The sequence below is a fragment of the Tauraco erythrolophus genome, chromosome 10, assembly GCF_009769465.1.
Source record: "Tauraco erythrolophus isolate bTauEry1 chromosome 10, bTauEry1.pri, whole genome shotgun sequence".
In the NCBI taxonomy this organism is placed as follows: Eukaryota; Metazoa; Chordata; class Aves; order Musophagiformes; family Musophagidae; genus Tauraco; species Tauraco erythrolophus.
In genome coordinates this window covers 30613005-30683299 of record NC_141474.1, presented here as the reverse complement: position 1 = coordinate 30683299, position 70295 = coordinate 30613005, and the positions used below count along the sequence as shown (strand labels likewise).

Sequence of the window (70295 nt, the reverse complement as noted above, 5' to 3'; positions counted from 1 at the left end):
GTTTGCTGGGTGCCCAGCTGTGGGGCAGGGGTGCACGGACACACGTGACGGGCCAATTCAAGCACCTGTGGCTGCAGGTTGTGCTAATGCACTAAGGTCCGTATGCATGAGGACTTACAGAAAAAAAACCAGAATAAAAATAGTAGAAACAGGTGAAACTAGCTTCTGGCAAGAAGAATAGAAGAATCTCTTTCTGGCAAGAGATTGGCTGAAAGAGGTAGAAATACATATGAGATTTTAGGGTTTTTTTTCCTTCTGCATTCCTTATATTCTTATTGCAAGTCATATTTCTGTATTTCTGAAGTGCCAGGCTAGTTTCTACCTGTTTTCTCTCTAACCTCTCTGCACTTCTTGTAATCCATGGAAAAAGCTCTTCTATTTGAATTCACCATGTTGCCTTGTGACAATCTACCTGAACTTCCCCTCAAAAGCAGGAGGGCAGCCCTGCACAGGGTCCATGCTACTACCCACTGAAGAGGTGGCTGTATCCATATGAGCCATTTTCATTCACTTTACCATCAAATGAAGAGAAGGAGGCGCTTCCCACCCTGTGGCAGCCTTCTCTTATAAATCCGATAGACTGACACTTCAGGGAAGCATTTTCTTTCCACTGACTAGAAGCAGATTTTAGATGTCTCCAGCAGATGTTATCTTCTGAAGGAATCCCACTTCCCGAGTCTGTGCTGCCATGTAGTTCCTTATTCCTGAGATTATACAATAGTACAGAGATGACAAGAGAGGTAGAGAAAGAAGTGGTCGGAAGAAGCTTTATGACCCCAAACCACAGGTGATTTTTCAGTGAGATTTTGGGAAATAAAGTCCGGTGTGAGCCAGCAGCTTACAGCCAGAAGGGTGGCTGCAGGCCCTGGAAAAGGAGCAGAGGAGATCGCCTTCCCCAGCAGCTCCCGGCATCTTCGAGGCTCCTCCACTCTTAGCACTGAGCACTAGATGGCATCCAAGGGGGGAATTTGGACTCCCGAATGCAGTCCTGGGCTCTGAAATGGTAATAGCAGCTGGATCCAAAAATGGGGATCCCATCTGAATGGGGAAAAAAAACCCAAAAAGACAAAGGAGGTGGACTTTTTCCAGCTCCTGCTGCCATCTCGTTGGGGTACAGCTCGTTCCAAGGTCTGCTCCACCATCTCAGCCAAGTGCTGGGCAGGAAAATAACATGATGGGATGAAGAGCAAAGATGTCATCCACAAGTCGATGTGGTCTGGGGACAGCTGCAGCTGACTGGAAATGCAGGTGCTCTGAGCTGGAAAACATTTCCTAAAGAGGAAATGAACCTTTGCTTCATCCACCTTGTTTTCTAAAGAAGCCGGGTTGTCCCTAGCTCATTAATGGGCTTTGGAGGAAAGCAGAAGCACCACAAGAGATGACTCTTGCTTGGGTGATTTTTCCTCTTCTTTGCCTTGAAAGGTGCCTTACTGCTGTGTGGGATGAGGAGGGGAGTGCTCAGCATCTCTCCTTCTCTGGGAGGGAGCGTTCAACTTCAGCTCCAGGCAGGATTAGACCCCAGCTTAAGCATCAAATAAGCAGCAACCATGAATGAGTTTCTTGGGGGAGGCAGCTCTGCTCAGCCCTGTGGCTCAGCCCTGGTTTGGTACGTGGTGCCAGGAGCCAGCACCCGAGCTGGGGCTCGAAGGTGCAGATGTGTGCGGCACGGAGGTGCACGCAAGGGTGCAAGGAGTCAGCCAGGATGCCAAAATGAGTAAGTGGCTGAGGATGGCTCCTGGGGACACCACTCCCTCCTCGCCTTGTTTTCGTGCTGCAGGTGACCTTGAGTTTAACAACTTAATGAGTGCTGTGTAATTACTGGCATCATTTACATGTGCCTCATCCCTGGTCAGGAGGACGCCAAGTTACAGGTCCCAGTGCGTGCTGGAGGTGGCTTTCTCACCATCTCTCCTGAGCCTTTTCATTATCTTTCTGCATAAGCAAAGGAGTCCAAGGGCTGCAGCATCCCATCAGCCCTGCAACGAGGAAGGACGAAGCTGCCCTGACCTTATCATGGAGCAAGTATCTGCTGTCTGCAGGACCCCACCTCACTACCTCCACAGCCCTGTGAGGGAGAAGGGATGGGGGCTGGTGCTTGATTTCCCGACTTGCTGAATCACAGGCGTTCACTTCTGGTTGTAAATTTGTCTTGTGAGTCGCGTGAGAGGCGAGGAAGGAGCTGTTGGGGTTTCGACGGTTGCTCCACTGCCTGGAGGTCCAGCGCTGAAATTGCCTGGATCTCATCACCGCCCAGAAACTATTTTCCTTCTGAAACACTTTTGTGCTCACATTTTCTTTTTTTTTTTTTTCCCCCTTGTGTTTTTCTGGAGCAAATACAGCTCCAGGCAGGAATGCAGAAGAGCTTTATCAAGGTTCAGTTGGAGTTTGAAATAGTTTTCATCCCAAAAGTATATGTACCTACAAGAAACAGCTTCTACCCAAGCCCTGGGTAGCCCAGAGTTACTACAGACTGCTGTTTGTGTGCCTGCTTCTTTTACCTACAATTATGGGGAAATTGCCGTCGTGTAAGCAGCAGGCTGTATGAATAGCTTTATTATTTATTATTATTAGACCTAGATGTGTGTTTTTCTTGAGATCATATCTGCACAAGAAGGCACAGTAATAATAGCCTTTTGGCCCGGCCAGGTTTAATTTCTATGGACTGTGAAACTTCTGAAGCAAGGTGCTGTTTATTGCTTTCTTTTGAAATTAATAGTATTAAGTGGACAGTCACAGCAGAGAGACCTCTGTGTTGTCCAGGCTGGATTCTTCTAAGGGCCGGCGGTCATGTTGTGCTCGCTCCCCTCGGCTGGCATCAGCAAAGGGTCTCTTGTTACAGCCCGGTGCCAAGCTATTTTAGGAAGTGGGATTCCCCTTTTATGGAATTATTTTTCATGTGAGTTGAAGTACCGAGCTCCTTTGAACATCATTCTTTCTGTTTTGGTCTGTTCTTCCTCTCGCCTTCAAGTAGGGTGTGTAATACAGAGAGCTACAGCTTCTCAACTTCCAACAGCAAGGTGCCGTCTCAGTATGGAGAATGTGACCAAGAATGGGTCAAGAAATAGGAAAATCTCATGTTTTTTCCTTGAGGATCATTATCAGGACCCTTTCATCAAAGTCCAAGAGGAAAGAGTAAAATCAGGTCTGGGTTCCTTAATGTGCATCATGACATACCGATATATTTCAGCCAGTTATCGGGTGCTCGTGCCCGCGCAGTTGCAGAGTCACCCAGGCTGGCGTCTCTGAGAAGAAGATGCAAACAAAACCAAATTGAAATGGTGCTTTGTCAGACTTGTGCGTTTTGTGCTTCTGGCATCGGGTGCGTTACCCCAAAAGTCACCTCATGGTCGGTATTTTGCTTCTCTTCCCCAGCAGCTGGTGGTACGAGGCTTTGCTGAGAGCAGAAGGGCTGTAAATGTGGGTGTGGGGCTGGAGAAAGGTGGGCAGATGAGGACAGCTAAAACGAGAGCTCAAAATGGATCGCTTGGGGGGGTTCTTTTTCTTTCATTCTTGAGTCTTGGTATTTCAAAACAATCTCAGGGTTTTGAAACAGAAGGATTTTATATTTACTGTTTGGGGTTGGCAGTACTGGATAAAGGAGATAAAGGGGCCTGTGACGGAGCACATGAGCTATTTGTGGTCTATTGTGCAACAACTGTCAGTGAACCTGTGTTTAAAGTGTGTTTCCTGACGTTTACTGGGATTTTAAAAGTCATTTACTCTTTGCTATTTTCATAATCCCTGGTTCAGAGCAAATCTGCAGATTTTGAATATCAGAAGAGACCATTAATGCCATAGTCTGAGTCTCTGGATAGCTCAAGCCACCAAACTTCATCCTCTCTTGTATTGAGCCCAATACTTTGTGTTCAGCTACAGCATGTCTTCTATAAAGACATGACATGAAGGTGGAAAGATCAACCACTAACCCAATGGTTTGTTCCGAGATCTGACCATTATCACAACTTAAAATAAAATGGGTAATTTACTTCTCATTTTTATTTGTCCGCCTTTGGCTAGAAGAAGAATTTATGCCCAAACATTCATATAAAAGCAAATATTTCTTTAGGCCTTTCAAAATCAAGCGAAAGATAGGCTAGATATATAGTGCAGTGAATCTGTGTACAGAGAAAATAGGATAGCATCCTTCCAGTGGCTTTATGCTGTGGTCTGCAGGCAGCTTGCCTGCGTTTGTGAAGTCATTTGAGCTGCATTAAGGCCGATATAATAACTTGAACATTGTTTCTTTTAGTCGTTTTTCTTCTTTATAGACATTTCTTCAGCCTTTTGAAATCAAATGCCCCAAGCAAAATCAAACTGACACAGAGAAGTGAAGCGGGAAGGGAGGGTTGTGTAATTAAGGGGGGGGAAAATAAAAGGCGTGTAACTGGAAAAGTGTATGACGAATGGGAGTGGGCCTGGCTCAACCCCTTTTGGTTATTAAAAGGCTACACTGCAAGATAATTTGGGAAAATATTGTAGCTAGAGAAGAGGGTGTGAACCAAAAGGTTCTGACACTGAGTCAGTAATTTGAGTGCTGTAGTTTTGTAATGTGCTACTAACCCAAACCATGGATCCCACCACTCCTGAATTTTTGGGCCTGGCTCTTATCATGGTATCAAACAGCCTACGTGAGAGTATTCAGTGTACAAACAGGGAGGAAACTCTGTTCAGAGCTATAAAACCATCTTCCGTTGTAAGGAGCTTGGTCATTTTTGGCAAGGCTTTGGAGGAAAACGGTGTCAAGATCCTCTTGATGAATAGGAACAGTAGTATATTAGGTACATATTTTGTAAATCCATACTTCGGTGGAGTGCTGGGTAGGATAAATGGGCGCAAAGAGCAGAGATGGTGAGATTTCTGTGTATGTGCTGTGCCCCTTGAAGACGGGCCACACTACTGCAGCATTATCTCTGAAAAACCACTTTTCTCCCTGTTTTGTTTCAGGGGGTTCCTTCACACTTTTGGTGCAGGTGGAGGAAAGCTCCTCCATGGCAGAACCAGGCTGTGCAGCCCCTTTACACCTCCCTGGGCATTGCGTAGCATGGAGGATCAAGGTAAGGATGGTCAGGCTTATGGCAAACCCAGTTTGTGTGCTGAAGCAAATATTTGGGGAGGGTCCAGCTTGGCCCTTGCAAACTCACTGACAATGAGTTCTCAAGATAGAGACTTGAGAGCAGATAAGCCCAGGGACTTGTGCATTGTATACAAATACACGGCCTGGCCCTCCAATCTCAGGAGAGGTGGCAGTGAGAGGGATGTTGGAGCTCTTCCCTGGTGCATTTCCATGTTCATGTCATACAGTCGTGCAAGACAGGATTGATACAGGGACCCCCACACGCGGGGCCACGTGCTTTGCTGTTTCTTGCATTGTGCCATCTCTTGACAAGCCCCACTGTTGCACCGTTGATATTTTGCTTCAGTTGCCTTTCAAAAGCCTCTCCTTGCTTCCCCACTTACTCGCCCAGACCCCTCCAGTATCAACCCATCAGACTGACATCTTGGCTCGTGTTCAGAAGATGCAAGCCCATGCACGCCACCTTCAAGGTTGCTCCTCAGCTCAGCATTGCCTATGTCCATCCTCAGGGGCTTCACACTTTGAAGGTGACACCAAAAGCTATCGGTTGACTATGAAGCGGTTTGGTCTAGATGTGGAAAAAGATAATTTTTTTTTCTTTTCACTTTTCATTTAGATGCTGAGCATTTTCAACCAGGTTATTGAGATAGTCTGTGACCAAAAATCAGTCCAGGCTGAAAAAATGTAGGTGTACCTGTTTACATTATAAACCACAAATGTTTGTATCCTGCAACAAACATCTGGGAAGTGTCCAGACCAGACATTACAAATGTGTTAACTACCCCGAGTTAACCGGTAATCAATTCAGGGCTCAAAACTCGAGTGTGGACCTTTCCTCTGAGACCGCTGTTTATAACGGGGCTTTCATTTAGAATCCTGACCTAGAAGCGTAATTAAACCATGGCACATTCTTGACTTTCAAACAAACTTCTGAGAGCTCGCCAGCGCAGAGCACAGACCCAGATTTTACCAGGGTTGAAACGGGCTGGCCATGTACCACCTCTTTCATTAACTGTTGTTGACGGTGAAAACGCCTGCTCGGTAGAAATTGTGAATTATACCGACAGCCCTTTAAGGCTCTGCTAATAAACACATGAAAGGATTTGAGGGAACTATATGAAAATAACTGGTCTATTGAAATCCTTTTTAATGCCACTAGCTGGGGAGAAGGTGTATTATTCAGGGCTGGCGTTTCTAATAATTAATGTGCATCTTTTGTAAATAAGATGCTGCTTCGGATTTTTTGTGGACCGAGTTCGCTCCGATTTCTCCGTCGTTGCTGGGCTGTATCACCAGGCGGTGGGAAACCATAGCCATGACCTGCTGGAGCTGCTTCGATGGAGATGAAGGGTTTGATTTTTCCAAGCAAATGCTGAGGAAGGGCAGTAGATGGTGCTGTTATTCTCTTTTTTGAGGACAGGGATGGCAGAGCGACTACAAGAGACACAACTAGGGCTGGACACGAGGTGTTACCAGTCCCTAGTGTCCCCAAATCGTAAATCAGGCTCCTTCGAATCGTGGGATTTGGCCTTCAGAAAAAAATCTTCCAATGAAACCAAAAGGCGTCCTTTTCTACAACTTGTGCGTTTTGATCTTTCAGATGAGATTTGGAGGTCCCGTTTTCAAGCTTTTTGTCGTAACTGTGTCATTTGAAATTTATCTTTTTTTTCTCTTTGTAATAATGCAAAGTGGAACCTTCTAATCGTTTCAGGAGCCAGTAAGATTTAGGGGGGAACTAAATTAAATTAAGGAGGAACACCAGGATTGTGAAACTTGGCAGTAGTACAGAAGCTGGTTTCAAAACAGCGTGATCTTGAAGGCTGTTGGCAAATCAAATGCATCTGACCCTGAGTGATTCGGGATGCTAGGAACGGGTCCATGACCACAGAGCTTCCTACCCTGTGGGTCACCAAGGCATGTGCTTGAGGAATGATCCTCCTGGCCTGCACCAATCTGGATACACAATTTCCTGAACAGCAGCAAACGCTGTGTCAAGATGACATTTATCAGCTAATTTTTTTAGATGACCTGAAGATTTATGAGGCTCGATTCTTCCCAGGGGCATTGGAGAGGGCAGAATTTGGCCCCCTTTGGGTTTAACTTTTATTTGCCTCTCTCTGCAACACCAGGTCAGGTCTAAGTCCAGCCTTAGCAAACATTTCTTAACAGGGCAGCAAGGATTGCACAGGTTGGACAACCCAGCGCCAGTGAAGGTGGCAGCAGGGGATGTGGCAGGTCTCCTGCCCTTAACCTCTTCCCACCTTGAGGTGTGGTTGGCCATGCCCCCAGCTCCCTCCTCACCACTCGCAGCCCCTCTCAGGGTCTTTTCTTCAGCAGCTGCTGCTGGTGCTAAAAATGGTCTTGAATAGGGTAGTGGTGGTTCAGCTTTGGACTTTCCAAAAGTTTACTGGTATTCTGGCCTCGTGACTCCAGTTTAAGCCACCTGATGTGCAGCATGTAACTTCACTCCAATTTCCCCGTTCGATGAGGAACAATCTTAGATAATGTACAGACAATCATCAGCGGAGTGAACACAGCTTGCTTTCTTACTTTAGGTTCGCTATAGACATGGTCAGTAACGGCTCCGAGAAATACAATAGGAAAGGCCTGGTCCTTCTTTGCCGCGTGTCCCCTCTCTAGAAGGGCTGCTGCCAAATCCTCCCCGTGATGGAGAAGCAAAGTGGGTTCCTCTCGAAAACCCTGCTGTCGGTCCGAGGAGGCAGCAGTGGTTTGGCACTGGGCTGTGCATCAAAATAAGCGTCCAACCACACACACTTGAGACATCAAACTTCTCTGCAGTGTCAGTTGTGTTTGCAGCACGGCAGGAAGAGCAGGAGAAATTCTCTACACTTGCAAGCGGAGCAGCATGGAGCACCAAGGCTGCATCCTGCCCAGCTGAGGAGCCCCGCCAGGAGTGCGGGGTCTGTGCCGGCGAAGGGCAGTGCCACTCAACGGCTGCCACTGCGCCCCGGCAGTAACACTGGCCCAAGGAAACACGTCGTAGGGACTAATTAAAGTTGTGCCAAGCCAAGGGGAGTGGGATGGGGTAAGCGGGAGTGCAAGGGTAGGCTACAGATCCACTCCCTGCTCCAACAAATAGTTATTTTTGACATTAAATAGCATGTGGGATAAACTACTCCCATGAACCTCAGAGCACAAGCCAGAGCTGCCTCCCTTCCTTCTCCCTCCCCAAACCCACCCTGTGTATCAGATGGAAACATGAGCTCTCAACAGGCTTCTCTTTCCCCAAACCAGACCTTATTGTCCCCTCAGACACGCTCTTCCATGGGCTATAGAAGAAAAGTAAAGAGAGGAACTTATTTATGTTTTAGTTTTTTGTTGATAGAAGCGATACCTTTTGGCCTGGATCACGATGACTGGTCATGCTGAACAAGGAAGAGCTGCTCTCAATTTTAAATTATTGCCATTTAACGAGCAGGTTTCCATGTACTCGTATCCTACAGACACAAAGATGCAAATGGCAGCATCCAGTTCTTGCCCCTTTTTCCATTACAGGAGTAGATTTGAAGAGCTTATTCTCCTAGAATGACAAGATTGAAAGAATAAAATGCAATTTCTGTTTTAATATTGCCAGGTTCTGAAATATTCCAGTTAACATTTAAATCTGGGCAAGAACAAGTGTTACAGCAAATATTTTATCTTCCCATTGATTATATCGGTGCTGTGTTCCTTGTTCTTCAGGCCAGCTTAGATGTTGAAAATGTTGTGACATCAGTTGGTCTCCAAAAATACAGGGCAAAATTCACTGATGACATAAATGCAATTGATTCAGTTAATTTATATCAAGAAAAAAAACCACTTTAGTCCATAATGGGAATTTAGAATGTGACTGAAAGGAAAAGCCAAGCCCTAAAAGCTGTTGCATGGTATATTCAATAATCGCATTTATGAATAAACAATTAATTATTACCAATGAATCTCTTGCCTATATTGAAGAAGGCACAGAAGCTGCTTTTTGGGGCCTCCTGACTTACCCACTGTCAAGTGTGATCTGAGCAATTTTAGTGGCTGCTCCCTTAAGAAATTGTCTAAGGTTCAGACTCATTTGGGTGCCCTTGCTTGCATCAATTACCAGTACAATTTTTTTGTTATGAAAATGCAAACATTAATAGCTTGAGGGGTCTTGTAAATGCAAATATAAGACTGTAATTTCAGTTTCCCTTTAAGTGCAAGAAAGGCTCTTGTTTGTTTGTTTGTTTGCTGTTACAATGGCAAGTCTCTTTTTTTTTTTTTTAAATTTCCCCACTTTAAAAGCAAAATTGAATTGAACCCAGCGAATTGTAGCGGATCCTTTGCAATCAGCAGACCTGGGGGTGCGGGGAGGCTGAAGGCTGCCAAAAGCCATGGGCTCCTCTTGCAAGGGCCAGACTCTGACGGGTGCAAGGCAGGGTGGGTGCTTGGCCCCGCAGTGGAGGTGGTGAGCAGGGCTGGGCAGTGTGCCCACAGCTGGCGCGGGGCTGGCCCCCTTGGCTGGGGGAGAATTCCCACGTGAAGATTCTTTCCGCTCGCTTCAGGCATCCGAGGAGCCTAAATTAGGCACCCGCACCTCTGCTGTGGTCAGGGGAAAGAGAGAGACCTTGAGATGTGTCCTCCAGAGGCAGCTCGGTCCACCCCGTTGGGTGACCATCACTGCGGAGCACCATTTTGGGTCAAAATTGTTGGGTTTGTGCTCAGCACCATGCGGCAACACTGGGCAAAAGAGAGTCATCTTCTCAAAATTGAAGTGAGAGGTGGCACCTGAGTGTGTCATGGAGGGGTAATGAAAAAATTGTAGAAAAAGCCAAGGTCTGTTTTCCCCCTTTCTTTTCACACCACACATATAAAAGTAAAATGTGAAAACAGCCACTTTGCTTTCTTCCTCCCAGGCTGGCCCAAATATGCCCAGGTATGTGTCTAAACAGATTCTTGGAAAACCTGCCCTTGCTGAGGCACAGTCTCTAGCACTCGGGTTATGGGCTGCAGCTCCACAAAAAGCAGCAGGGAAGCTTGTCCTTTATGGGGAGTCCCACCTGTCCTCCCTCCCTGCCTGCCTCCATAGGCAGTGAAACCCCAGGGACCTGGCAGGATATGCACCTCGGTGCAGGATTTGGCTCAGCGGTGGTTTGCCAGCACACAGATGGAAGGCTGAGTGAGGTCAGATACAAAACCAAAAAAAAGAAGAGAAGTGGTTAAATACCATCCTGAGCAGTTTCCTTGGGTACCACATGCTCTTCCCACCACTTGTACCCCCTGCTCCGAGCTCCTAGCTTCACCATCCCGCCAGCCTGCGTTCCTGGGAAACCTTTCGTTTCCTTCCTTGGTGATTTTTAATTAGACCAAGGGGGTGATTAACCAACAGAATAATCCCTCATCCAACTCCAAATGCTCTTGTTACACTCATTTTATGAAGGAGGTGTTGCTGGTGCAGGAGGGCAAAGCTGCTACGGTTCAGTGGCGGTGCCTGGCGGGCGGGTGGCATGGCCAAACCCATCCTGTGGTCCTGAGCAGGGAGGGCAGGATCTGGCCCTGCTGGTGTTCCCCGGTTGGGGTCTGCCAGGTGCCAGGGCCTGTGGGTACCACACACCCCGCGTCCCCTTGGAAGGGGTCTGTCTCAGCAGATGGAGCAGAGCTGGAGGGCAGGAAGAAAAACCAGGAGAAAAATGTTTAAAGTTATTTTTTACTAGTTTTCTCCCCTTCACACCGTTACCACCTTTCAGGAAGCCCCCAGCTTTGGATCGGCTGCTTGTTTTCCTCCCTCTCCTCCCTTTTCTCTCTGGTTAGTGAACGCTAGAGGCTCTCTCCTTCTCTTTCCTTCTGGGCTGCAAAAAAACTTTAGTACTTTAGTTCCTGACTTTTTTTTTTTTTTTTTTTCACAAAACTTCCCTCAGGAAAAAAATGTGGACTTAATTATGTATGTTAAAAAGTCAGATGGTAGGAAAGGGGCCGGGCTGTGCTTACTTGAATATCCCATCCGAGGCGAAGTGACTGATTTTTTTTTTATTATTTTTTTTTTCCTAAGGGGTGGAAAGGACCTCGCGAAATAAAAGTGCAGAAACAAGCCGGTGGCTCCCAGAGCGGCCGGGGCGGGCGCGGCGGGAGCCCCCAGCGCAGCACGGAGCAGAGCGCGGAGCGCCGCCGAGCCCACCTGCCCCCGGGACTCAGCACCGCCCGGCTCCTCGCTCCGCACCTTTTCCCCCCGCGTACTGAGATCTTGATACATATATATATAAACATTTTTTTTTATTCCCTCCCTCTGGCTTTTCCTCCAGGACTCTTCCACCGCCTTGGGACACCCGCAAACTTTTCCCTCGCTCCCCCTTCGCTCCCACCCCTCCTTTGCTGGTGGTTTTGTTCTCGTTTTGGTTTTTGTTTTGCTTTTTTTTGGTTTGTTGGTTTTGTTTTTTTTTTAAGTTGTTTTGGTTGTGTCGAGTTTTGTGCTGGTTTGTTGTTTTTTTTTTTTTTCCTTTGGAAGACCCGCCTGCTTTTCGCCTCCCCTGCCCCACCGGAGAGGCCGGGAGCGGCTCCGGCTCGGCGGGCAGCACCTCCCCGGCGCACCGCGTGCGAGCCCGGCGGCGCGGCACGGCCCGGCTCGGCTCGGCTCGGCGCGGCCCGGCTCGGCTCGGCACGGCACGGCTCGGGCGTTCGCCCCCAATAATGCAGAGCTACAAGTACGATAAGGCGATCCCGCCGGAGAGCAAGAATGGGGGAAGCCCGGCGCTGAACAACAACCCGGCCAAGAGCAGCAGCAAGAAAGCCCTGCTCATCTGCCTCGACTTCCTCTGCCTCGTCATGGGTGAGCAGCCGCGGGGGCTCCGCGGGCTTCCGCGCCCCTTCCCTCCGCTCCCAGCCCCCCCCCCCCCAGCCCCCCGGGCTCCCACTCGGGGAAAGTTTCGCGGAGGGAGGGCGGGCAGAGCTCGGCCGTGCCCCGGCCGCGCCGCTTCCCAAACAAAAGCGGAGCGGGGCGCGGAGCGGGGCCGCCGGCCGAGGCGAGCCGGGGGACGGGCAGCGGCGCGGGCCGGGCCGGGGAGCGCGTCCCGCCGGGGTCACTGGCGGGGGGGGAGGGGGGGGGGAAGCGGGGCACAGCCGGGTGTCCGCGCGGAGAGGTGGGCACCCCCCCCGCCTCGATTATTATGATTTTATGTGTTGTTTCCCCATACTGCCATGTCCTAACCCGGCGCTGGGGGAAAGCGAAGCGGGGGTGGGGGGAGCAGCCCGGCCGCCGGCGGGACGCAGGGGGCACTGTGGGCCCGGGGATGCGCCCCCGGAGGTGCCCCCCTGGGTCGTGCCCCGCACCCCGCCGCCTACCCGGCGCACGGCCGGCGGCATCTCGGTAGGCTCCAGGGCTCCAGGTGGAGGTAGTGCTCTACGGCTGCAACCGACCGCTCGGCTTGGGGTTGCTGATATTTTTGTTAATAATCAGATGAAAAAAAAAAAGAAAAAGAGAGAGAGAAAGTCTTGCCACTGTAGTTACTTTGTGTCGCTCGGGTATCGGGTTTAGCGGTGGTTCTGTCTGTCTTCCCTTCCTGCATCCCGGTGCAGGCATCTCGCTCATTTCTTTAAAAAAAGATCGCTTTGAAGTGCTCTCGGGCACCTCGTAGGCGCTGGCAGAGGTCTGAGTTTGCTAGTCTGCCTGGCTTTTGGAAACGGGATGGCAGTTAAAGAAACTGTCAACAGTCTGCCGCAAAAAAAAAAAAGATTTTTTGCATGCCGAAACATCAACCGGTCAATTATGGCTGCGATGCTGAATATTTAATTGACAGACACAAGCAGGGGAAATCAACTGGCTTCCAACAAAGAGATTAATAACACAACAGCACGTGAGTTTAATACTCCAGACACCACAGTCTTTAAAACAATTGTTTCTGCTTAGAGCCCGTTTTTTTTTAAAGACTGTCAGTTTGATTTAATTTTGCGTAGTTTATTGATCATCTGGTGTATATTACGAGGCACTAATGCATTAAGAAGAGAGGCATGGTTTTCTCTTTGTATTCCCACCAGAATAGAGGCCAGCGCAGAAAGCTTCATCTTCTTGTATCTGGAAAAAATGAAAATACTTGATATCCCATATATGAAACTAATATAAGTAGAAAACACAACTAGCTCGACTTACTTCACTTATTTAAACAGAAGGTTGGATTCCTAGTAAAACAATTTCTAGGAGTCAGAACTTATAAACCTTTATTTACGCGAGTTTTCTTAACTTCAGGCATTATTTACGTGAGTTTTCTTAACTTCAGGCATTCCTGGCACAAGTGAGTTCTATTTGAATGGGTAAAGGTTGTTGGGTTTTTGTTGTTGGGTTTTTTTTGTTTTGTTTTGGGTTTTTTCCCTTTTCTCAAGAGGAAAGGTCCTAAATGCAAAAGCAGTTAGTTGACATGTGTTATTCTACTTGTGACAGTTTGGGTAAACAGAACTTATCAAGCATCACTGGAAGGTATTGTTAGTGGGGAATAATGTGATACAGCAAAAACTGTGATTGTTGCTTTGTTTCACGTTACTACAGGTGGAAATCAGAAAGTAAACACTGAGTTGGTTGGGTTTTGGTGGGTTTTTGTTGTTGTGTTTTTATTTTGTTTTGTTTTGTTTTAATTGAGGAGCATTTAAAAATGAGAGCATGAATTCAACAGCTGAAGGAAAGTTTAGATCTGGCTGATCACCGGCAGGTGAAGAGCACAGGTGGGACGTGGTAAAGGAGGTGATTATATGATGGATAGCCCATGATGTGTGTTTGGGGATGGGCTTTTCAAATACACCCAGACCAGTAGTATCAGACCTGCTGGTGGATGACTGGGCATTAGTTGCTACGAAAGCCAGCTGCCCCACTTGCAGGCAGCTTGGCTTGCTCTTCTCTTTGCCTTTGGCTAGGGAAGACTAAGAGCTTCTAGTTTCCAAGCACTTGATTCTCCTTTTCTTCCTTCCTGAGCTTGTAAAAAAAAAAAAAAAAAAAAAACAAACAAAAAACAAAAAACCAAAAAAAAAACCCAAAACACTTTGAAGGTGAAAAAAAGGTGCTGTAGCTGAAGCATGTAAGAGAAAGTTGGACAGATATAAGTTAATGAGTATTTACACTTCCAGTAGAAAAACTGGAGTCCTATGTAAGATAATGAGAAGCTGAATTGGATAAAATGACTTGTTTTAAGGAGGAGGTACTCAGTAGAGGTCTTCTGCTGGTGCATGTAGGCACATGGCCAATGGCCTCCAGTGCAGTTAAACTGAGTTACGCCTCTTGAGCGGCTGCCCAAAGACATTGAGTGGCAGGGAAACAGAAGGCTTTTTCTCATTTGAGGACCACTTTAGGAAATATTAAAATTGGTCATTTGATTTGCAGAGGTCTGTGACGCTGCATTGGTTTCTACCGCAGGTACCACCATAATCCTGACCTGAACCAGTTCTCTATGGAGGGGAAAATGAAAAGAATAAACTATGGCTGAGATGTCTTTCAGAAATGACACACGTCAGCTCTCTGTGGGGTGGTAGATGTGTACGAACCCTTCTTTGTTTACATACAAATTTAAACAAATTACCCAGAAGAAAATTATCATAAACATCTAAGAAAGTCAGAATAGGTAGAGCAGAGCTATTGGGAGCTTCCTTCAGCTTTAATTTGGCGCGAGTCACTAGAAAGATCCACTTTTGTCTTTCATCCTTAAGTACAATGGTTATCTTGATAGCAAATGCATAAGGGGAAGATTTGTATCTTAGTTCCTTGGGGATCATGGGGAACAAAGTCATAGAGCTGTTGGCAGAAGCGCTGTGCTGGTGGAGTAGGTTGGATGAAGATCTGCTGAACCAGATTCCCCCTATTTCTCCTGCATTTCTGACTTGAGTGGGCAGGGAACTGAGTATTTTGGAATACCCCACTCCTCTAACGAGTGCACTTGGCACTGACAAATCCCTGGTTTCTTGCATGAACAAGAGGTTTCATCACTGACGCTGCGAACTTCCCAGAAATTTCGTGTTGGCGCTTAACTCAGTGAAAAGAGGCAGAAAAGAACTGAGTGTGCATTTATTAAAGCAGGTCATCCGAGGGGGGAAAATAACTTTCTCCATCTGCTTCCTCCTCTTGGGAGGGTTCTGTTTAGAGAATTAGAAAGATGCTTCCTGAAATTGTTAGGGCCGCAGGCAAGCGTGGTGGTGTGGAAGAGTCCCCGCTGCCCCGTCCCTGTCCTGCTGGTCACGGCGACACATCTGAAAATGTGATTGAGGAGTTCAGCCGGGGGGGCCTGAAGTTGCTGCTGCTAAGCTGTTTGGTGTCTTTGTGTTGTAGAGCTGTGTGGAACCCGCTGAGCAGCAAAATAAGAGGCGTGATGGGAGGACCTCACTCCACCTTCATCTGATCATCTTCAGCCCAATCGCAGCCCCATCCCTTTGCCAGGAGTTTCTTGCACCTCCTGCCCAGAGCATAGAATTGTTACTGGGGGGTGACTGGTGTGACCTTGGCTGAGGCATGTCCCACGGGGCAGCTTTCCCCCAGTACTGTGGGGTTTTGGTGCCCAGGTCCAGCACTGCATGGAGCTGCTGCAACCAGCCACCACCTTTCTGCAGGAGACAGAGGCCAGGTGGGGGAAAAACCTCCTGCCCTGACCTTTGACGTGGGATGTGTTGGAGCCCAGCCCTGAAGATGTAACATCTAGGGTTAAATTTACTTCTCTCAGACCTGCTGTTTTTCCCCTTGGCAGGAACTCCCTGTGTTCAGCAAACCCTGAGCAGCCACCTGCGCTTTGCTGATGGGCGCTAAGTCGAGCATTTAATCTCAGAAGAGGGGAAGGCTGTGGCAGCAAGGCTGATAGAGCAGATTAGGGGCTTCGGTAGGTGGTATTTGCACAGCTTGTGCAGGTAGAACAGCTTCCAAAAAGTTCTGCTCGTGCAGTAAAATGAAGGGATTTCATCTGGCATACCTGCTTCCTAGGCTCCTGGAAATGGGGTTGATGGGAGCAAATGTTTTAGGCTGGTGAGGTGTAAACCACACGTAATTTACCGCCCTTATTTTCTGTCTCTAATTTAATTTTCTCTCTTCCGTCAATCCCCATGAATCTGTACAACACAAGTTTTACTGCCTTTGAGAGGTTTTGAAGCAAAACATGAATAGACCTCTTATGACCTTAATATCTCTTCAACTTTCTTGCAAATTCGGCATCTTCTCCTCTGTAGTGAGCTCAATGCTAAAATGAACTTTGAAAGTAAATATTTACACTAGCAGGACCTTGACATGTTTATGTAAGTGGGGATATAATCTTATAATTTGGGCTAACAGTTTAGATTACTCTTAACTTTCTCTCTTCTGTGTAGAAAGTCATGTCGTTGTCCGGCCTTCAGAAGGAAAAGGGTTTGAGTTCTGCTGGAGGCCCTGTTGCTCCATCACCAAAATTGATGCAAACAGGCCTGGAATTGTCATTTAAGTGTAAAGAGTGGGAGGAATTAAAGATGAGGAATGAGGTTAGAGTTATTAGATGCTGTAAAGTTGAATTTGACGAGCTAAGCAACTTTGCTTTGTTTGGGTTGGGTGTTGTGTTTTTTTATTGTTGTTATTTTTAAGACTACCCTGCCATGCAGGGCTCACTTGTCATGTAGGTAACATCTTTCTGTACGCTCCTGAAGAAACTGCTGACCCAGTCGTTTCTTATTTTCGGCAAGGGACAACAAGATCCGAATGTACTAAACCAACCGAGCAGTCTCAGCGCCTTGGTGTTGTCTTCTTCATGCCGTGTCTTCTCCTTGTTGCGGGAGGACTGAGTCCATACCACACGGGAGAAGCTGCGTGGGTGGAGAGTCGTCATCATGTTTTGAGCATCCCTAGATGGGGTTTGGTCGTTAATGTTTATGTATCACTTCTTTTAATCCCTGTAGGATCTCTTGGCAGCAGTGAACTCCCTGTGAGGCAACAGTAGGGTCTCTTGGGGATGGCTGGTCTGGAAGTGCTTTGGCAAAGGCAAGTTTGCAGAGGTGGCATCTTGGCATGGGGTTGTGTGGTTGTATCCCACCATCGCTTGGGAGTAAAGGACCTTTTTTGAGCCGTGAAAACTTACTACTTATTAAACCAGCAATCATCATCAAAGCATGACATCCATCCTTAGTTTTTCCCCTTTCTTGAAGGACCAAAAGAGCCAAAGATGACTGGAAGAAAAGCGGGGAGAGAAATATTTTGGAAATGTTTAAATATACATGTTTTTTTTGCATTGGCTTTATAAAAACTGAAAAAAAAAAAAAACTATCAAGAGCAAGTTATTAGTGACAATTATAATTGAGGTGTTAATTGCAGAACAGGGAAATGCTGTACCTATGGCAGACCGAGTCCTCGGGGGTATAAATCTGCTTGCTTTCCCGAGTTGGTGGAATTTGGCCAGCCTGAAGATGTGTCTCCAGGAAAGCAGAATTACCTGCAACTGCTTCATGGCCAGAAGTGTTTTGAATCTTGTGTGCCTGCTGCTGAGACAAGCAGGAGGTGGGATCACAATTAGAGTAGATGACATTTATTATTTCTTTTTTTTTAATTGTCTCTGTTTATAGCCAGCGCAGAAAATAATATAACATCACCTCCTAGATCAAACAGGTTATTTTTACACCTTTTAAATCTCGATTTAATATGCATGCCTTTCTTAGGCTGTTTTGGTCTGACTTTGTTTGTCAAGATACAGGCTGATGGTATATCCTCCAGATGCGTGTGCCTCCGTATACCGCCCAAAGACGGTTTGCATACCACGGTTGGGGAACCCGCGCTGCACGGGCACGGTCTTGCAAACCAGGGCTCCTCTTTAGTGCCTGCATTTGAGATGGGAAGGGTGATTGCATGCCTCCATCTCCGAAATGACTCAAAAGAGGGGAGGGAAAAAGCCCCAGACCGCTCTGCGTAGCTTGCTCTGGCAGAGCATGCTCCATCCTCTCCGTTTGGTTCATACAATAGTCCCGCTTCATCCATGGCAATCCAGAAGGGACCGTTGCGGTCGCCCTGTCTGCCTGTGCCTCGAACAAGGACATGCCTGTTGAAGGCAGCGTGGGGAAAGGCAACAGCCTTCAAATCCTTTATCCCTACGTCAACGCGGGCGGCACAGAGAACCATGGCTTTCCCCAGCCCCGCGCATCCCAGGGGGACTGTGTGCTGCTGGTGGAGGCAGCAGGGAAACCCCCTCCCCGGATGCGGCTTTCCCTCCAGTGCAGCAGGATGCCAGCTGGGGTTTTAGTATAAGTGCTGTCATTTTTTTATTATAATTTTTTTTTTTACTTTTTTTTTTGTTCTGTCTTAAGGCTTCTGCAGTTGTGGTTTTTTTTTTTTTTTATAGGTCAGGTTTCATATTATGAAAAAAGTCTCGAAAATGAGGATTGAATGATAAAGCCTCAAAAAAAGAGGTAAATTAAAGTAATCCAGCATTTATTCTGTAATCATAAATTCTAAAGTTAGTTTTCTGAATATGCTTTGTGATTATTATTCTTTTTTTCTCTGGATGGTGTGGCAGAGCTGTGGGACCCCTGGTACAGCAAGGGTTAAAGCGCATGTCTGTCACATCTCCGTTGTGGATCAATGCGGTCCCTTTCTCAGAAGGACATTGGTATCCCTTTCAAAGCCATCCCATTTATCCCTGGGTTTTTTTCCCTCTCCCATGACATCTGCCTTGGAGAAGCACTACCTGCTCCATGATTTCAGCAGGTGAGAAGCTCCTTAGGGCAGATCAGATGTCTGCGTATGGGGTTGTGTTGGAGCAGCTGTCGGGAAGTTACGCTCGAGAATCCGTTCGTGTCTTCTTAGCTGCACGCGATGGCTTAGCTATAACGTTGGGATCATGATGAGCAGAAGCTGCCCCTCGAGTTAGACCTGAGGAGGCAGAATCTCACCAAAAAAGAGGAGTTTCAAGTGTCTTCTTATAGATTTTGACGCAAACCATTGGAGAACTTGCCTTGAGCATAAGTTTGTTACCAAGACAATGTATTAATGAGTTGTAAATTAGGTTTGTCTTGATGGGTTTCTAAGTATCAGAAAATCCTATAAACCTCCAGCCTTTCAAGTTGGTCACGTAAGTGGGCTTGTTTTTCACATGTGCTGGATGTTTGAAGACAGAGGGTTGAAAACTGACTCTCTGCATCAAGTGAACGTTATAAGCCAGACATGTAATTTAACTCAAGAGCTTCTGATGCTCTGAAAACGCCTGTGAATTTTATGCTGTTGGCTGTGGCTTGCACTCATATATATGAGCTTGTCCTCTGAGCATATGGTGCTCTCTGTCAGGAGCTACAGGTCTAGGCTGGGGCTGCCAGCCAAAGCCAAATGAAGCTGCAGTTGGTTTGACAGTGCTGGTGACATTGAGTCAGTGACAAGTGTTCATAATCATAGAATCACAGAGTAGTTTGGGTCAGAAGGAACCTTTAAAGGTCATCTAGTCCAATTCCCCTGCAACGAGCAGGGACATCTTCAACTAGATCAGGTTGCTCAGAGCCCCATACAATCTGACCTTGAACACTTCCAGGGATGGGGCATCTACCACCTCTCTGGGCAATTTGTTCCTCTGGGCAAAGTGTTTCACCACCCTCATTGCAAAGAATTTCTTCCTTATATCTAGTATGAATCTACTCTCTTTAGTTTCAAACCATCACCCCTTATCCTATCCTCTAGTATTTTCCGATAATTTTTCATCCCTTGCCCCAAAACACACAAAAGCTACGTTGACCATAGCGTAGAGAAGCTTAGGACATGCCTCCAGCCTTCCTGATAAAACATACCAGTGGGCTTAGCCTACAGTGCCTGAGAGACACAGCAAATTGAGGCTGGATTGGCATTGATGGGCTAATCCAGACCTTGCCCTGAACACCGAAGGTAGCTGTGAGATGGAGATGTCCTTCGCTGCTTTGGGAATTTGCAGATGATAGACTGTACCTCTCGGAGCCACTTCAGCTTTGCTGCTTGGAGGAGCTGAGAACAGGGCAGTTCTTCCTTCTGCTGAGTTAAACAGAAAAAGTGAAAGTTACTGGTTAGTGGTTTTGGGCAACTGTCCCTCTTGAAAGAAGTGATGCTCCCTGTGAGAGCTCGCTTCTCCCAGCGGTGCCGGGGTCGTAGCCTGCTGCTGCGCGAAGGGAGCGACAAGCTGCATGCCATCCTGTAATTGGCTTTCAACTGGTTTTACCGTAAATTAGTGAGAACTGCAGCTGGTTTTGAAAGCTTTTACAGCAGTGGCCCTGTATCCGATCACGCGTGTACTGGAGACGGGCACCCAGCGCAGATGTTAATTGTGTTGCTGTTAATTCTGCATATGCTTCTGGAAAGCTAAGATGTCATCGCGTGCTTCAAAATATCTGGCTGCTGAATTTGAAAGCCAATGTGCCAAAAGGGGTCTGAGCTTCCTGTCTTCTTGACGCTTGGCAAGTTATTTATGACCTCTGTTCTGGGATGGTGTGATGGACTTCCCTTTAAGCCTGAGTACAAGGCTCAGCTTGAGGCTTTAGCAGCCAGCCCAGCCCATTATCATTCCCACCAACTTGACAACCAGGTCTTTGCTCCAGCCTTCACAGCAGCCGTGGCAGGCGTTTTGAAGACTTCTAAGGCTTTTCAGCAAAGTCCACTGCTCTTTAAAGCATTAGTTTCCAAAGAGGAGAGTTGAAAATAGGGAGGCGAACCGTATGTAAGCAGGTCTGGTCAGCGCACATCGGGTGCATTTGTGTTCTGAGTGATGCTTGTGGGCTAATTTTGGCTGGACAGTAAGCTAAAGTCCTTTGAAGTCGATAGCTGTGATTCAGTTTGGTGTTACAGGCGTGTGAAGCTGCTCTTTGATCACCGATCAGATGGCCCTTACTTTTTGGGGAGCTGCTTCTCTCTTCCACTCCTGGCTTGCAGCCCCGGAGGAGTCCTGTGCTGGGATCTGAGCCCTGCTGCCCTCTGTCCTGCCCAGGCACCTGGCAGGGGAGGTTTGTACCTCTGGGAATTCCAAATCTTAAGGAGACAAGGAGTGTGAAGGAGCATCACCTCCATGCGTGGGCAGGGAGCTGGAGCCCGGTGAGGGCACGCTTTGAAGGCGTTTCCAGTATGGGTGCACCCAGGTGCCCAGTGGGGTTTTCAGAGCTACCTCTAATTCCAGATGATTTAAGTAAAGCTACAAGCTTCAGTTCTTCTGCCAGGCCATTGCCTGCCTCCCGAGGTACCTTCTGAAATCATATCCTCAGTGATATGCAACCGTGGAGGAAGTTGGCAGCTCCCAAGGCTTGGTCCAAAGCGTGTCCCTAGGACACGTGCGTACCTGTCCCGGAGCTTCCCACCTCGATTCCTGTTAAAGCTTCCCTGGGTGGCTCCGTTCCCACACTTCCGTGTTCTACAGAAAAGGGAAACAACCTCTCGTCACCCATCGCAGCGGGAACTGGCTCATCTTTTCCCAAAATAAGAGCTGAAACTTTTCTGGTGAAGGATGTGGGGCAGAAAGGTGCACTGAGACATCCGCCAGTTGATAATTCATCACACAAATGGCCACTTCTCAAAGGGAGGGTTTGGAGGGGGCTTTAACCTACTTGTACTTGCCAAGCTAAGAAAAATTTCCCTTTGCTGCCCAACAATAAGAGGCTATGTTTTCTCTAAGATCTTGGGATTTTGTGGGTTTTTTTTCTTATTTATTCTTATCAAAGTTTGCAGCATTAGTGACTATCTCATCAAATAATTCCATATTTTTTCCCCACAATCCGGGATGGATTTTTTTTTTTCCATCTAGTGCTCCTTATTTCTTGGCCATCCCTGCAGCTTTAGCATGCAGCTGTCATTCGTCCGCAGCTCCCACAAAGCGGCTGAAAACCAAGGTAACAGCAACATTTTGAGTGAAGGGGATGAAATGTGGAATAGGTTCAGCTATTTCTTTGTCATTGTTGAAGTCCTATTCAGTCTGGAGCTGAATAGGAGCCTGATTAGCATGTGGAAGCATTTCTAAAGCATTGGGCTGGGAGGGTTGGGTGGTGGTTTTTTGTTTTTGATGTTGGTTGTGTGTTTTTTTTTTTCCTTAAAGGAGAAGTTTTGTGGCATTTATTTTTCTGACTGAGCTGGCATGAGTCTTTGACAAATGCAAACCCCATGGAAAAGTCAAATAACGTGTTAGAGAAAGCCTGTTTTGATAAATCACTGCGTGCATGGGCACAAAGAAGTTTTCCAGTGCGTAAAGCTCTAAGAGCTGCTGCAGGGTCTAGGGATGCCGCGTGTTTAAAGCAGCCGGAGAAGTGGGATGGAGTTTGGGATGCATCTGGATTGTGGATAAACTGCAGGGATTTTGCTTTTGCTGTCACTGAAGTTGTCTATGAAATGGGGTATTGCTCTACGAACGCAGGACTGGGTCCACAGTCTGAAAATCCACCTGCTTAAACGCTCAGCGTTTTGCTTTCACAGAGAAAGATATAACGCTGAGGTCGATTAAAAAGCCAACTGCGAGTGGAAAAACAACTTTTTCCCCAATGAAATGACTTGAAGTCCTGGGCCTGAGACTGATTTCAGAGAAGAGAATTGATTTTTTTTTTTTCTTTTCCTTTTTGTGCGGGGCTGATGTCCCTGTTACAGTCCCTTGCTGCTGTGGTTTGCTCCGAGCATTAACTGAAATTATTGCCTTGGTACTATTTGTGTGTCTCAGCTGGGTCTGAGCTAGACCAGAAGTGCTGGCATGGGAATACCATATCTCCTGCCCATTGTGTGATTTTTGGGGGGGCTTGCAAACTCCAAGGGAGATGGGGGGACTTGTTGTGAGCTTAATCTGTCTACAAGCTCAGCAGTGCAGGAAAATGCATTTAATTTCTGGGTGCAACGAGTGATGGACTTGAAGTAGCGTGGAAAGCTCATGGCAGCAGTTGGAGTGGAACCCTCTTGGTGGTGCATGTATGGACCAGACCCCGTGCCTGGTTTTCTGGTTTCTTTCCATATCCTTTGAAATGTTGAAGGCCAGGTTGGATGAGGCTTTGAGCAACCTGATCTAGTGGAAGGTGTCCCTGCCCATGGCAGGGGGGTTGGAACTAAATGATCTTGAAAGTCCATTCCAACCCAAACCATCCTATGATCCTCTGAGGAGCAGCGATGCTTTGTCTAGTTTTCTTTCAATTATTCCAGTTTAAGAGAGAGAAGAAAGTGCCTCTCCAGCTCACTGGTGTGCCTTAATGTAGGCTATTGAAGGGCTGATTAAAGCTATTGTTTAATTAGGAACTTAGCTCCTCTGGTTGCAAGTCACGATTAAAGGATCGTTTGAAGTAATTCTCCGATATTTTATTATTTTTGGTTTTTTTTCCTCCTCTCTCCTTTAACACGAGGAAGGTTCCTAGCACTGTACGTGCCCTCGCACCAAGGTTCTGAACGCTGTTACAGGACCGCAAACCTGCTGGCAAGTGTGGCGGCTGCCAAAGGCATCTGAACATGAAAAAGCCCTGCCGAGGGGTGGGAGGGAGTTCAATCTCGGGATACGCTGATTTGGAAAGGGAATCCAAACAAAGAGGCTTTTCAGCAGAGGCTGAGGCTTGGCTTCTCTCAAGGGCAGTTTGGGCTTGGGGAAGCATCCGGGAGGCGGCGAGCGGAGCAGGAGCCCATGAGCTGGATGCTGTGAGGTGTAAGGTTTCCCAGCACAGCGCGGTTTGTGTTACAGGCTGGGGAACCGGCTCGAAGCGCTCCTCTCTTCTCTTCTTTTTTTTTTTTTTTTTTTTCTCCTTTTATTTCTGTTGGAGGCATTTAGACTTTTTTTTTTTTTTAAAGAAAAAATAAAGGTTCCCATCTCCTGTCCCACCTCCCCTGGATGTTTGGCCATGACTCTCGCTGTTGATGCTGGAGGAGGACCTGTCAGTGTCTCCAACCTGGAGAAACCCTTTGGAGTCCCAAGTTGGCCTCACAGGGGCATTTTAATTGTATGGGTTTTTGCTCAGAAAGCACAACCGGCTCACAGGCTCGTTCCGGCAGGAGCCCAGGATGCAGGGGACAGGCACCTCCTAAAGAAGAGCCTGGCTCAGATAAGAAGTGAAACAAGGTGGATGCTGGAGCATCTTCTTGACAGTGGGAGAGATGCAAAGTGGGGCATAGGTCAGCCAGGCCCCCTGTTCCCATGGCAGCTCTGTCCCTCGCGGTGGCACCTCCGAGTGCCACCACGCTCTCGAAGTGCCAGGAAGAGCCAAGCAGGGAGGAGGTGCTACCAACCATCCCAACCAAGCAGTTGGGGTTTATTTTTTTAATAGGCACCAGATGGTTTTAATAGAGGAAAGCTGAACTTCTTGTGACCCTTCCCCACAGACGCTGTTTGTTGTTTTGTAATTGTGGCCAGGACAAAACCATGTCCTAGAACCTGCAGTGAGTGTGAGAGCTTGGTGCCTGGTGCCGCCTTCTCCCACCCCACCGTGAGGTCCCCTTCCCTGCTGCCCCTATGCTCCTCTGCCTATTCTGCCCCTGAATTATCTGGGGGAAGCTGCTGGGCATGAAAATCTTGAGGCTTTCCACCGGTCCCTGGTTAAAGAGATTAGCAAGAGTACAAATTGGAAGAAACCGAAACATCTAAAAACAAAGCGCAAGGAAGCAATAAAATGTCAGGCTGTGTTTTTCCCTTCTAGTTGATTAAAAATTCTCCTGATAAGCAAGAAAGCTTTCATGGCTGGGCAAGATCTGTATCGTGTCAAATGCAGTGAAAGGTTTATTAGAAGGATAAAGTGATGTGAGCGTTGGGCTGTGCTCACAGCCCTTCTGCTGTTGAGTTATCTCCCAGGGCTGGAGGTGTTTTGCAATGGTATGGAAGTGAGAAGAGCGACGGAGAAACTGCTTTTCCTATGGAGAGAGGAAAATGTGTGGAAATGGGGGTGTCTGGAAGCGGTGGTGGGAGACATGAGTGTCTGCATGCTGAACTGTCGGGAAAATTAGCATAGAAACTTGGCTATTGGGGAAAGTTGTATGACAAAAGTAAAGGAAGAAGAGAAAAAGCTATCAAATTACTACTGATGAGGGTCTCTGGGTGTTATATGTGTATCTGTAACAATCCAAACCTGTGATTGTTCAGTCTGTAGTTTTCTCTGTGGCTGGTACCTGTGGGAGCAGTGTTCCATCAAGGCTGACCGGTTCTGCAAATTCCCTCTTGCTGCCTCTGTATCCAGTCTCACTTCTGCGCAGGAGCACCAAACCTGCAGTGAATCTGAAACCACGCCTGTCTCGTGGTGGCTCTGGGGACAGGAGGCTGTCAAGGTGCTGCAGACTAGGGAGATGAGAAGTTCAGTGGGCTCACCTTGGCTTTTGCAAAGTAGAAAGTCAAGTAGGAGAAGGGAGTGAGGGCTAGGTCTCCTGCTCTCCGTGGGAAAACCAACAGTGTTGGCAACCCAACCTGCTCAGAGACCTGCTCCAGGCCAGGGCCAAGATGTTCCACTGGGTCCATGGTTTCCCTTAGCTTGAGAAATCAGTGCCTGCATTTCTGTTTGGGGATCAAACACAAGATGAGAATGAAAAAAGCAGGAAAACAAAAGATTTGCTTCCGTGCTGTTGTGTTTGACTTCCCAAGGTTTAATAGCCAAGGGCTGCATTGGAGCCAGCTGGCTGGGAAGGGACATGGATCCCAAGTAAGAAGAGAAGGGTGTTTTTTTTATGGTCCGAGGATCCATACTATATTCTCCTGCAGGAGATGCAGCTTTGTATACTTTTTTTTTTTTCCTCCTCCAAAGGTAAATTATCATTTTCAGGTACCTGCTTCCTCAGCTTCTCCATTAATATTAAAGGTCCTGCTACTACTGTTTTACTACCAATAGGAGTAAGAAGGTACAAGCTGCAGGAATGGCAAGTATACAGTTCAAATTGTACCTCAATTTTCAGAGGTTTTTCTCCTTGGAGCAGAAAAGTATGCTTTATACAAAAGGGGAAAGTACAGTAAGTGGTTGAAGTTGCAGGCCCTTGGCCCACGCATTGAGGGATGAACATGTCCCTGCGGATGCTGGTGCATGGTGACAGCACAATCAGGCCCACTGGTGTGTGGCCTTGGGAACAAGTTGTATAATGCCAATTTTGCTGTCAAAACCTCGCTTGTAGAATAACTTTTAAAGAGGAAAAAAAAATTTAAAAAATAATAAAGAATGGGATATTTGGCACGCCAGTTGTATAAATCTCGACGTTAGCTACCTGTGAATCATCCAGGAGCACGTTAATTGGTACCCCTCGGTAGATGAGGATTTGGCATCAGGTCTGCATGTAATTACAAGCCACACACAGAAGGACAGAGGCAGCTAATGAACTCCTGCCAAACTCCAGCTCCGCTTCTGCGCCTTTTGAAGTTCGCTGGTCTTTCAGCGTTTTGTATAGTAAGCACTGAAAGGCATCAAATCACTCCTTTGACAGCATTTAGAAAGGCTCAGTTTGCTGAATACCCGAGTCCCTCCGAGCTCCCCTCTGAGAACTAGAGCATCTATAGGCGCTTTTCTCAACGGAGCAGTAAATAGGCTGGAAAGAGAGGACACCCCCTCCGAGCTGCTGAGCTCCTGCCTTGCCCGCAGGAGCCAGCGGGCAACGGTTGCCACGACGGGCTGCAAGAAAGAAAACTATTTCCATTTAAAAATCCTTCAAAACAACCCCACCGACGGGTACGGGCTTTTTCCCAAGCCCCCAAGGGTTTAAGAAGGGAAGCAGCGCAAAGTGGGTTGCAGCCATCGTGGGGGTCTGCAGTTGGAGGTGGTGAAAGGGGGTTTTTGGAGAGTTTCTGCCCCATTTGGGAGGGCAGGTTTTCGTGATGCTGGATTTGGAAGGTCGCGGTGCTTTTCCGTAGAGGCTTTGTTGCTGATTTCAGATTTGAGCCCGAGCCCTTCTCCTTCTCTTTTCATGTCTGAGGTGACAAAAGGGAGTTGTTGTTGAGATAAAGACCAATTTCCATGAAAACCTGCGATTTTCAGGCAAACATACCAGGCGGGTTTCATGGCAGTACCATGGTGAAGAGGAATAATGCAACTTGGCACGAAGCCTTTCCAAAAAAAAAAAAAAAAAACCAAAACCAAACAAACCCACAACCCCAAAACAACAAAAGGGGGTGGGAACAGAAGAGCCTTTGTCAAAATTAACCACAATAAAGCCAAAGGGACTGCTATTCCCTTGGGTTTCTTTAACCTTTTTTTCCCCAATTTATTCACACGTTCCTTGACAGCAGGGCACAGCATTGTTATAAGGGGGCTGGAATGGTAAATTGGGAGTTCTCCATTCATTTTTTTGTTTTGTTTTAAAAAGCACGGTACACGTTGTGTCCCTTGAGTTGGCATGAATAGCAGCTTGGCCGTTACCTGTGCTGTTTGGATCCAGTTTGATTTACAACCGTCCCCTAAGGAAACAGGGCTATGAAATGTCACCTGGCTGCAAAATGCAGCCATCACAGGGAGGTTGTGGCTGTGCGTGGGAAAGGGGCTCTTGTGATACCAGGAGTGACGAGGTGGATGTGCCTGTGGTGGCAAAAAAAAAAATCTCTGGCTTCCAGGGACGCAAATAATCATAGAATGGTTTGGATTGGAAAGGACCTTCAAGATCATCTAGTTCCAACCCCCCTGCCATAGGCAGGGGCACCTTCCACTAGATCAGGCTCAAAGCCTCATCCAACCTGGCCTTGAACACTTCCAGGAATGGGGCACCCACAATTTCTTTGGGAAACCTGTTCCAGTGTTTCACCACCCTCATTGTAAAAAAATTTATTCCTTAGATCTGATCGAAATCTCCCCTCTTTCAGTTCAAGGCCATTGCCCCTTGTCCTATCACCACATGTCCTTGCAAAAAGGTCCCTCTCCAGCTTTCTTGTAGGCCCTTTAGGTACTGGAAGGTTGCTGGAAGGTCTCCCCAGAGCCTTCTCTTCTCCAGGCTGAACAACCCCAACTCTCAGCCTGTCTTCATAAGAGAAGTGCTCCAGCCTTCAAATTGTCTTCATGACCCTCCTCTGGACCCTCTCCAACATATCTATGTCCTCCTTGTGCTGGGGTCCCAGAGCTGAACGTAGTACTGCAGGTGGGGTCTCATGAGAGCAGAGGGGCAGATTCACAGGGTCTCGTCCGGGGCCAGATGGGTCAGGGTAGGTAAGTCTTGCCAGGGCAGCAGCCGGCACACCTCTGCCTTCCCCTGCAAAGTCTACCCTCCCTGTGAAACAAAGCTATTTTAATTAGAAGCATGATATTTTTATTATTTTTTTTAAATATTAACTGGATACCAGTGCAATCTCAGCTATGTCATGTGCTGCCAGCTATTTGGGTACCACTTCATGCAATTAACTGCAGTCAAAATACAGAGGAGGGAGAAAAGAGACAATCTTACACATTTTTAACCCATCGGTGTGTAGGCAAAGCCTTACTGAGCTCTGATCTAGGGACCGCTGAGATCAAACCCCCATCGCTTGAAGGGCTTTTGGATCATTTCCACCCCGTGCTCACGGTTTTTTCACCTTTCTTTCAGCACTGTGTGCTGTGCGTTATATCCTGGAAACTCGACCAAATCTTGACTACCGAGGGGGAAAAGTTTCATTTCCAGTTAATCAAGGGAGTTGTGTAATACCTATTTTCTCTTGGGGAACTTCCAGAAAAAAAGAAAGGAGGAGGGGGGGAAAAAAAGAAGGGTATTATATAAAGCAAGTATATTAAGAGGAAATAAATTATGAATTAAAAGCGATTAGTGAACTTTTAAGGAACAGGTCAGAAGTGCCTTTTTGGACTACAAACTTTTTAAGCTTTCAGTGCTCGTATTCAGTTACAGAGTTATAACCCAGCCTTATTTGTGCAGGTGGCTGCTGCTTCGAATCCAAGAAGGATTTTCAATTTACAATAGGTACATTGACAGAACTGGGTCAGAAAGCTACTGGCAGTGGGCTTCAGTGTTGCGGATGCGGGCTCCACCACCTCCTGCACAGGGGCAGTTGCTCCCAAAAATGTTCTTAATTACAGCTGCAGTGCCTGGCCAGGATACTCCGGGAAGGGGGAAAGGAAACTTGGGAAGTTGAGCAGATGGAATTTTATATTTTTTAAAGGACCTGTTGTTGCCAGGTGAACTGGCTTTATTTTTGCTTTGAAAACTTTGCGCCTTTACGGATTTATTTATTTATTTTTAAAATAATTGAGATAATTTTTGTCAGCCGCATCACCGTTGGCTGCAGTTTTATATTTCCATTCGGTCATGTTAGGGTTCGTTGTGGCTGTGTGAAGAGAAGGAGCTTGTACGTGGTGGTGTCGGGGGCAGTAAGCTGAGATACGGAGTTTCTGCTCATTATTTTATATATTAAAGCAACGCTGACACTCCACAAAACTTTCCTTTTGACTAGGACTGATGGAGTGGAGCAGATTGGTTGTTATATGGGGACATGTTGGTTTCACACAGCTGATGTGTCTCAGTAGGGTGATGTGATGAAGAGGAGCAGCAGCTCTACTCAATCTTTACATCTATTTGGAAGAAAGCTTCTGCATTTCCCCCCAAAGAAATGGGGTGTATACCCCTTTCCCGCAGCAGGAGCGTTGCCGGGGCTGGGCAGTGGTCCGAGTCCTTCCTCGAAGGCAGAGCCTGGAGCAGCGGGTGGTGAGTTAGGGCTCGTTCCAAACCCCGCGATGACTGACAGAGTAAACCGTGTTCGCTTCGTTTGTAATTGAAAACATAATAGTTGCCACAGTGTATTTTTTCACACAATTCATTTGCCTTCGGTATTGCAGAGTTCACAGACGTGGTTTAATTTATTCATTTTTTTCCTCCCTCTATTCAAGCTGGGTCATCCTAGGTCAGACTTGTCATATCTGTGAGACCTTCCAAAGCACTCGGATGTATAGAGGTGCCTCAAAGATGCCGATGCATTGAGGTTTTCACTGCGTATCGTGTTTTATTTCTTGCTGTAAACAATGTGAAATGATGACTGTGTTTCCATTGTGTTTGACTGGAGCTGGATCTAGATTCCCATTGACAATGTCTTTTATATTCACCCTCTCCAACTTTTGCTAGTCGACCAGTCTGTCTTAAATCTCTTTTGCCCCACAAATGTGGAATTTTATGTGCATTTAGGTATTGTGGCTTGGAATAAGACCTTTTTTTCCTTATTAATGCATTTTTTTAGGTATTAAAAATGTACGTGCACTTTAATATTAAGCTCTTTTAATACATCAACTCATGCCAAACTCCCAGGAGGAACAACTTAACACGCTTCTTAGAATTCCCTTCTAGTCTTTCTTCCTTTGTATGTGGTGTTTACCTTTGGAAATAGGTAACAGGTACTCTCTAAAAGCAATGTTTCTCCCAGCAAAACCAATGGCAGTGGTCCTGTTCGTTTGGGAGTGGGGGGTTGGCACATTGTGCTCCAGCCCCACGAGGAAGTGTTTCTACTAAGATTTGGAATGCAGAGGAATTTCAGTACATGAAAGTAATTTGTCATTTGGTTTAAAGTATTGTGACCAAGAGCTTTCCTATAATAATATTCATAGAACAATTTGGGTTGGAAGGGACCTTAAAGATCATCGAGTTCCAAACCCCCTGCCATGGGCAGGGACACCTTCCACTAGACCCAGGTTGCTCAAAGCCTCATCCAGCCTTAAACACTTCCAGGGATGGGGCAGCTGCAACTTTTCTGGGCAACCTGTTCCAGCGCTTCACCACCCTCAGAGGGAAGAATTTCTTCCTTAGATTCATCTGAATCTCCCCTCTTTCAGTTCAAAGCCATTGCCCCTTGTCTATCACTACAGGCCTTTGTTAGAAGCCCTTTCCAGCTTTCTTGTAGGCCATCTTTAGGTACCAGAAGCTGCTATAAGATCTCCCTGGAGCCTTTTCTTCTCCAGACTGGCTCTCCCAGGATGGCTGGGTCTATAAGCATGCTCTAGGTTGCACAGGGCTGTATTTACTGCAAAGGATGGCTATGGCTCTGGATGATGGTTTGGGCAGAGGTAGGGACACCTGTCATTCCTACCACCACCACCGCTTCCTTTTAGAAGCACTTCTTAAATACCCCTGCAGCTTGGGGTCATGAATGTCAGAGCTGTCCATACAGAAAACGAATATTCTTGGCTTTCTTCTTGTTTGCTATGCACTAGCAGGCATGAGAAGGCATTTGCCCAGCATTCCTGAATAACCAGTTTGTATAAAAAATAAACAGACCAAAAGAAACCCCCCCAAAACAACAACACAAACAAAATAAAAAAGTAAGAACTCAGAAAATATCATAGTGTAGGTCAAAATGAACCTGTGTCTGCCTACTCGGAAGTCTCCTGGACTCTGTAGCAGCTGGTAGACCTAAACATGGTGAGGTTTACATTGAAGTTCCTATGATTTTGGCTGAAATATAATAATAGCAAAGTGGGCTGAAATGTCACCCTCTTGATAGGAAGGACACCGGATAGATTGATGTAGGTAGGCACAAAGGTTAGTGAGAGTTACGTGGGAGAACCTACAGCGAGTAGAAAATGAACTAACACCTTGGTTTTTTTTTTGTGGAAATCAACCTGTTGTGTCCTAGGACTTTTCCAAACAGGCCAAACAGAGAAATGCAATATATGCTGATCATTTTTCATAGGTTCTTTAGTACTCTAAAACAGGTACCTGTTCTGCAGTAAAGTCTAGAGTTTGTTTGTGTGTTTAGAGAATTGTCATCCTTCTGTGTCTGTGTAGCTGAGAGCAGTGGAACTGTAATGGAGTTGAATGGGAATCTGTTGTGCAAACACAGGTATTAGATGTGTTTCCAAAATACAGGCAGATGCACAGAGCAGTCTTCTGGACTGCTGGAACCCAAGGTGAAGAACAATTAAGACTGAGCAGGTAATAAAATACGGAGTTGAAGGTACTCTGAATTTCTGATGTTAGCCTCTTGAGAATATATGGGCACCAAGTATCCAGACTAGCCCAAAAAAGAGTTAGGAAGAAGACACATCACTGACACTTTCAAGAGCTTTGAAAGTTCAACATAATGGCCCAATACAGCCTGCAGCAGGCTCCTTCCTTTGACTACTTCTGGACTGTGGTGGATCAGTTCCCTTGAGGTTATTTTTTGGCTGACCAAGCTCCTACTCCTCCTTCCCCCATCCATTTTGTTGGTGCTGGTGCAGAATCAGGCCCTATTGTGATTGTCAGCATATGCCTGATATGATGGAAATGTGGAAATACTTCTATTCTTCGTGTTACTAAATTTTATCACACATGTCAACTGGCTTCGAGAGTTGTTTGCTCTTGCAGCAGCTGCCAAGGCTGATCTGCAGCGCTGCAATTCTCTAAAAGTTGGGAAGCCCACTTTTACAGCCCCAATAAAAGCCTACTGTAGGTTAATCTTAGTTTTTATGCATTTTTAAAACATATACAAATGTTGTAAACCAAGCGAGGTCTATATGTACCCAGGATCAGCCGCTAAGTACTTCAAATGGAAAGCCCATCACTCGTAAGTACCCGAATATTTACAGAGGTCTTGAATGAGGAATTAGATGGCCTGCCAAATTATTTAATGATCTTTTTCACTTAAGATAGCTAATCTTAATGTCTAATCTACCGAAACCTTAAAACACGCCCAGGTCCTGGACACTGGCAGCCAACATCACAAAGTGCTTGTTGGAAAGTGCCATTGCTTTGTTGAGATAGCCAGCAACATCCCACTGACCTGCAGGGGTTGAAAGAAGAAAGATTTAGTGGAAAAAAACCCAACCTCTATCAAACCAAACATTAAAAAAAAAGAAACACTGTGATGGTGTTTAATTTAGTGCAAAGGTGAAGCTTGGGCTGGGAAGATGAGCTGCATGGGTGGATCACTGCAGAAATGTCTCTTCCTCTCTAGCTCCTTCTACAGCTTTTCGGATGGGTGGCCAATGAAAGCTTATCCCCTTTTTAAGTTGTGGGTTTTTTTTTCTCCCCCCATTAAATCTGCACAAGTGTTAACTTTTCAAAGGCTGAGATTCAAAGCGCTGTACCGAACACAGAGCCCTTTTTTCTTCTGCCTTTGGTTTTATGCACATTTCAAGCTGGTCAGAGAGTACATGGAAGTTTTGCAAGGGGTTTGTTTAGGCTTAGTGATGGGGTTTTAGCTTTCACGCTGCCAGCCTTCCCAGGATTATTGCCTCTTAATAACCATTTCTTGGTTATTAAGAAATCTTTTTTACCTTGGTGCTAGATTTCCAAACTTGATAGCCTTTATTAAATGGAAAGACAAATAAATTGAAAGCCTGCACTGAGATATCTTAGCATAGGACACCAGTGGTTAGAGGTCACCAAGTCACTTGGACTTCCTCCCAACAAAAGCCAACACCGTTTTCCAATGTCCAGCCCCACGGCGTCCTGCGGTGCCTTGCACAATTCGTTAGTGTCCACACCCCCATTCCACTCGGAGCGGGCCCGGGCTGCTTTCCACACCATGGACCCCATGGCAAAACTCCTGTGGGCTTGGATGGGGCAGGATCAGCCCCTCAAAGAGATTTCTATGATGCTTTACGGTTTGGAGCCCTGTTTGATCTCCTGCAGCATAGTTAGATAAAAGTGTGTGGTTGGGATTTCCTTGTTCGGTTATTAAAGAAAAAAATCTTTATATAAGGAAAAAACCCCACCTTTCTTCACCTTGTGAAGGTAGTCTCAGCTCCATTTACCTTTTTTTGCATTGAAATAACCAAATCCCTTTGTTCTGTGCTTTAGTCTCGTCTCTCCATGCAATGAGGATAACGGTACTGCTGTGGTTGCATGGTCCTATATGGATGTGCTGGGGTTGCCCTCATGCCTTAGGGTATGGTCCACAGGCTGCTGTGTAAGTTCTCAGCATGGAAATACCAGTGTCAAGGAGGATGTGAGGCCCTTCTACAGGGGTCTACTAAAGATTTTGCAGTAAGTCTGTACGCTTAGGTATGTTGTAGCCACAGACAGAACAGCCAAGTAGGACCGTTTTTGGAGAAGAGTGACCATCCCAAAATCAGTGTAATTTTTTCCGGCTGTGTGCATCTATCGCTTCAACACAAGTCACCATTCATTGCCACTTTCTGAAACATACCTTGTGTTCTCAACGGTTTTGTACCATGAGTGGGGATGGGAAGTGGTAGAGGTTGAAAATTTAGCACCTTTACGGGTTTCAGCTGTTGAGTTTGTAGATGCAAATCACTGCAGCCTGGATGCATAACCTGATTTTTCCTGTTAAAACACTGAATCGGAGAGGTAGACTGGGGCAAAAGAGGCGATGAGGCCACATGTACCATCTTCATTGTACAACCCTATGTGCTTGCCTTCCATTTCAAGGGCATGTGGATCTTACTTCTGGATACCTTTGCCTCCAGCAGATCTCCTAGTGTGAATAATGTCTCTGTGGTGTTTTGCTGAGGCATCCTAAAGGCATCTCTCTCCGTATTTAATTTTCTGTGTTCTTCCAGACTTCCATCTGTAGTGTCTTTCTGCCAAAACCCATTCTCTGGCTGCCTTTTGGCACTGCTTCAGGCTTCTCTGAGCTGGAACCCCCTTGCCAAAAAAAAAAAAGTTGTGGGTGGTGACCTAGTCACTTAGATAACCTGTCCTCCAATAAATAACCTTGTGGAAGAAGAGCCATCTTGAGTATGATCTACTATTCGCCATGGGCTGGGGTCTTCTCTTCCTTGGGTGATTACAGCTGAAAGCAGCCTCTCACCCAGCCCTCGAAATCAAAGGCATGTTGTGTCTTCTAAGTAATATCCGCTCAGCTATGGAGAGTATGTTTATGTTTCTCATGTTTAAAAAAAAAAAAAGGGGGGGGGGGGGGTGGAAGGGATAAAAAAAAAGGGAATCTGAGGTTACTGGTTTGCTGGAAAGATGTCAAGACTTGATTGGCAATATCCCACTAAACCACAAGTTTGTAGGAGAGAAAACAAAACCATTGGATTTTCTAAACTATGCCTATGCGTGCTTTAAGAAAACATATACCATATAGGTCAGTTATGCTCTTATTATAGCTGTGGCAAGTGTATATATAATTGAAACGCGGAAACACTACCCCATGCTGTTCGATGAATGAAGGGAAAACAAATCTTTATTATTCCTGGGTTCACATAATATATAGGAACACTATTGTCTTTTTTTTTTATTATTTTTTTTGAAGCCAGTTTTAGCTTTCAGATGTATTTTATTGTCTGTGGGAACATGTGTTTTTACAGACCTGTCATGTGAAAGCTATTAACAAGAGGAACTGGAGAAATAACAATAAGCCACGTAACCGTGGCACGTCTACTCCCCGAGTTCAACTCTTACGCCGTCGCTTCAAGTGCATGCGAAATTGGATCGCGCCGAGCGACGTTAGCTCTTCTCCTGCAATTTTTCATTGGGGAAACTTCAGGATTTTATTTTTTTAAGTGGCCTGTTAATATCAAATTGCTGGCATCAGAGGTGCTTTTTGGGGCCAAGCTGGCTAGGCATCAAAATGGTTAAAGAGTGGAATGAAGATCAACTGGATTCACACGAGATGTCTGGGGTTTTTTTTGATTGTTTGGTTTTTTTATTATTATTATTTTTTGTATTTACCAAATCTGAGCTGGGCAGGCGGTTCTGAACCTTTCCTCGCCAGTTCACATGTGCGGTGGAAACCACACTGTCCTGCCAAGTGCCATGGGGTCCTGCCAAGTGCCATGGGGCCCAATGCTTGCCATTCCATTAATCCCTTTCCAGAGTTTTTTAGAGAGGATCTGAAAGGGGCCCTGAGCGGTGGCCCTGGCCACTCTCAGGTACCTGAGATGCTTCGGGTCTATGTGTGGTTGTCCTGCTCACAGATGGTGGAGATTTTCCTCTTTCTTAAGAACTTACAAACCCCCTAATAATCCCAGATAGGCAAACCTATTAACATAGATGGAAAAGGAGCCAAACTGGATTGCACAAAGTGAAATACAGAAAGTGGTTCACGTGGAATGGGGAATGTTAATTCGATGATGCTTTCTACCTCCCTGGATGGTACCTTTGCTGATCACATCTAGCAGATCGTGATCACTAAACGGGTACTGGGGACAAATTTTGGTCAAACTCAACAGCGCTTTATTTCTTTATTTTATTTTTGAATTTTAGAAGGAAAAACCCTCTGATGTCTTAGACTTCTCGCTGTGTGAACAAACCCACAGATACTAAAGAAAGTTAGTGGCTGACAAATATGTGCTAGTGCTTTCTGTAGGATCTGGGTGTGAGTCCTGTTGTCTTGGCCCAAGGATGGTTTGAACCACTGTGTGTTTGTTTTCCTCTTACCTGGGTTTCGCTCTGCAAGTGGGAGGAGAGTTTCCTGTACCTTGTGGTTTGTGATTTACTCTGAACACGGGTTTCAGGGAATTTGGGTCTTGTTTTGGTGGGGGATGTAGCATTCCTTACAGTGATGGGCTTAATAGCAAAGATGGATGGGGAAACTGAGGCAACGGACAGGAGGATGCCCTGCCTAAGGTAACATCATGGCTGGGAAATGCCCTAGGGCTCTTCTTCCAGGTTTGAGGCAATCCTGTATTTCTCTGAAATGCTTAGAAGAATATGGAATGACACATGTGCAGCAATTTCAAGATGTCCCTTCCGTAGCGTGCATCTTAACCCATCATCCCGTGGTTTTGAGCACATCTGCTCCATGCCTGGTGCAAAGGTCCAGCTGAGCTGTGCAGACACAGGTCTCCTGCCCAGAGAGTTCACAAACAGCATTTACAACCAGATTTGGTGTGGCTTTAACGTGATCGGAGGCAAACGGGCTCTGCTGGGAGGTTCAGCAGCTCTTGCGGATGAGTTGGCTGGGTACGTGCCCAGCGTCCCCTTGCAGGGCTGGGTCAAGGATGACCCACAGTCGGTCAAAACAGAGTCTTATGGCGTTATTAGGTACAAACACATATATACCCTGTACATTCAGAGAGGAGGGAGATGAGGAAGGTTTCAAAGGCTTAAAAGCAATGGAGATGGAGCGTAGCTCAGCTGACCAGGCAGGAGAAGCTGGTGCTGATACTTGATCCTCCAGCGTTTGTTTGCACAGCGTGGGGCTGCCCTGCCATGGGGCGCTCGGCAGAGCATTGGGCTGTCCCCGGAGAAAAGTGCCAGATACGTTTTCATGGCGTTTTGCAGAGGGTTTGCTTGAGGGGTCTGTTCCTGTAAGTTAATATTTGCAACGCACAGGGCTTAACTGAAACCAGGCAGCGCAGACATCTGATCACCATAACAGAGGAGATGCTTTTCTACCTGCAAGAGCAACTTGGAAAAACAAATCCCAATGCTGTTCCCTTTGGAAAGGTAGCAATGTGAAAAGAAAAGCATCAGGAGCAGTGCTGTGTGGTTTGCAAGGGTTTTTTCCAGTTGTGTTGGTTGGTGGTTTTTTTTTGGTGAGTTGCTTGTGTTTGCTTGTATCACTGATGGGTTTGGTTATTGTCTCTCCTTCTTTCTAGCTGGGTTGCCCTTCCTCATCATTGAAACGAGCACAATCCAGCCCTACCAGCGGGGCTTCTACTGCGACGATGACAGCATCAGGTACCCGCTGAAGTCGATGGAGACAATCAACGACGCGGTGCTGTGTGCTGCGGGCATCCTCATTACCATCCTCGCCGTAAGTACCACCTCTGAAACCTCTCCTGTCTCTTGGGCATCCTCAATGACTTTGTCACCTCTCTAGCTGATGACACCAACAGCCCATCCGTGTTGGGGGTTTAACACCGTCTTGGTGTGTCCGTACTATCTACCAAGGTGCACATCTCCTCTGCGATATCTGACTTCCGCGAAGCAGTAAACATTTGCAAATGAAAGCTTGTAATGAGAGGAATGAGATTACCCTTGAAGCCTGTAAACAAGCCCAAAACTGTTTGGGCAAGTCTGAGAGCTCCACAATTGCTTTTTCACCCTCTGGTATGAGTTTGGAGTAGAAGCAAAAAGGCTTGAGTGTCAATAAGGACTTGGCATGGTTTGTCTCTATTCAAATAACTGCTGGTATTTGCTGGTTTTATAAGGTTAAAAAAAAAAAGATACATCTTTTCAGCTAACCAGTGCCTGGAAAAGTTTCACAGGTTAGTATTGGATTTTTAAGAGATTGTATATTACAGCCATATTAAAAACAATTAAAACCTTCCACAGGGAGCATATTCCCAGAGTCCTCACTGTAAAAAGTAGTTAACGCACCACCTTCCCAAGGCCTCCTCGTTTCTCTTTTCCTGCCAGGTTTCCTAGAGCTGTGCTAGGAAACGATTGCACTGTGAGAGCTTTATATGTCAGCCAAAAAGCTGAATTCAGCCCAGGGAGCTGAGCTTCCTATGCCAGTGCATGTCTGGTGCTGGGGCAGAAGGTGAGAGCCGACTCCTGGTTGTTGGTTAAACGCTTCCAGCTGAAGATGAAATTCCCCTGTGAAAAGTACCTACATTTTCCTTCTCACTCACTGCCAGCATGGTTCAGGTACTTTCCCAGAGGTCCTGCCTTCTTCTTGGTCTTTCAGCATGGAGATGGAGAGGTCAGGAGCACTTGTTCCCTGCTTAGCTTTCATCTTTCCTCGAAGGAGCATTGTCACGGGCAATAGGTATTTTAGCATGGCATGCTGCCTGCTTTGGTAATACCCTGTCCCCAGCCTTGCTGCTTCATGCATGAATATCTCCATCATTTTCTGGTCTCTCCGTCATTTCCTGCCCACATACACTCACTTAGCAAGGCAGGTCCCCAAAACTACCTCGTTCCTATACCCCTGCCCTCCTCAAAATGAGCCTTGAAAGTGCCAGACCCCCCAATTCTATAAACACAGCAGAATTTTACCCTGCAGGTGAATTACCCCCTGAGTGTGGAAAAGCCATTAAAAAAAAAAAACAAAAAACAAAAAAAAACCCAAAAAACCCATAAAATGAAAAAGCCTCTCGTTTTCACATTACTGCCGGAACTATTGGCACGGCGGCTCCATGCAGAGTGTGCTTCTGAGCGGCAACGATGGGAGTTGGAACCGAAGCTGGAAACATAATCAGCTGCCTATGCGATCCATTGGCTTTCTACCACGAAATAGCAGGTCAATTAAAAAAAAAAAAAAGAAAGAAATCCCCAAAGCGTTAGATGTTTCTGCCCCGGTTTCGCTGTGCCCACAACAAATGTAACTTAATAAGGTAAATTGGAAAGCTGGGTTATTTGCTGTTGAGTGATACAAACGGCTAACGAGGAACTGAAGCGACAGATTTCTTCGCTATGGCAGCAGGCATGGAAAATTCAAGTCAGCCTGACCTCTTTCTTTTTTCAGATGTAACCCAGATACTAGAATTACTGTAGCATAATAGGAATTCCTTCCAAATCCACAAAGCACTGACTCCGCTCCTTTTGCTCACGGCGTTTGCCCCGAGGAAAGGCAGGACAGCGGTTCAGAGGACTTCCAGGGAGATGGTGTTTTGGGTGGTGTGGCCAAAATTTTACGCCCTTGCTTTTTCTACGTGGCGTGGTGGGCAGCCCAACCCTGGGGTAAAAGGTCCAGGTCATGTTTTAAATGGCTTGAGGACACCTGGAGTGCTCGTTAAGTAAATGGCAGAGGCGAAGACCTTTGCTTCAATCAGGATGTGAGGAGGATCTGCGTTTGGTTTTAATACCTATTTGTTTACTGACTTCAGGCAGATTTCCGTGCAGATGACCGTGGAGAGGCTTGTGCCTCTCGCGTCTCTCCTGACTGCTCTTCTAGCTGGAAGGTGGTTAATTTGATTGGCCTCTGGGCTGTTGATGGTCCTTAGGATGGCGAGGGGAAGGTGACATTTTCTTCCTGAACCTCATAGGGGTACCGCTGCTGAGCCATCCTGCGTCCCCACACCTGAGAGGTCTTGAAAACCTGTGAAAAAGATCATCCAGGAAATTAAGTTTCTTTCCTAATCAGCAGGATTAGCTGATTGTTTTACAATTGAAGGTGATGCGCTTCAATGTGAATTAGACACAGAGAACGTTACACCAGAGACAGAAGTGATTAGAAAAGCTCTAAAAGTAATTACAGACTAATTGGATTGCTGGAGATACCTTATAATAATGATAAAATGGGCATGACAAGCAAAAGTCTGTAAAAGGCATTCACAGATAGAAAAGTTCATGATATTGACTTCTCTGTAATGATCATCTTAAATGTTCGTGACAGTCCATGGGAAGCTGTGCCCATCACATAGACACAGAACATGTCCCATGCAGATGGGTCACCCAGGAGCACAGGGTACAAGAAGAGCTTAATATCTTTAAGACGTGTTGTGTGGGTGTTTTTTCCAGGATGCCCTTTCAGTTCACGCACATCTGTGCTGAATTAGTTTTTTCACTGTCCTGCTTTATCTGGGACGACACTGCCAAAGAAATGAGTTTACCCAATTTTTAGCTTCTCGTTAAGATTGAGCCATGGCTTTAACTAAGCGGGGAGGGTTCATGGCTGCCCAGCAGCGTGCTAGCGAGGCAATGAAGTCTCCAATTTACAATCTGCTACATGTGTGCAATTACCCAGACCACCAACGGGGAGAGAAAAGTATTAATCCCCAGACTTTTGTAGGTCCCCATTTAACACAGTCACATGCCTTTCCCAGGCCAAGAGCCTCAGGTTTATGTGGATCTGTTTGTGAGTTTGGAGTAATGGCACATCTGTTGGTATCAGATATCATCCTTAATTCGTCTCCTCTCCCCTCTGCAAAAGCCATGAGTTTTGAGCCTCATGGCTCCTCTTCTTTCAAATTTAGGCTTTTGGGAGGCTGCAGGCGGTGGCCGTGCCCTCATGCAGGAGCATCCATGTCCATCCAGGACAACCTGGAGTTGCCTCCTGCCAAGTAGCAGGAGATGCTCCAACCTCCTTTGGTGGTTCTCACACCAGTAGAATTCCTGGCTGCCAGCTTGTGCTGGAAGTTGGTCCAAAATGAAGATAAACCATGGTCTTTGGAGTCTGAGCGGATGAGAACGATGCTGGAGCCAGTCAGCTGCAGCTCCTCAGACAACTCTTGGTCACAACCAGATTTCCGAGAGTAAACCTCAGTGGTGACACGTAAACCCTGGATGATGGTGCAGCCACCCGAAGTATTTCTGTGTGTGGTAGCAGAGCGCTCTAGCTTGGCTGTTCTTTTTTATTATTGTAGTTGTATCTCCCTTTGATAAAGCCTGCGATTCCAGCTGCCGTGGGTCAACCTTTGTTTTCTCAAGCCACGGTACGAGTGAGTTCAAACAATGATACGGCTTCATCTCCTCTTAGTCTAATTGCCATACTTTTCCAGTTTATTACTTTCCAAAGGTTGTGCCAAGCTTTGAAAAAAGGTAGGCAGGGGAGCCTTGTCTCCTGTGTGCCACTGGCAGGCTGCCACGCTGGGAGGAATATTGCCGGCTCCTCCAGAAAGGGATTAACATGAAGGCATTTTTCCTGACAGTTAATTTTACGTATCGCAGCCCTCGTGACTGGAGAGGGGCAGGGACGAGGGGGTGGCTGAAAAAAAAAAACAAACCTGCCTCAATTTATTACTCAGGTACAAAAACATTTAAAGTAATGAATAAAATCCTAAAGCTGTAAATCTGGAGCTCGAAAGCTAGGTGTGTAACATGACGGAGAACTATTTAAGCCTTTGCCTCTTTGGGAGAGTTGAGACATTTGGACTTCATTTCACAGCCTGATTTTCATTAACCTGCCTTTTAAGAGTCAAGATCATGAGAAGCTGGGTCCTCTGCTCCCCGATGGTGATTTATGGCAATGCTGTCAGACCCCAGCACCCCCATCACAAAAATGTAATTTACTGCCACATGATGGCAAGACCCCTTGAAATGCCCAGAAATAGCTGGCATTTGTGGAGGCTTTGAGCTGCTTGAATTAGATCTGGTGGTGGTGAATCTTGGGCTGGAATCTGAAAAGTCTGGGGCGTTCCTCTGTTGTGTTCATGGTTTTTAGAGAGGAAGATAAGCAGGTTGTTCGTTTGTTTTCATCCAAAATCAGTTTGATAAGAGGGTAGTGGATCTGGCCTCTCCTTCCTAAACACACACTGATTCTTTATCTGGTTTATGTTAATTTTTTTTTTTTTTTTCCCACTATGCTTGTACAGATCTGGGGCACTATTTCACTTCTGTAAAGATATGCCAACGTGCTAAACCAAAAATCTAGGATTTTTTTTTCTTTCTTCTTGTTTATGGAATTTTTCTGTAAAACACATTCGGAGCACTGCAATCCCTTGTTGATTTTGTGGGTTGAGAAGGAAGAAAAGGAGGAGGATGGAGACATGCTGGGCTGTGGGCTCTCCTTCCTCCCCATGGGAGCAGATTCTCGGTTCAAGATGCAGAGCACAAAGAGCTGTCTCAGCCCTGCATTCGCCACCCATCGCTGGTTTTGCACAGCATCTTTCCTACTCTCTAACCTCTCCGTTGTCTTTCCTCCTCCAGATAATAACGGGAGCTCTACCGCATCCACTACCTGAAGGAGAAGTCACGCTCCTTTATCCAGAACCCCTACGTGGCAGCACTCTACAAGCAGGTGGGCTGCTTCGTTTTCGGCTGCGCCATCAGCCAGTCCTTCACAGACATTGCCAAAGTGTCCGTTGGGCGCTTGCGGCCACATTTCCTGGAAGTTTGCGACTTGGATTTCTCCACCATCAACTGTGCGAAGGGAGTTTACATCCAGAACTACACGTGCAGGGGAAGCGACAGCAAGGTCCAGGAAGCCAGGTGAGAGCCTGCAGAGGCAAAGCCATGGGTCACCACCACCAAAACAGTGTCTTACACTAAATATGTCTTGGGGTTTTCTCTGCCAGCAATGGATGATTCAAATGCTGCTTTCTCCATGAAGGCTGTAAGGCTGTCTGCCAGCGACGGGCAATTTCCCTCGGGAATCGCGGGACTTGAATGAATGAGACTTCTTTTTCCTTTCTCTTTACTCCTACACTATTGTTTTCCCAAGCAGTTGCTCAATGTGGGAACTCACCCGAAGAGCTGAGCTCATGGTGAGCAGCTCGAGTTGTCCCACACATTGGAGTAGAGGGCTTCTCTGAGGAGAAGGCTCTGCACAGGCAGGGCTGCCAGCACCTTCCCTTCCAGCTCACTACCAAATCCATCAGATGCTCAAATTTGACATTTCCAGCGGTGTCTTTCACATGCTGCAATTAAGTGACCGGAGAAGTTGCTCCCTTCTTATTTCTTTACGGCTTCCTGGTTATTTGAGGCGAGATGAGTTATTGGGCTATCCTGGAAATAACTGCTGTCCCACGAGTAGACCAGGAAGGGACAAACAATGCAAGCATCCTGTCTGTCCGTTCGCCTTGTGCCTCACAAGTGAGCAGGCGGATAACAGGGGTTTTGTAACCTGAAAGATTGGGGGTAATGGGTCCTTCTGCTTTGGCACCCCCTCAGTAGCATGCAAGTCACCGTATTACATGTAAAAATATCATACAGAGGATTATAGTGGCTGGTTCTTAGCACCTGCTTTGTTTTGCAGGAAATCCTTCTTCTCCGGGCATGCGTCCTTCTCCCTCTACACCATGCTGTATTTGGTGGTAAGTAACCTCAGCCTTGCTTAAGATTGAGCTGATTTATCCCCCGTCCCACTTACCCGAGCTCACCCACGTTCGGTAGCAATAACGACATGACGAGCGTCAGAGATAAAGAGTCGGTTAAAATAAAAAAAAAGCCTGGAGAAGCCGGTGGAAAGATCCACTCTCAGCCCCTGTGGTGTTATTTGGGATGGAGACTCCTGGGTGATGGAGCCAAGGCTGCAATTAAACCTGAATCCTACTAAATCTATGGGTGACCTGTGAGATTTTGTTTGCCCCACGCCCCACTAGGGGAAGAGTTTGTGCTCCGATGGAAGGGGGAAAGATGGGCTTGTCCTGGCTTTGCAGGGGGGCGAAGGCTGGTTCCCAAATGTGCCAGCAGAGCAGGTGGAGCAGCTTCTGCCCGCCTGGATCCGGAGCAGGAGGGCTGGGACTTGTTTTTCTTTGTCACTGAGAAATGGCTCTACCCTTCCTGCGGCGGGGCCGGGGCGGCTGCCAAGGTGCTTCCTGCCGGGGCTGCAGGAGGCACACTGCCTACCCCCCTCCTGGGGCTGCACCCCCACGCAGCCTTTTGAGAGCATCTGAGTAGTGATTTGTGGTTTGGTTTTCTTTTTTTTAAAAAAAAAAAAGAAAAAAGAAAATATTTATTTATTTAACTTATTTAAAAAAAAAAATAAAAAAACAGGAAAAAGGTTTTGGGTTCCTTTCAAGATTTGTGTCCCCATCCTCCCATCTCCTATAAGCTCAGACTAGCAAGTGACACCGATAAAAACATTAAATGTGAACTTTTATCTATGAGCAGTGCTTCATCCCAATCCCTTTACCCTCTAAAAAGATAAGTTCCCACTGCTCCCTCCTGCTTTTTCAGCCCTGGATCCCCCCTCCTTCCCATGTGTAATTTCTGTAATTTAATTTACTAAGCCTTCCAGGATGTTGGGGGTGATGTATGACATTCTTTCCTCATTTCCCCCTCCCTTTTTTTTTTTTAATGTTCTTGGTAAACTTCTGAATTTCTTCAGTAAACGTCGTGGCCGTTTCCTCCCAGCCGCACTACAATGCAGAGCCACCCTGGCGATGCTTCGCGGGAGGCTCAGCCCTCCGTCGCTGCCGTCGCAAAACTTTCCGAGCCCAGTTTGGAAACCATCACTCTCACTGGCACTTATTTATTTCAGATAACTCAGCCCCGAGATGCTTTTTAAGCCTGGCATCTCGAAACTGCGAGTCTCTAATAAGTCGGTCATGGTTTCTTTCCAAATACTCAGCAAGATTCAGGTTGTCCTTCCAGGTATATCTTTTTTAGGAGATGTTGCTCTGGGACCTTTTTAGAAGCCAAGCCCGATGCTTTACCTTTTGCACAGGATCATGCCCTTGCAGCACCCTTCAGGGTAGGGGACAAAGGCGGGGGCTGTGCCCAGCTGGGCAAGTGCTTCTCCCTCCCCGCGTTCTCACCTCACTGGCTTCGGCAGTGGCTGCCCAAAATCACCAGGGCTTGACCTTGTTTCACCCTGTTTCCGCAGGGCACTGGGCAGACCGTGTTCCTTTACTGTGGGTTTTTTTCTTTTTCTGTGTTTTTCTGAAAATCCACAGTTATGGAGCAGGCGAGAAACAAATGGGAATGCCAGTGCCTGGGGATCTGGTGGCAGCAGGTGCATTGGGGACCCCAAAACTGCAGCGTGCATGCAATATACTCCTATGGGATGCATGGAGAACCTGCATGGCAATGACTCCTGCCTGATTTTCTTTTTAACTTTGCAGCAGGCTTCAAAAGTGGCATTTAGCTCCTGCGTAATGCTTTGGAGCAGAAAGTTGCTTCTGATCTCTGCTGCCCTTCCCTGTCCCCGTATGGGAGCACTCGAGCTATCAGTGCTCAGCAGCCTCTGTTCCCTGATCCAGGACAACAGGCTGCTTCACTTATCCCTCTCCACAGAGGGGGTTTGACCCCCAATCCCTTAAGAATAATTTGATTTTATTTTTTTTTCCCCTCCCATGTCCCAGAACTGGGATATAATGTTGGTAGCAGGCTCTGTCTGACCACCTGTTCGGTTGCCTTGTGCCTTAAAAAGCCAGGGGAAAAAATTATACCAAGTCTTCAGTCATAAATCAAAGGTAGAAAAAGGCAACTTGAGACAAGACAGCGTGTTGTGGTGCGTATCAGAGGTGAGGAAATCATGATCTTAAGGGTCTTTTCCAATCTAAATGATTCTAGGATTCTAAGTTGTCCAGTGCCCTGCTTTCCATTGCTGCAGCTCTTTGGCCACTGCCAAAGCCTGAACGAGAAATCTCTTGGGAAAAGAGGGACAGAAAATCTGTCACATTAGAGAGGCTGATAATATCCAAAATAATAATAATTTTTAAAAAAGTTATAATAACCCAGGATTTTATTTAATGCGGAATAAACCCCACTGTCTTGCCCAGCTCAATGAACGAGTTGGGTTTTGAAAGCCTGGTTAGAAATGTGGCATCCACCATGCCAGTGCCTGCAGGAGGTGGGTTTGATGGATTTAATCAGGGAATCATCTCTATCAAAAGAAAAATCGTTGTTCTTCAGTTCCTGGGAAGCGAGGGCTGTGCCGCAGCAGGTTGCTGCCAGTGGTTTGGGTAGTGGGAGATTGCCGGGAGCCTTTGCAGAGCTGGAGGTGTTTGTGGGGGTGAGCGTGTGCTGCAAAGCCATGGCTGGTCAGCCATGTCCTGAGTGCCTTCCCTGTTGAACAATACTTCATATTTCAAGGATAAGTCACTTCCCGTCTTTCCTGGCGTTCCCTGGCTTTGCTCTTAGAGCCCATTCTGAATTATAATGTTTTCAAGTTTGCTTCACCTGATGGAGACGGGTGCCAGAAAGCTTTAGTCAGTCTGTTAAACGATACCCGGATTCCCACGCATCCCACAGGGCTTCACCTGCGCCGTGGGGCTGGATGTGCCCAGATGTTTGGTGGGCAGTGGATGGGTGACCATGGCTTCCCCATCGCCTGGCACAGCAGTGGTGCCCTGCAGTATCCATCAAGGAGAAGTGGTTCGACCACAGGCTCCCAGTAGAAAAAACAGGTAGATGCCAAACCTTGGAGGGCTTTGGGGTAAAAATCCCATGGAAAGGCACTTGCAACACAATAAATCTCCTGGGATTTAGTTCTAAACTCTGGGACTTCAGGAGTAAGTTTCTCGCAGCCTTCTTGTCACCAAGAATACTCAATTAACATCAGGCTTTTGTATAAAAAATTTAAAAGGGGAAATTACGCTTGGATAATCCTCTTTGTCTTAACTTTCCTTGCTTTGTTACTCCTTGGCTGAGCAAGCCCATAATACATATTTATAGCAGGCAGAGGAAAGAGTAGGGATGTAACAGCGTATTCCACGCAGCCCTCTGGACCTGACCCACACCTCTCCATTTGGTTTCGCTGGATATGGGGAGTCTTTGTGGAGAGCGTTCCCCTCAAGCACATGAGACCATAATGTTGAGATTTTTTTTAATTTTTTTTTAACAGCACAAGTTACCTGAAACCACACAAAGGTTAGAAATCTCTTCAAGGTTAAAACCTTTAGCTAGAAAACTAAATTTATATGATAAAAGCTAAATTCATATCCCTTGGCAATGTTGGCTGATTCTGGAGAAAAGGGGAGTAAAATAGAGCAGCTTGCGTATTTAACTTGCTTGGTGGGTGAGGCTGAAGATCAGAATGGGTTTTGGTGTGTTCTACTCACTTTAGATGAAAAATTAGGGATGTTGCTGGTTTTGTGTATCTGGGGGCGTGAAGCTTTGCACTGGGGTTTCTCACAGATGAGTGAAGGTCTCAGTGCCCTCGTGCTGCTGAGCGATGAGATGCCCATGCAAAGGAAACTCCGTGGTGGTTGTGGACTTGGAGTCAAGTGACCTAAGTAAGTGATAAACTGGATAATATCAGAGGCCAGGGCCAAGGTGTGAACTGTGTTGCTGAGCTGATGGAGATGCTCCTGATGAGGTGGGAGGATGCTGTACACCCAGCAAAGGCAGGAAGAAGCAAACAATGCATCTCTTTAGTGCCGGGAGGTCTTTCCCCTTCTGTCCTTTTCCCCTGGCCATCTTGGTGCTAAAAGCCAAGTTCTGCAGTTCTCCTACCTCCAGCTGCCTTTGCCCAGCTGGAAAAGCGTGTTACACCGAGGCGAGTTCAGATTTGAGATATTTTGGCCCCATACTGCTTTGGTTACCTCTCTGTTTGCAGATGGGACTGGAGATGGAGGTAACTTCAGGTCAGTCAGAAACAAGACCAGCTGTTTCCCAGAAGGAAGCCTTAGCTGTGACTAAGGGACGTGGTCGATGGAGTTGAGCCCTGTGGTGGGGAGGGTGTGAACAGGATGGGAATTCTGGATGGCAGAAAGCCCCGGGAGGCTGGAGGTGATGCTTTTAGTCTGTGTCCCATGCCAGCTCCTCCTCAGTGGGTTTCCTTGGAGGTTGCATGTGGCCACGGGCTGTCCCCATCACCACCATGGAAGTCCCCTGGCAGAAGAAGAGTGATGTGATGTCCTTCAAGCCATCTGCTTTGTGGTAACTCAGCCTCTGCCAGGAGACAGTGGATGGGAGCTCCAAATAACTCCTGCTCTGTGTTATCACATTTCATTTCATCCACCCTCACTCCTGTTGATGCTCCTTCTGACTTTGTCTTCCCAGTGACAGTCTGTGGGGGAAATAACCCTGGTTGTGGTCTTGTTCTTCCAACCCCTCCCAGGAAGGCTCCATCCAGCCCCACATTCCCATTCAAATCTGGCAATCCTTAGCAGGCAGCACTTCTGATTTACTCCCAGGTTTTAAAAGAAAAACCTTCAAAAGCAGATTTTCAGAGAAATTGCCAGGAATTTCTCATTTCATAGTAATAGCACTAATTCCTGGTTTAGGGAAATTCTGATCCTTTCAGCCCCCAAACTCCCTTTCACTTTTTGACCTTTTCTTAATGACTAGGTTTTTCTTTCCTACTGAGGGCAAAGTTGAGAGCACCCCAAGGCTTGCCTCTAAAGTACTTAGGGATCTAAAGTACACGTGTATTTCTTTTTTTCACTTTAGTCCCAAAAGTAAGTGCTTCATTGTGTTTCAAACTCAGTGTTAGCTTTTTATTGCTAATTTTTAATTGATACTTTGCTTCCTCACCTATAGATGACACATTTAGTCCAAGCTTTTGGAATGGAATGGATGTTAAGGCTGTGCAAAAGAGACACATGACAGATTATCTGACAGCAAATTTCTTAAGGGGTTTGATGTGATAGAGCCTCAAGACTGAAGATAGATGTTAGGTTTCAAGTCTTCCTGGTAGAACTAGAGTAATAATTTAAAATATGTAACACCTGTTGCAGAGCAAAATTAGCTGCAGCATACTGGAACCTGAGTTTTGCACTGTCACCTGGGTTGGGCTGAGACTCTTGAACCTGAAAATAATTCTGCACCTAAATAGTAGAATCACAGAGTGGTTTGGGTTGGAAGGGACCTTAAAGATCATCTAGTTCCAATGGCAGTAGAAGCACATTTTATATCATTTGTGTGCTTTAAAAATACTGCTCACCAAAATGCATTCAGCTCTGGAGACCCAACACAAAAATGACATGGAGCTGTTGGAGTGAGTCTGGAGGAGGCCACAAAGATGATCTGAGGGCTGGAGCACCTCTGCTATGAAGACAGGCTGAGAGAGGTGGAGTTGTTCAGCCTGGAGAAGAGAAGGCTCTGGGGACCTTCTAGCAGCCTTCCAGTACCTAAAGGGCCTATAAGAAAGCTGGAGAGGGACTTTTTGCAAGAGCCTGTAGTGATGGGACAAGGGGCAATGGCTTTAAACTGAAAAAGAGGAGATTTCAATCAGATTTAAGGAAGAAATTCTTCCCTCTGAGGGTGGTGAGACACTGGAACAGGTTGCTCAGAGTTGTTGTGGCTGCCCCATCCCTGGAAGTGTTCAAGGCCAGGTTGGATGAGGCTTTGAGCGACCTGATCCAGTGAAAGGTGTCCCTGTCCATGGCAGGGGGGTTGGAACTAGATGATCTTGAAGGTCCCTTCCAACCCAAACTGCTCTCTGATTTTACAGCTCCAGCTTTCCAGCTCAGTGGTGGCTGAACTTTACCTGGAGGAAAAGCACCTCCTCATCGGTGGTGATGTTTTGGGGTTTGGGGGTTTTTTTTAGATCTTTCTGGGCAGAACACACCTCCTAATTTTGATATGTTGGTTGTCAACTCCTCTTTCTCCCAAGCATAGAAATTATCCTCGCAAACCAGAGAACCAGTCCAGTGGTCTGTTCACCGGGATCCATCAGCATGGGTTTGCTGGGGGGATCTAAAGAGCTGGAACTCATCCCGTAGCATCTTGTGCACAAGTTTGCATGGCATGGGGTTTGCACGGTGGTGGGGTGGCTCTGTTCCCAGACTCGGGCTTGTTTGCAGATATATATTTTTCCCTGGTATCGTAGTGTGCAGTAGCCAGCACTGAGCTGTTTTGGTACTGCTCTTTTCTGTGTTAATTGACTAACAATTTGGATAATTTGGAGCATCTGCTCCATTCAATTGACATGATGTTTCATTTCCCCTAAAAAGCCCAGTGTGTGTTCTTTCCAAAAAGGGGTAAATATAATGCTTATGCAACAGCCAAACATACTAAATTGGCCAAAACGATGCTTACCCCTTATCAGCTTTCCAATTAATTCTGCTTTATAGGTAAATGGTGTCATTAAGTATTTTGGTGGTTTGGGGGAACCCAGCAAGAGCTTCATTCCCTTTTATATCAAGGCAGTGTAAACTGCTCTGAGTGCATAAAAGGGATCATAAATAGGTATTAAACCCCTTCCCAGCCCTCTGATGTTGCAGAGTCCCACGAAGCCACGCTGGCTCTGACTTCCAGCGCCTCGTTGAGGATCAGGCAGAAAACACCCGCTGCGGCTGAGCCCACGGGCAGTGGGTCCGAGCTGCGGGAGCCCAGCAGCATTTCCCAGGCACTTTTACACTTTTGAAGCCATCGAGCTACTCTTTCCTCCCCAAGCCCGATGGTTGCCACGGCGTCCCTCCCTTCCCGCAGCCTTCCTCCCTGCGCTCGGCCCCGCTCATCTGCGGGTGGCCCTTTTCCTGTCCACTCTTCCCACCCAGCTTCCCGGTTCCCACAGGAACCGGCTGTGCCCGCCGGCCGAAACGGAAATAGGCCTGATATAGTCACGAGGAGGGGGACAATGTCCGTTTGACGTCACATCAGCTTCGTCATTTCGGGTCAGGCCAGGACCTTACTGCGTGGCTGTGTGGTACATCCCTGCAAACCCCATGGATCAGGCTGGGAAACGTTGATGGCAGTGGTAGAGGATTGTATTTGTTGTATTTTGCATCCACGTCGTCAGCGGTTGCGACTGTGTCTAGAAGTCCTCGGGGCTGGCTCCTGAGGTGTGGCGTGCTGCATCGGTTCCTGATTTTCCTAAGAGAGATGCTGCAGGTCCTCCGTGCTCCAAATTTGGGACTTTGCTTCTGTTACACACTGATTAGCAGTAGGAGAAATTTCTTCACTCGTCCTGAAGGGATGTTGTTTATGACCTTGATGGACGTGGAGGCTGAAGCCGGGCCAAGGGGTGAGCCAGGATGCAGGAGGGTCCGAGGCTCCTGGCCCTGGCTGTGCCCACCCACCTCTAACCACATCCCCTCCATGGGATAAATCTCACGAGCTCCACTCCCCTTGGCATGACGGAGGCCACACGTTTGCAAAGAGCATCCTTCTTGACAACACCTCTCTCTTTGGAGAACCAAGGGAGGTTCCCTTGGGGCAACCACGGGGTTACAGATGCCCCACAGCCAGCCCCACCGAGCACTTGCTGCCTGCAGGACACTTTGGGCACAGCTTCTCCTTTGCCACCCTCAAACTAATGCAAACTTTTCTGTTTTCCTCTCTTCTCCGCAGTTTTATCTGCAGGCCAGATTCACGTGGAAGGGAGCCCGCTTGCTCCGTCCCCTCCTCCAGTTCACCCTCATCATGATGGCATTTTACACCGGCCTGTCCCGTGTGTCAGACCACAAGCATCATCCCAGCGACGTGCTGGCAGGCTTTGCACAAGGAGCACTGGTGGCTTATTGCGTGGTGAGTACAGCAAACCCTACGAGGAACGGCAGTGGGGATGGTGGGGGGGGGGTGGGGGGGGGTCCCAGGGGGAACAGCCGGCGCCTCCCCAACCGCTGCTGCTCATGTAACCCCTCCTTCCAGCTGGGGAGGTGGCAGGAGGCAGTGCACTCCAGGGATTTGGCCCGGTGTCACCCTTGTGTGACGTCAAACGTCATTTGCAAGTAGGACGCAGCTCGAGAGTGGAGCACCCTATCAGCCTGGTGATGGGGTCTCTGATGGGCACCCAGCGGAGGAAGGTGTGCCCGCCGGTGCTTTCCCCTCTCTGTGCTGGAGGGGCGAAGCAATTCTTGTCCCCCACCAAAACCCAGCATATTCAGTGAAAAAATACTTTGAGCTCCAGGAGGCTCTTGGGGAAAGTGCCCCTTCACCCAGGCACCTCAGGGTGCAGAAAAGGTGTTTGGGCACTGCTTGGCCAGCAGCATTTGCTTCTCCAGCTGCTCTTGGTAACAAGCGTCAGCTCGTTTGCAAGTCTTTCCACCAAGACCCAAGTGGGGAGTCTCAAGTCGTTGGGATTATGGCTCTTCCCTGCACAATCCAGCCAAAACCCATCCCCTGGGAGCAGGAGCTGCCCAGCAAGGGGGAAAGCCGGGTGCCTCTCTCGGTGGTGGGTTTTTAATGTACCGAAAGGGCTCGTGAGAAAACGGCAAACAAAAGCCTTCGCCCGCTTGTCCACGGCTGCCGGGCTCGTTCTCATGCAATTTATTTCCCAAAGAGTGACCTGATTGCGCAGCCCCGTAACTCGAAGTGACACATGTAAATGTTTTAATGTGGGCAGGGTGGGGGGCACCGGATCGGGTCACTGCCTCACATGAAAACAAAGGGGCTGGGGGCTATGGCCGTTCCTGTGTCTGTACAAACTCCTGACAGCAAGATTTTAACAGCTTACCGCTTTCTTGGTGTTTTTTGTGGTTGGTTTTTTTTTTAACTGATCTGGAAGTGAAGCAGCCCCGGAGGCACGGAATTAAGTGTGCTAATGTTATATTTTGCAAGGAGAGAAAATGAGTTACTTATGTACTTTCCACTCATTGATAATATTCCAAAGCCAAGACAAAAACGTCATTGTCGGGAAGTTTTTATGACGTATTATTAACTCTCTGAGCAGTAGCTGTTGGGTTTTGCCGTTGCCGGATGCCAACATCCCATGTCGGGCAGTAAATTCAGAGGGGGGAAACTAGAGATGCACGTGGTGTGTGTGCAGAGGCACGCTGTGGCTGTAACGCCTTCTCGCACCAACGGCCTTACGGGCCCAGTGTCCTTCATACCGACGTTGTCAGGGTGTTTCTCTCAAATCCTGGAAATCTTTTCCTCTCCTAGCAGTCAGCTATAGCGTTGTGATGGCGGTGCTGGGGAGAAAAGACTTGGGCAATGTGTGGGGATCGATGACACAGCTCGTCTTGGTGCAGGTGCCCAAATTTGTATCGTGTGGGTTTGTCAAGACACCAAGTGCACATGACCAGGCACTTTTACAAGGAGGTATTTACCACTCCGTGTGCCTTCCTGCTTTGGAATGGGGACAAGTTGGGGTTGTTTAGCCTAGAGAAGAGAAGGCTCCGAGGAGATCTTCTAGCAGCCTTCCAGTACGTAAAGGGGATCTACAAGAAAGCTGGAGAAGGGGCTTTTTGCAAGAGCGTGTGGTGATAAGACAAGGGGTAATGGCTTTAAACTGAAAGGGGAGATTTAGATCAGATCTAAGGAAGAAACTCTTCCCTCTGAAGGTGGGAAGAATTGGAACAGGTTGCCCAGAGAAGTTGTGGCTGCCCCATGCTTGGAAGTGTTCAAGGCCAGGTTGGATGAGGCTTTGAGCAACAAATCTAGTGGAAGGTGTTCCTGGCCATGGCAGGGGGCTTGGAACTTGGCTTGAAGGTCCCTTCTAACCCAAACTGTTCTATGATTCTATGATTCTACAACAGCAATATATAGGGGCAGTAGGGACAGGCGATCCATCTGTGGATTCCAGCAGTGGTTTCACAAAGACAATAGCTCTCCGGATGCTCGGGACAGGCGTCTGGTTGCTTCCTGGCTGGGATGAGCAGCAGGGCTGGCCGTCCCCTCCCGGTCCCCCGGCAGCTGGAAGCTGTGCTGGGAAGAGGAGGCTGCGGCAACGCTGGGGTTTTCCTGTGTTGAGGTAAACCAATGTAGGAAGCAGCTGCCTGGAGTTTCACGGGCAGGCTCAGGTTTGCCCATGAGCCCAGGGCAACCTGTGCTGCTTTTCCCAGCTGGCTGAGGAGGGAGTAGTTGTCTCTGCATCCTTTTGCAGCCATGGTTTGGTGACTGAGGACATCTTGGCAGGGTTTAAACCCAACCTTTGTCCAGTTTCATCAGCTTGTAAAGAACCATCCATATGTTCTTGTTCTCCCAAACCTGACTTTGCTGGCGTGAGCCGTTGCCCAGGAAAGACTGGTAGACTTTTCTCACTTTTGGGAGGTGGCAGCAAGGGATGATGGGAAGAGTCATAGAATCATTTGAGTTGAAAAAGACCTTTAAGATCATCAAGTCCAACCTTTGCCTCAAAACTCCCTGGAGTTTGCATTAACTATAGAATTCGGCAGCTTTTTGGTGAAATTGCTGATATATCAGAGCAGTTACTGGTTTATCCTGGAGACCCTTGCCCATCTCTGGGGTCCAGCTCTCATGCACGGGATGCTCTGAAGCAGAGGGAGGAACCTGGAGACTCATCACCTCCAACCCACCCTGGGTGCTCCCAGACACCCCTTCCCCCAGCAAAGCTCACTCTGATGACAGTCAAGGGCCGTTAAAATACTGTAGTTATCAGGCTGTAATTGTCAGTAGAAACCAATTGTGAGTTTCATCAACGAGGGCTTCCAGAGCTTAAATCCAGGTTGCGCTACAGCAGACACGTTTGTCCTTCTGTGCCTGAAATAATAAGCAGAAGACGGCCGTGTCAAGCGCTTCCAGCTGACGAAACATTCGGGCTTGGATCCAGGGTGAAATACGATGAGGATTTCTTCAATGGAACTAGTTTTTTATCCGTGTTGTAGGCAGGCTGCTATGTGTGGTGTAGTTTATGCCTCATCTGATGGAGGGAGGAAAGGAGAGGTGGCAGGACATGTTCCTGGTGTTGCTGTGGTTAGCTCGGATGAGATGTTTTAGCCTCTCTGTATGTGATTAAACATTTCTTCCATATAACAAAAAAGAACAGGAGTTGGGAAGTGGCAATTTAAGATACTGGCTTACTTCGTATAATAGGCGCTCGGTCTTCTGCTGTCAAGTTTTCTTTATGGGTGGAGAGCACCTTCTACAGGAAATGGAGCTAATCCAAGTGAAAAACTTTTGCGCGTTTATTAGTCCTTTTTTGTGTTAAACAGCTCAAGCATTAGGAGGATTTAACACACTGTTTTAGCCCCCAAAGATCACGTTTCATGATTCCTATAAGTGTTTATATAACCTCCAGCCATGTTAAAGTGAAATACAGTTTAAAGAGGAATGGAACCTCTTACCCGGTCTCTGAATTAGACCCTGAAAAGCAGCGAGCAGCCCAGTAAAGGCTAAAATACCCAAGATGACACTCCACCATAACTCATTCCTGTCCAAAATAAGGACCAGACTTGGTGTAATCCCCATATGCTTCTTGCCCTCAGCAATCTCCCCCCATAAATTGATTTGTCACGGCTATCTCGGTGCAGCAATTGGACATCTTTTTGATTGAATCCAGCTCTCCGAGGTGGGCAAACAAGTGGGATGGCATCAGTGATGCGCCGAGCCAGCCCGGGGGTTTTACTGTTATTAACGACCCCAAAAGAGAACCATTACCAGGGAAATTCAACAGGCTTTCACAGTGCAATGCTGCAGCAAGAGGCCAGACTCCAGCTTGTGATCCTAGATGGGTTCAGCTGGATCCTGTTATTTAACCAAAAGCACAAATGCTGCCACTTGAATGCCCCGTAAACCGCTTTATCGGCTCTCTTGTACAACTGGGCAACCAGACAGCAAAGTATACACCAAAAAAAGAGCTGGTTTGTGTGTCAGCTCCTTCCCTGCTTTTCCACGAAGCAATAAAAGCCGAGCAACACCAGCTCAGCTTCCTGCATCCCCGGTTATAATTGTGGGAGTAGATTACCGCTTACAGCAGGTTCGCTGTCTGCTCAGCACGGTTCCTTATCTGCCTGTGCTGATAGAGACTTGCAAAAGTTGTTTCCAAGGACGACTGGATCTGCTGTGTAGGGCTCTGGGTAGCTAGAAAACGTGGAGATGCAGAAAAGAAAACCTTTTCTCCCTCCCTGTGGTACCCAGCCTGGATGTACTAATCTAATATTACTCCTTTGAGCACCTTGGACTTTTTTAGTTATTTCGCCCCTCCGATTTATCTTGTTACTTAAATGTTGCATTCATGTGCTGCAGGAGAAAACTCAAACGTGCTGCTAATTCCTACAACGGTGTGGTGGGTCTTCAGCTCAGCAAACCCACAGCTCGATCTGAATTACTGGTGCTTAAGGATGTCCGAGATGAGCTGGCAAATCCGGGCTCGCAGGGGCAGCCAATGGCAGGACCAAAGTTTGGGGTTTTTGCCAGCTAAAAAAAATAATAAATCCTCACTACTTTTTGTACTACCCAGAGGATCCGTGCTGTCTGACCTTTTTAACTTATTTTTTTTCCCTTCTGGTGCGGGGCTGAGTTTTGGCAAGGGAGAAAGTGTCCCAGTCCTGGAGGACCGATAAACTTTGTGCAGCGGCTGCCAAGGGAGGATGTGGACGTTTCCTCCCGGCACTTTGTTTCTTATTGTGTTGCTACGTCCCGAAAATTGCCAAGCGCTGGCTTTTTCACATCCGGAGAGGGGGTTACATCACGGGATATTTAGGACGAAGGAGTCAGGAATAGCTCCTCTCCTTAGGCTTTGGCTTCAGGACCAGACCCTGGCTCTGTACGGATGCCTTGGTGGGGTACGAGGAGAATGTCAGTCCCCTTTGACTCATTGCTGATAACTTTGAACACAGCTTTGATTTGAAGGCTTTTAATTGCCTACCTGATGTCTGGCTGAATGAGTAATTTCAATGCCGTCCCTAAACCCACTCGCTGTGAGCCAGCCCGACCCTTTGGAGACCTTTGTTATTTTATCAGAGCGCGGGCCGTCTATCTGTTTCCTGACTTTTCAACCCGTTCAGCAGAGGTTTGGGTGTTGCACTCAGTGATTACGCAGTGAGAAATGAAATTGTTCTGTAACAATTTTACGCTGCGTTTTGTGAGGTCTGAGCCTTTTTCCATGTTGTATAGAAAGGTGGTAGCAGGCGCTCGGGATTTCACAGCTATCAGTGTTATGGGCAGGCGTTCAGTAGCACAAAAAGTGCTATTTTTGCAGCTTAAAGATATGTATCTGTTCTATAAACCTAATTTTTGACCGGAGCATCACCCAGTGTGGCTAAGTTTGCCTTTTCTAATTATTCCTACAGGCGTTTTACGTCTCAGATCTCTTCAAACCCAAGATAAAGACTTGCCTGCCTCCACCACCCATCCGGAAGGAGATCCTTTCACCTGTGGACATCATTGAGCGGAATAACCATCATAACATGGTGTAGACCTTTGAGAAACCGGATGGGTGTTTGTATTTTTATTTTAATTTTTATTTTTTTTTTTTCTAAAAATGACTGCTGACAGCAACTACCTGCTGCTCTCAAATCTCATCAGACAGTAGAATGTAGGGAAAGACTTTCTTGCCCAACCAGTAAAGTCTTACTCTGTGGTCTTTTCAACTTGCGACACTTGGATGAAAGGGGTGGTGGTCAACTAAGTCAAAAGCAACAGCGAGAAAGGAAAAAAAAACGAATGAACAAACTAAATACAAAAGCCGAACAAACAAAGAGGTGCCGGAGTTCTGGATGTGCAATTGGTTTGAGTGTTCATGTTGTAGTGAACGCCAAATTGTTCATAGCCTAATGAACACTAAGGGATTTTTTGGGAAGCTGGTCATCTTAATGTTTTTTACTATGAAGATTTCCAATGCCTGCGAGGAGAAAAAAGAAAAAAAACCCAACACAACAAAACACAACAACCAACCAACTCACGACTAAATTGTGTAGCACTATATACGAGAAACAGCACTGAGTCAAGATCTGAGATTGGTTTGTAAGAGTTGCATTTTTCTCTTTTCGATACTAGGGTATTTTTTGTCTCCTCTATTCCATACTGTGACTTAGTTTAGAAGAAGCTTGCCCCGTCAAGGATCTCTGAAGGGTCTCTGATCACGCTACACGCCTTCTAACCAGCAGTCCTGAGACACACGCAGCAAGGATGGATAACTCCATCCTCTGCGCAGAGAAGCCACATTTCTTCCTCTCCGCTCGCTCCCTGCCAAGGGTTCATCCTGCCTGAGTCCCCAGGGGTGCGCAGCACCCACAAATGGCCCTTCATGGAAAGAGCATCCTCCGCTTCCTGGCCATCCTCCCCTCCTTCACCCCCAAAAAAAATCCCAGCAGATTTTCTGCGCGCCCGCGGGAGCTGGCGGTTCGCAAGTGGGTAGCGGCAGCTCTGCTGAAGACACGTTCGCACTACGACCTCGGGGCTGAGTCCCGGGGAAACTTTTATTCTGCAGTTTCGGGACGGGCTGCTGGGCGGCACGTCCCAGCCTGGGTGTCAGTCAGTTTGTGCATCCTCCTCCTCCTCCTCCTCCTCCTCCTTCTCCTCCTTCTCCTCCCTTGGGCACCCCCGTGTGTGCCAGGGCAGGTTCCAGGTCCCGTGCTCCGCTTGGTGACACCCGGTGGTAAATCAGTCGTGCCTATATCGAGTGTGATTTTTTTTTTTTTGATTTTTTTTTTTTGCCCAGAAACCACAGGTTCTTGGTTTGCAGCCCTTTCACAGGGCGCGTTTGCAAAGGGATCCAGCAAAGCATGCAGAACAGCCATTTGCACATCCTTCTTACAGAATCCGTCCTATCATTTCAACTATAGCAAGCTATGATTTTTTTTATATAAATATTATATAAATAATGTATAAAACCTTAAAAATTAACTATGTAAAATTTATTTCTGAAACAATTTTAGATATATCCACTATGACTATAAACTGTGTCCTGACCTGTGTTATTTACATTTTGCTGCTTAAAAAAGCATTGAATTAATTTTTTTATAGTCAACTAAAATATTGTAGTTCTGTGGTAGTAATATTTTAATGAAAATAACTACAATTAGAGACGTTTGTATAAAAAAAACATATTAAATCGTCTGTATTTTTGTAATGTTCCATTTTGTAAAGAGAAGAATATGCAAAGACTTTTGTAGAATACAAAATTGAAGTTTGTATCTGCGAAATTATTGCTGTATAAATGTGCTTTTTAAATAAAAGCTCATAACACAACTAAACATCCTGCTGTGAGTTGCGTTCTGCCTTTGGGTTGACCCTTCCCTGCTGGAAAAATAGGGCCCTTATCCAGCAGGATGATTGGAGGTGAGTGACCCTTTTGGATTTGATGATACTTGAGGGCATCTGGATTAAAAAGGACCTGATGCCACCTTAGATGGACATGCGAGAAGGTCCCACCAGCTCATGAGTTTGCATTGCACTGCTCTTGACTATGTCCAGTCTGCAAGCACAACCCTTTTATTTTTAGTGAGGACATCCTTTTTTTTTTAGCAATATTATGAGCTTTAAAGAAATATTATTTAAATAAAAAGAGTCTGAAGAGCTGCAGCCCTGGCTACTACGTGTCCTGGACAGCCCCTGCCTGGGGGCACATCTACACTCTGTAGGAAAAACTTTTTCCATGAAAAACAGACACTTTGCAGCTAAACAAAAAACCTTGCAGCTTGATGGATTGCGAAGATGTGGGTGGGAAGGGGAAAAGAAGAAAGAAAAACAACAAAAAAAAGCCCACAACAGCACGTGCTCCCATACAAGCACGTGCACAGCGTATGGTTACAAGGCAGCCTTGATTATTTTTTTTTTTTTTTTTACTCCTCCTACAGAAGAAAATGAACTTCTTGGCGGTGACACATGGTCAGAGCTGCGTTTCGGCCACTCCTTGGGTGAACCGCATCGGCAAGATAACGCGGTGCAGAAATAATTTGCAAGAATGCACGAGAGGAAACGAATGCCACATCAAACTGCAAATAAATAGCAGGTGGAAATTAAGCAGGCAGAACTCAGCTAGCACTTGCTATTATTATCCTAATTAGTAGCAATATAGCAATATTTTATTACGCGTGGAAAAACGTCCTAAACCCCCGCCTGTCCTAAATGCGACAGGAGTTATCGTGGTGCTGCGTGTGATTTGAAAGCTTTTTGGAGTTGTGTCTTGTAGAGGTGAGACTTCAGCTTCAGGGCAACGGCTGTGAGGACAGACTCTTAATACCCGTTTTATCTCCAAAATATGCTGCCTGGGTTTAAGTAATGTGGGTGGGAGGAGGGAGCCCTGCAACATCTGCCCACACCTGGCAGGAGCTTGACCCTGTGGACGCCTTCACGTGCGGGGTTGGCTGGTGTGCAGCGAGGGCTGGGCTGAGAAAAGTGTTTGCTTTGCATCTGAACCCCCAGCTACTCGGAAGAAAACAGGAATACAGATGTTTAGGTGAAAGAGGAGGGCTTGGAGAAGTGTCAGAGGGGAAACAGCACAGGAGGTGACAAGAACTGGGGCAAAGCCTGTGGCTTCAGGGCTGGCCAGTCATGGGACCTTGCTCAGTGTGGGGTCAGGTTGGGGAGAAGGAGAAAAGGCCATAGATAAATTTATGGAAGGCAACAGGCTTGAACGTTACAGCACGGGGCTGAGCATCAGCAATGCCAAGTCCTATTTCTGGCTGAGCGACAGTCGTTTCCTCCTCCGCTTCCCGTCCGCTTCCCCAGTGCTGTCTGGTCCCATCCGCGCCGTAGGGCTGGGAGGATACGGACAGCTTCGCACGACAGCTTTGTCCCTGTGACCAGGGGATGCAACTTTGGTGGGGCTCACCTCTGCCAACTGCTTGGGAAATATGTAAAGGGGAGTGATAATTGCTGGAGGCATGGGTGGGAGGAGGTACTACGTGGTGACATGGTCCACAGAGACCTTCCTGGGTTAGCAGAGCATAGAGTAAACGTTCAGGTGCTACAGGAGGAATGAGCACTGATATTAAATGAGCATTTCAGTGAAACTCCCTAGAGGCATAGAATCATAGAATGGTTTGGATTGGAAGGGACCTTAAAGACGATCTAGTTCCAACTCCCTGCCATGGTCAGGGACACTTTCCACTAGATCAGGTTTCAGAAGTGAAAGCATTAGTTGGGCTGGCCGAAGGAGCGGAAGCGTAGGTATGGCAATCCGTCAGCGCAGTGATGAAGCGTATCTCCTACCATAGCTTCCTGCGGGGCAGGAAGGAAGTGAGAGAGAAATGGGTGAAATGGAAACAAACCCAAACCCATACGAGCACTAGGACTCCAAGGCAACAGTTTCTGCGGGCAGTCCTGGAGCAGCGTCTGTGCGTGCAGCTGGAGCTGGCACCTCGCACCGCTGCGATGTTTGGTCCTTCGCGCAAGTGCGTGTCAGCCAGGATGCGGGAGAGCCGGGAGACTTTGGGGCTGGTGCTTTACATGCCGCTCTGCACGCTGCAGCTCTCCGCAGCGATCCTGGTGAGGGAGATGAATGAACAAACTCGGATGGGTTGATGCAAACAAGGCACCTTGCTGGAGCCCCAGGCTGGATGCAGGTTGTGGCCTTCAGTGCTGCAAAACCTGGGCTCTGCTCCCGCCGATGCTAATCGGAGGCTGTGGAGCACCCGTCGCAGCGTCTGCCTTTGATGCTCCGGCCTGGCTGGCAGATCCTTTCTGTGCAAGGGACCATTCTGGTCAAACCTGTCTTTTTTCTGACACGGAGACCGGTTGAGCGTGTTTTCACAGGCAGGGATTCGTGTGTGCACCTGACTGCATGGGAGCAGGTCTTTTGTTTCAGGGTAAGAAAGGTTTACGCAAGCCATGGGTTCAGCTGTCTTTTGGTGTACCTAAACAGCTTCACTCAGCAAGAACGCTTGGCAGCCTTCAGAGGCTGAAGCTGTTGTACTTCAGCTCAGTGATTTTCGGATATGAAGTTCTCAATCAAGGGAGGGGGAGGGAGGAGATCCGTTCCGCAAGCAGAGACCTGTTTTTCTCATTCTCCAAGCTTGCCTTGCTTTGAGTGTTCAAAGTTTTCATCCAGCTGTTTGTAAAGATAAAACCAGCAGCCAGCTGTGGAACCAGAGGACATCTCAGAGCTGAGGTCCTGCAGAGCTGGAAGGCTGATGTTAAGCCCACGTCCATGGTGGGGTGCAGAACAGCTGTTCCTGGAACTAGCACCTCACATCAGCTGCATTTCTAGCCCCCTTCTCCCTTTTTTCTTGACACACCCTCTGCCTTGATCGACCGCCCTCCTCCCAAAAGACAAGCGATTCCTACCTTGTGTTTATCTTTACCTCTAGAGACCAGATCAGAGGTTCAGATTTTAAATGAAATGAATCACTTGCCTCCTGGCTTCTGTAGACATGGTCCGTAGACCTGCCCACAGACACGGGCCACTGCCTGTCTCCTCCAGACTTTCCTACCCTTGTTCCCTGGGTGCTGGACGATCGTCCTGGCACAACCCCGATGGCCAACTTGTCTCACCAAGCTACATCAAGGTTGAACAGAAGCTGTCACCTTCACTGAAGGAAGCAGGAGGTAGAAAACAACCTCCTGTTGACTCAGCGGAGGGGAAAAAAACACAAAACAAACCCCAAAACCCAACAGCTTTCAATCATCACCATCGCACGCCACCCCCACTGGCTCCAGCCGGCACGGGAGTGCCTGCGTTAGCTTGTCTTGAGTTACAACTTCCTCGAGGCACAGACTACACCTATGTATGTGTTTGGGTAGCAGTGATCAGACTGGTTGTGACGAATCCCCGCCCCATCCTATCTGTAGCTAGAAGGGAGCGAAGTCACCGGGAAAATCTCCCAGGTTCCTTAGAAAGTCTTGTTCTGCGAGTTCCTGCCCTGCTCGAGAGCCGCCAACTGCCACCGCGGCAGTAGCTCGCAGGCAACGCTGCTTTTAATATATAGTGGTGCAGCCTCGCGTAGCATTTAATTTTTGTCTTTAACCCAGAAAATAACCGTCGTGGCTTTTTTTTCCTCTCTCTCTCTCTCTCATCAGGTGACTCTCAGTGCTGTGTTTTGGGACACGTGAAGCGTGATGCTGCTGGCTAATTCACTGCTGGTGGCAACAGCATCAGCATCCGCGGGGTATGAAGGCATGAACTCTGCAGGGTTCGATCTCACTTCATGCTAAGGGTTCATAACCAGTAAGAACAATGGGCTATTATTTAAGAAAAAACCTTTTAGTGTTTCCACGTGTCAGCAGAAAGTTGAGAAAAAGAACCGCCGAAACACCAAAATATGTGTACACACATCTACAGATGGGAGAAATGGGAATTGAAGGGAATTCAGCCCACTCCTGAAGTCTTTGATGTGATTAAAATTATACCAAGACTTGAAATAATGTGACTTCTCTTTCCCACCTGAAAAAATGAATAGAATGAAACAAAGTCATCACTTAGTTTATACAGGAACTAGTGTGAAAAACTTGGCTTTCCAGCCGCTCTTTGACATCTCCATTTCCAGGTGTGTGGTGTGAGTGCATGCTAGCTGAGGTCAGCCTGAGATATAATTAAATAAAGGAGCATTTAATTTGTGCTGGCCTGATCTTTCCCCTGAAGAAACATCGTGAATGGAACAGGAAGAACTGTTCTGTTTTAATAAGGACCTAAGAAATAAAATCAAATAAAAAAAAAAAGAAAATTAAAAAAAAAAAAAAAAAAGAAAATTAAAAAAAAAAAAGAAGAGAAACCTTCTCTTTATCCAAAGGAGGAAGGGAGCCAGATCTCCCGTGAGCACCATTATTTCAAAGGGACCTGCACTTATGCACAAGTGCATAATTTGCTTATTTTCAAAGAAATTTTAGTGATGTTGAAGGCAAATGAATAACATTACTCCAGCCTCCCAGGGCTTGTCTGAACAAGAAAGTTGTTCATGTTTAATATGAGGTAAAATTTTAATCCGTTTCATTAAATTGTGTAGATATTCTTAGTTCAGTTTTAAGCAGGATTGGTCCTGTTTACCTCAAGTCAAGTAAGCACAAGTATCTCTTCAACTGATATAAGCCTTGCTTAAATTAAAGGATAAATAGCTACCAAGGCTTAGGGGGAAAAAAAGAGCCCATTGTAGCTTTTCTTTAAAACAAAAAATGGGGCTTGCTTTGATTTTTTCTTTACAAAGTATTTCTTTCCATGAGAAAACAATAAAAACGAGGAAAAGTCTGTGGAAGTTTTGCTTGTGAACGATGAGACGATTGCAGCTGAAAAACACTACTTAATTCAAGAGAGGTAATTCTTTTCAGCAGAGCCAGCCTAAGCGTCCCCTTGGAATGGATGCAGTGCAAGCCTGGGCCCGTTAGACATGGCACTTCCAACTCACCTGTTTGTAAGAGTCACCAGCACCAACCATAAACAAATTAATCGATGCCAAGGCCAGCAGGATGCTCTGTCCCTCACTCGGAATTCATCCAGCAGCTCTGACATTCAGCCTTGTAGCCTATGGCTAAGAGACTGCAAGTCCTTTAGAAAGACATCCAGGCTTGATGTAAAGGTGCCAAATTATATCGGATTTTACCACATTCCTTGGCCAGTTGTCACACCAGCTCATCAGCCTCACTGTTAAAAATGTTGTTAATACCTCCCTTGTTTTTCATTACTAACTGCTTCTGTGTTCCCATGTCCCATATGCCTTCGGTTTAATTTATCAGAAAAAGCTTTTTCTTATTAAATTGTGCCATTCTCCCATAGCTGAATCCTCCCGTTAGCTTTTCATGGGATTTCCTCATAAATAGTACTTCTAAGTTTAAAGCTCGCTCAGTTTTGGCTCAAGTTTTTGCTCCCCTACAAGAACACGAGAAAAGCTGCAAGTTAACACAAAATCAGCGCGGAAGGGACTAGCTGGGGACCAATTTTTCTTTGTACAAGCAATTAGATAGGAGCACCTTCTGCTTGTAGGTCAGATTTAATCTGATGCTCTCCAAGAGGAGAGATTCCTTATCAGGTCTTAACCCCTCCACCTTCCAGGCCCCAGGAGAAAAGTGGCTTGATGGCATTCACCCTCCTCTGTGCCTTCTTCAGTCAGGCGTCTTATCTGCTAGACCTCAGGGTACTTCTGAAAAACAGATAACCCTCTCTCGTGGGATTGTCCGAAGCCACAGAAGAGGTCTCTTTTCAAGAGGAACGTTAATGACTTCCGTGGCAATGTGTGAAATGGGTTTCTTCAAGCAACTCGATTGGTGGGCAGCCTGTCTGAGCCTGGAGGGTAAGTCACTTCTTACTCACTTTATACTTGGTGTAAATCAAGAGTGGTGCTATTAGGCAGGTGAACTGGGCCACCATGAGCTAAGGTACATGTGGCAAAAGTCTTAGAGCTTTGGAATTGACTTCTTAGGGTGATGTGAAGCTGGAGGGTTAAGAAGTCTTGGAAAGGTGATTTTGTCATGTATTGCCATGTACCTTAAAATCTGCATAGCAGGCATATCTATAGTCATTTCAGTTTTCCAAAGGAGCTACAAAGGAACTGGAAGTAACCACTATGCAAAATTCTTGCACTGCAGCTGACGTACCAGTAGAGCCAGAGCAAAGCTAAATGCAGATTTGACCTTGCTGAAAGAAAACAGCAGCACATGGGGCTGATAACGGATAACTGCACAGACACCTGCCAACGTGAGCCGAACAAAAGGCTGCAGACTTTCCACCCACCGTATGCTAATAAGCCAGAGTGATAAGGGGAGGGACTAGGCAGAGAGTTGCATCTTCAGTCTTATTTATTAAGGACAAAATATTCAAATAACTGTGTGCCTGCTCCTTGTCTGAACTGGCACTGAAAATACAAAACCAATTGTCTTTCTAAGCTCTTGCAGGGAGATTTGAATGAAGGCAGCAAGCTTACTCGAGGCGTTAAGCCATGCATGTCTTGTCTTGCAATGAAGGGAGCAGCTCCCCGAGGAAGTGAGCCAGGACAGGCATCGAGCAGGTGGATTAACTGTTCAGAGGAAAGAACATGGAAAGTAGCTTTCTTGCAGAGCAGATCTCCATACAAATAAGTGCGAGGCAGCATGGATTAGTGCTTAAGTTAATGAACCACCCGTCAGACCTCTCTGGGAGAAGATATTAACACATAGCGGTACGGCTTTCGACAAGCTGGCACCTCTGCAAGGAGCCAGAGGGTTGGGTAGAGAACAGGCTGCCTGTAGCCAACCTCCCAAAATACACATTTGTGCTTTATTGGAAACGTAACACAAACATTTCCAGCACAGGACCTGTAATGAGCTTCCAGTTTGCCTCAGGACGTTTTCTCCCAACTTGGTTATATTTATGAGCAGCTATTTTTTGCTTAAGTACAGAAGAGGAAAAAAATTGCATGGGTTGAGCTCCACTTGCCCCTGCAACCACTGCTGCAACCCCTGAGGCATCCTCATGGGGAAGGGGACCATTTGGGGTGGTTCACGTCCATCCATCGGCTGCTGCACTTAATCTTTTGATATGGGGGGAAATATATACATTTTTGTGGATAAAAGCCAGGCAATCAAGAGGTTTATTAAATAGAAAATGAGCTTAAGAATGTAGAGAAATAAAACCATTTGTATGGTGCTGAGGTGGACAGGAGAGGTGTGAGGTTGGTGCATGGAGATGGGTTTGGCTCTAAAGCAATCGCCCTTCTCTGCCCATGGAGAAACTTTCATGTTTGGGTACTGCAGGAAACTGAGGTGGGTGTCAGGAGTCAGAAAAGAAGTGTATCCTCAAGGGACATCCATATGGTATTTCTCCCTATCTACACTAGCTGCCAAGGTACATAACCTTACTCAGAGGAAGCAGAGCTGCTGGTATTTGTAGCTATCAAAAATTTTGGGGTTCCTACTAGCCATTCCTCCCTTTATTACAGCAGCCTTCAGTTTGGGGTTTCTATCCCTTGAGAAATTCCAATATTTTACTATGTATTTTCCTTCTGAATTGAGACAGAAAATCAAAATATTAACTTTTTTTTTCATGGAACGTGACATTCCAAACAACCCCCATTAGGAAATGTTAACTATTTTTGTGCAAATCAATTCACTCATCCGCAGTGTGGCCCCACAGAGTTGCAGGCACTAAGCACAAAAGAAGCATACTTGGCTCCAGCATCACTTACAATCTCAAAGCATTCAATAAGCATGTGTTTCTTTTCTTTAGTACTTCAAGACATGGTACAAACAGCAAAAGAGGAGTCATTATTTTTAAGTAAGTAGAGTGGCAAGTCTTGCTCTTGGCCAACACACCAGCTGGGATAGGAGAAATGTGATGAGTGAAGCTCGTGCTCACCAAGGCAGCACTCGTGCAAGTGTATTTGCTTAACAACCTGTGAGATACAGCCTGGAGCACCTCTCCTGAGCTCAGTAAAACTCTCTCCTCCTGGCACAGCTGCCGGGTTCGTTAGCAGAGGTTACCTGTCTCCTTTCCCCGGAGCTGTGCAGGCATCCTGTGAACTAGAAATGATGCAGCCATCGTTGTGCTGAAATGTCTGAGGAAGGTGATATTTGTTGTAACGACCCATTTCCTCTCCCTAGAGCAGTGCAAGAAGGTAAAGTAGGAGTTAATATGCCAACAATGATGAAGTGATGGGGATTAAAATGACTCCAGGGAGTCACCCAGCTCTGGTTTTCTGTGCAGTTGGCTGTGCAGCACCTGCCAAGCACCTAAAGGTCTCTGCTAACCTCAGTATTGCTCTGCGAGGTCATTTAGGTCCTCTGCTCCTGCAGATCTTAACAGGAACTGGTGCTAACTGGGAGCAAGGGGTCTAAATAACCCTTTATGTATGGGCCTCAAGTCCTGAGCACAAGCCCAGCACATCGCACCCATTCTCTTCTACCGACGCATCATGCCTGCCATGAATTGTGTAAGTCATATAACACTTAATCTGCATAAGCCCATCATAATTAGACAAAAGTCAAGCGAAACATCATTCGCCTTTTCTACATACCTCAGGCCAGAGTCAAATAAGCGCCAGCAGAGCGAGTGTGCTCTTACAGCAATGGGATTCCCAGGAATGCTGCCTTCCTTACCGAAAACCTCTGTTGTCTGAATGCGCTCGGCGTTTCAGCAAACAGGGGCTAAGTCGAAGTGAGAACTAACTGCCGGGGCTCGGCAGCACATGTTTCACATTAAGGAGCTGTTTGAGGGGCCTATGTGGCTTAGTGGATAAATCATCAGGTTTGTCCCCTTGCAGCTCACAAGTCCAGAACAGCCTGTGGTTCTACAGGAGAAAAATACTCAGCCTAAGCTCAGTGCTTTCCATCGCAGAGGTTGTGCTCTGGTGTGAAATGGGCGGTGCATAGGCCAGATCTGTGGGCTGGACCCATGGAAAACCCCAACCCCACCTTACATGGGGCACTGGGAGCTGTTGTAGGATGTGACAGTTCCCGTCCTGCCAGGCACAGCCCTTCCATGGGTCTTCTCTATCCACAACCTCGGGAGCCAGCACTGTCTATTGTTGAAACATGGGAAAAGCTACGAAAACAGTGACGAAACACAAGCCTGAGGATCTAGCACACAAATAGCAAAGGAAGGAGAGATAAATACTACGATAGTCTTTAAATATCCATGGAGGAAATCAGCCAGGAGCCAGTTTGGCTACAGGGGGACGGGCTGGAAGCTAATGACAGATGATCCCGATATTACTGAGCAGCTAAGTGTATTTCTAACCACCATTTTCACAAAAAGAAGCTGAATGTCACATCCTAGAGACTGGGTTCATTTTCTTGGAGGAAAAGGACTGCTAAAAGCCTTTAACAGCTCTTGTTCAGGTAATCATGGTTGTAAGAAGCTGGGAGGAAGCCGGGCCTGATGTATGAGATGCCAAAGGCTTGAAGGCAGTAAACAAGGATTGGGGAATATTTGTTTTGACAGCACTCCCAGTACACAGGAAACAACAAGCAACAAGAGGGACGACTCTGCACAGGAGTTCCCAGTCCTATATTTAAGAGCAAATCAAACTAAGGGAGGACCCTGCAAATTATAGACATCTACAAATAGCCCCAGACCTTTTGTCTCAACTGTGGGAAGATCTTGAGGACACTGATAACAGAGACTGCATTACACAACGCTGGGAAAGAGGGGACCTGTTGATGTGTCCACTCTGCCCAGGATCTTGGCTCTAACTCTGGCTACAGGCTGCAGGGGAAGGTGGAGAGAGCCCAGGAGAGGATAATTATAGAATAACCTGTCAATGGAGGAAGTGGCTTCTCAACCTGTCTTTACTTAGGGCTCGAGTTCTGCTCAAAAGCAGGAAGATTTATGGCTCTCCCCATCATTGTGTTGTTTTGTCCTTCTGGCCAGGTTAGTTTAATAAATGAGAAGTAGGAAAAAAAATTGCTGAAAAGCAAAGCCCCTACAGTGATGCTGTGTCACATCATTAAATAAGGGGGCTTTTTACTTAAGAGGAGTTGTTTGACCTGTAATTACAGCTAAACTCCCATTCGGAAAATGGCTTTCAGTCTACAGGGGCTTCTCCTGTAATTTTCAGGATGCAGCACTCGAATCCTCACCCTCTCTTTTTGAGGGCAGCGTAAAGTGATTATATAATACTAAATAGCAGCTGTTTTTTGGGCTGGAAGGGGCTCTTCATTGCTGTGCAATTCTACTAAACACAAAGGCTCTTTCTGAAATTAAATACTCTCTGTAAATGTCAAATAGTATTTGGTTCTCATTCCTGAGGTCTGCACACAACTCGTTGTAGCAAAACACAGTCGGAAAACTAACCTGACTTGTATGACAGAATCAATATTGACTGGGAATTTCCAAATCCCAGCATCACTGGGGCAGCTGGAGCTCCAAAGATTATCAAAGGCGAAGCTATGACAGTGTCCCAAAACACAAGTTAGCCATGCTTGCAATATTTACTGTCCCCCAAGACTGGATTGGGTATATTGAGTACATGATGGCATGTTCAAACACATCGCCTCATCGCCGTTTCTATCTAAACCAATCATGAATCTATAAACCAGCTCCGAGGTCACCAGGCAGCTTCTTTGGAGATAATAATAATTACATTCCTTGCATTTACGCTGCATTTTTCATTGGTAGATCACAGGAGACTCCATCAAAGCAGGCAGCAATCATCACTTCCCATTATTACCAGCAGAGAATAGGAGGTACAGGGAAGGTAAACACCTTATTTGTCCCCAACTAGGGGTCAGGTAAGGGGGGTGGCAGGAATTAGAAGCCCCATGGGACCTTATTCAAAGGAGAAGGCACAGCTGCTGACCTACTCTCCCAAATGGATTAGCATAAGACTGCCCAAAACCTAATGGTGAGGAGACGGCTGGGAAGTTTTAGATGAACCACTTCTACTTTGTCCTTTATTTTTTTCTTTGTTATCTTCAAAAAGAAACATTTCATGGGAACCAGCTCTTTCTAACAAAGCTCTCCTGAAGAAAGGTTTCTTGACCTCGTAAGGTACTTTGTTGCCAGAAAATAGTGTATTTAGCCACAGGCCCTTGACTAAGACGTGAGAACCCCAGACTTGTGTCAGACCTTCATGGCCAGATCTCCCCATAGCTGATGAGCTTCTGGTTGTGATCTCACCAGCATGGTGCAGCTGATGCTGCTCACCAACACATGGTTCATACAGCCAAAATACACAGCAGCTGACCATCTTGCATGTCAGCAGACTCCTGCTTTAACTATTTTTTTAAAAAATATTTAAAATGCTCATATCCTCCCATGTCTGGATCTCAACCAGTTGTAGGACAAGACACGAGCTCTCTTCCTATCTGAAAGCTTTGAAAGGTGTTGGTCTCCCATCCAATTCCTGGTGAGCAGGGCTAAATTTTGACGCCTCAGCAAATTTT

The 70295-nt window shown here is 46.8% G+C and overlaps 1 protein-coding gene across 1 annotated transcript; it reads left to right on the top strand.

Annotated features, from left to right (window-relative positions):
• The first annotated feature begins 11728 nt into the window (after nt 1-11728).
• On the top strand, nt 11729-56983 carry PLPP3 (phospholipid phosphatase 3). Its single transcript, XM_086617765.1, has 6 exons — nt 11729-11867; nt 37322-37479; nt 42271-42539; nt 43306-43363; nt 51234-51410; nt 56858-56983. The coding sequence occupies exons 1-6, from the start codon at nt 11729-11731 to the stop codon at nt 56981-56983; spliced, it is 927 nt and encodes a 308-aa protein (XP_086473891.1).
• Nucleotides 56984-70295: the final 13312 nt, after the last annotated feature.

Excerpts from the sequence above, each read along its gene's own strand:
- PLPP3 (XM_086617765.1), top strand. The coding sequence starts at position 11,729 with ATGCAGAGCTACAAGTACGATAAGGCGATCCCGCCGGAGAGCAAGAAT. Across the intron at positions 42,540-43,305 it reads AGCAAGGTCCAGGAAGCCAG|GAAATCCTTCTTCTCCGGGC; the intron begins GTGAGAGCCTGC and ends TTTGTTTTGCAG. Across the intron at positions 43,364-51,233 it reads ACACCATGCTGTATTTGGTG|TTTTATCTGCAGGCCAGATT; the intron begins GTAAGTAACCTC and ends TCTTCTCCGCAG.